The sequence below is a fragment of the Typha angustifolia genome, chromosome 11 (assembly GCF_048772165.1).
Source record: "Typha angustifolia cultivar Huaian chromosome 11, ASM4877216v1, whole genome shotgun sequence".
Lineage (NCBI taxonomy): Eukaryota > Viridiplantae > Streptophyta > Magnoliopsida > Poales > Typhaceae > Typha > Typha angustifolia.
In genome coordinates, this window is record NC_133249.1 from 12,995,062 (window position 1) to 13,063,964 (window position 68,903).

General features: G+C 38.5%; 9 protein-coding genes across 12 annotated transcripts in view; 6 read left to right on the forward strand and 3 right to left on the reverse strand.

Moving 5' to 3' along the window:
- The first annotated feature begins 569 nt into the window (after positions 1 to 569).
- On the forward strand, positions 570 to 3,164 carry LOC140770427 (phenylalanine ammonia-lyase-like). The gene is made up of 2 exons (XM_073111624.1): positions 570 to 913; positions 1,262 to 3,164. The coding sequence occupies exons 1-2, from the start codon at positions 750 to 752 to the stop codon at positions 3,003 to 3,005; spliced, it is 1,908 nt and encodes a 635-aa protein (XP_072967725.1). The 5' UTR covers positions 570 to 749; the 3' UTR covers positions 3,006 to 3,164.
- A 364-nt stretch (positions 3,165 to 3,528) lies between these two features.
- On the forward strand, positions 3,529 to 16,809 carry LOC140771164 (probable starch synthase 4, chloroplastic/amyloplastic). 3 transcript variants are annotated; one of them, XM_073112595.1, is made up of 20 exons: positions 3,529 to 3,825; positions 4,085 to 4,115; positions 4,210 to 4,288; positions 4,688 to 4,804; positions 7,348 to 7,570; positions 8,103 to 8,237; positions 9,563 to 9,667; positions 9,871 to 9,969; positions 10,339 to 10,468; positions 11,198 to 11,248; positions 12,978 to 13,088; positions 13,592 to 13,701; positions 13,817 to 13,982; positions 14,169 to 14,252; positions 14,341 to 14,409; positions 15,623 to 15,736; positions 15,874 to 15,935; positions 16,012 to 16,062; positions 16,145 to 16,241; positions 16,328 to 16,809. In XM_073112595.1, exons 1-20 carry the CDS (start codon positions 3,716 to 3,718, stop codon positions 16,445 to 16,447), a joined length of 2,064 nt encoding a protein of 687 aa, XP_072968696.1. In that variant the 5' UTR covers positions 3,529 to 3,715; the 3' UTR covers positions 16,448 to 16,809. The 3 variants fall into 3 exon arrangements, with proteins under 3 accessions (XP_072968696.1, XP_072968697.1, XP_072968695.1); XM_073112596.1 differs by having other exon boundaries at positions 3,530 to 3,825; positions 7,423 to 7,570; XM_073112594.1 differs by having other exon boundaries at positions 3,531 to 3,825; positions 4,688 to 4,828.
- Positions 16,810 to 17,547: 738 nt separating this feature from the next.
- LOC140770618 (glutelin type-B 5-like) lies at positions 17,548 to 18,486 on the reverse strand. The gene is made up of 2 exons (XM_073111871.1): positions 18,100 to 18,486; positions 17,548 to 17,994 (listed from the first exon to the last, which is right to left on the reverse strand). Exons 1-2 carry the CDS (start codon positions 18,484 to 18,486, stop codon positions 17,599 to 17,601), a joined length of 783 nt encoding a protein of 260 aa, XP_072967972.1. The 3' UTR covers positions 17,548 to 17,598.
- Positions 18,487 to 20,692: 2,206 nt separating this feature from the next.
- Positions 20,693 to 22,483, forward strand: LOC140770619 (cocosin 1-like). Its single transcript, XM_073111872.1, has 4 exons — positions 20,693 to 21,026; positions 21,122 to 21,393; positions 21,501 to 21,986; positions 22,079 to 22,483. The coding sequence occupies exons 1-4, from the start codon at positions 20,693 to 20,695 to the stop codon at positions 22,481 to 22,483; spliced, it is 1,497 nt and encodes a 498-aa protein (XP_072967973.1).
- A 5,218-nt stretch (positions 22,484 to 27,701) lies between these two features.
- Positions 27,702 to 30,321, forward strand: LOC140771498 (wall-associated receptor kinase 2-like). Its single transcript, XM_073113083.1, has 3 exons — positions 27,702 to 28,649; positions 28,764 to 28,931; positions 29,081 to 30,321. Exons 1-3 carry the CDS (start codon positions 27,779 to 27,781, stop codon positions 30,193 to 30,195), a joined length of 2,154 nt encoding a protein of 717 aa, XP_072969184.1. The 5' UTR covers positions 27,702 to 27,778; the 3' UTR covers positions 30,196 to 30,321.
- Positions 30,322 to 32,203: 1,882 nt separating this feature from the next.
- Positions 32,204 to 40,863, reverse strand: LOC140769595 (wall-associated receptor kinase 2-like). 2 transcript variants are annotated; one of them, XM_073110352.1, is made up of 4 exons: positions 40,841 to 40,863; positions 34,783 to 35,681; positions 34,494 to 34,652; positions 32,204 to 33,545 (listed from the first exon to the last, which is right to left on the reverse strand). In XM_073110352.1, exons 2-4 carry the CDS (start codon positions 35,663 to 35,665, stop codon positions 32,425 to 32,427), a joined length of 2,163 nt encoding a protein of 720 aa, XP_072966453.1. In that variant the 5' UTR covers positions 35,666 to 35,681; positions 40,841 to 40,863; the 3' UTR covers positions 32,204 to 32,424. The 2 variants fall into 2 exon arrangements, with proteins under 2 accessions (XP_072966453.1, XP_072966452.1); XM_073110351.1 differs by lacking the exon at positions 40,841 to 40,863 and having other exon boundaries at positions 34,783 to 35,709.
- Positions 40,864 to 44,263: 3,400 nt separating this feature from the next.
- Positions 44,264 to 55,361, reverse strand: LOC140770620 (uncharacterized). Its single transcript, XM_073111874.1, has 7 exons — positions 54,672 to 55,361; positions 54,394 to 54,561; positions 53,155 to 54,247; positions 47,491 to 47,582; positions 46,207 to 47,127; positions 45,953 to 46,120; positions 44,264 to 45,628 (listed from the first exon to the last, which is right to left on the reverse strand). Exons 1-7 carry the CDS (start codon positions 55,225 to 55,227, stop codon positions 44,499 to 44,501), a joined length of 4,128 nt encoding a protein of 1,375 aa, XP_072967975.1. The 5' UTR covers positions 55,228 to 55,361; the 3' UTR covers positions 44,264 to 44,498.
- LOC140769596 (mitochondrial ATP-independent inner membrane protease subunit 2-like) lies at positions 47,753 to 51,896 on the forward strand. The gene is made up of 5 exons (XM_073110355.1): positions 47,753 to 47,912; positions 48,823 to 48,989; positions 50,670 to 50,853; positions 51,140 to 51,246; positions 51,341 to 51,896. The coding sequence occupies exons 1-5, from the start codon at positions 47,841 to 47,843 to the stop codon at positions 51,420 to 51,422; spliced, it is 612 nt and encodes a 203-aa protein (XP_072966456.1). The 5' UTR covers positions 47,753 to 47,840; the 3' UTR covers positions 51,423 to 51,896.
- Positions 55,362 to 56,436: 1,075 nt separating the features above from the next.
- LOC140769638 (mitochondrial ATP-independent inner membrane protease subunit 2-like) overlaps positions 56,437 to 68,903 on the forward strand; it is a 14,181-nt gene continuing 1,714 nt past the window's right edge. The window contains exons 1-2 of the mRNA XM_073110426.1: positions 56,437 to 56,619; positions 57,428 to 57,600. Coding sequence (XP_072966527.1) covers positions 56,548 to 56,619; positions 57,428 to 57,600 — 245 coding nt within the window. The 5' untranslated portion in view covers positions 56,437 to 56,547. The remainder of the gene's footprint in view (positions 56,620 to 57,427; positions 57,601 to 68,903) is intronic.

The window sequence follows — 68,903 nt, forward strand, 5'->3', positions numbered from 1 at the left end:
TATATAATATCAAAAAGTAAATACCAAGATGTATTAATATGAGTTGAGTTTTGAGGTGAGTTTTTAGTCACTAAAGTTGTTGCATTATCACCTAGTTTTGTTGATAATTTTGACAATATTTTTTTAAAATATAAGTATATAATAATATATAATAATATGATAACGATACGAGTAACAAACATAATTAATATTTATTTATTTTTATCAACTTAAATATAAGATCATAGATATATTAAGAACATAGTAACAACTTTCGCCATAATTTGAGAAACATCAAGAGAGAAAGGATGCTCTCAATTAGTCCTATGCTGAGGTGTTATATGCAAATTTCTCCGATCCGAAAAATCGGTGAAGCGGCTCGCTTACCAAACCCCTCCAACCAACTATAGTGGACGAAGAGAACTCCTCGTTCAAGAGTTATATTAGTCGTTGGAATTCATGCAGATCCAACGGTCCAGATCGCCCTTTGATTAATCTCCCCCTCTCTATTTAAATTCCACCCTCCACTCTCCCATCCCTCAGGAAATAAAGCTCTGATCTCCATTTCCTCTCCTCACTCCCTTGTCCTCTCATTCAACCCGCCACTTCTTCCAAAGGGAGTACTGTGCGCCGCAGGTCCACAATAAGGACCCCCCAAACTGGGCCAAGGCGGCGGAGTCGATGGCCGGGAGCCACCTCGACGAGGTGAAGCTTTTGGTGGAGGAGTCGAGGGCGCGAGTTTGAAGATATCTCAGGTGGCGGCGATCGCCATGAGAGGCGAGGGGGTTAGGGTCGAGCTCTCGGAAGGGGCGAGGCCGGGGGTGAGAGCGAGTCGTGAGTGGGTATTGGAGAACATGGGGGTCACTGCTGGGTTTGGGGCCAGTTCCCATAAGAGAACCACGCAAGGAGGAGCTCTTCAGAAGGAACTCATTAGGTAAATTGTCATATCGAACCAATCATATAAGTTTTTTTTAATATTCTTGCCACAAATTTTTTCTCTTTGGAATTGTCATTATAATTATTTTTTTACATAATATTGGTAAAATATTTTAAGCAGTTGAATATTAAAGTCAACAAATATATGCAGTTGACTAGTAGACTACCTTTCTATTTTGAAGTTTATATCAGCGTACAATATTTATCGCTATTTCTTTTTCTTGTAGTATTATACTGGGTAATAGTAAATTAATTTAGAATATTTAAATAATTAATTTATAAAGTGGCCAAAAATTATTATTAGATAACAGTATCATTCTCTCACGTATCTTAAATTTTGTTGTAGATTCCTCAACTCTGGAATTTTCGGCTCCGGTGATGCTTCAGCTCACACGATGCCAGCCTCGACCACAAGGGCGGCGATGATGGTCCGGGTCAACACATTGCTCCAGGGATACTCCGGCATCCGCTTCGAGATCCTGGAAGCAATCACCAACCTCCTCAACTCCAACATCACTCCCTGCCTCCCTCTCCGCGGCACCATCACCGCATCCGGCGACCTCATCCCCCTATCCTACATCGCCGGCATCCTCACCGGCCGTCCCAACTCCAAAGCCATCGGCCCCAATGGATCTCCCCTCACCGCGGCCGAAGCCTTCGAACTCGCCGGAATCTCTGGCGGCTTCTTCGAGCTTCAGCCGAAGGAGGGCCTCGCGCTCGTGAACGGCACGGCGGTCGGGTCCGGCCTAGCTGCCATCGTCCTCTTCGAAGCCAACGTCCTCGCCGTTCTCGCGGAGATCCTATCCGCCGTCTTCTGCGAGGTCATGCAAGGGAAGCCGGAGTTCACCGACCACCTCACCCACAATCTAAAGCATCATCCAGGCCAGATCGAGGCGGCCGCCGTCATGGAGCATATACTCGCAGGCAGTTCCTACATGAGCGCCGCCAAGAAGCTTCACGAGCTCGATCCGCTCCAAAAGCCGAAGAAAGATCGCTACGCGCTTCGCACTTCGCCGCAATGGCTCGGTCCCCAAATCGAAGTGATCCGGGCGGCGACCAAGTCGATCGAGAGGGAGATCAATTCCGTGAACGATAACCCACTGATCGACGTCTCGAGGAATAAAGTTCCCGGTAATTTCCAAGGGACTCCGATTGGCGTCTCCATGGATAACACTCGATTGGCGATCGCCGCCATTGGAAAACTAATCTTTGCGCAGTTATCGGAGCTTGTCAACGATTTCTACAACAACGGGCTGCCTTCGAATCTTTCGGGAGGTCGGAATCCGAGCTTGGACTACGGGTTCAAGGGCGCGGAGATCGCCATGGCGGCGTATTGCTCTGAGCTCCAATTCCTCGCAAATCCGGTGACCAACCATGTCCAAAGCGCGGAGCAACACAACCAGGACGTGAACTCGCTCGGGTTGATCTCATCGCAGAAGACGGCGGAAGCCGTTGAGATCTTGAAGCTGATGTCTTCTACCTACTTGGTCGCGCTTTGCCAAGCTATCGATTTGAGGCATCTGGAGGAGAACTTGAAGGCCGCCGTGAGGAACACCGTAAGCCAGGTGGCGAAGAAGGTCCTCACGATGGGCGTCAATGGCGAGCTCCACCCCTCCCGGTTCTGCGAGAAGGAGCTCATCAGAGCCGTCGACGGCGAGGACGTCTTCGCCTACGCCGACGACCCGTGCAGCTCCACCTACCCTCTGATGCAGAAGCTGAGGCAGGTGCTAGTCGAGCACGCCCTCCTCAATAGCGAGAAGGAAGAGGCAAACACCTCCATCTTCCAAAAGATCACAGCTTTCGAAGAGGAATTGAAGACCCAACTGCCGAAAGAGGTGGAAAGTGCCAGAATCGCTTTCGAGAACAGGACTACTTCTGCAATCAAGAACAGGATCGAGGAGTGCAGGTCTTATCCCCTGTACAAGTTCGTGAGGGAGGAGCTGGGAACTGGGTACCTCACAGGCGAGAAGGTGAAGTCGCCGGGAGAGGAGTTTGATAAGGTGTTTGCTGCCATCTGCGTGGGGAAGGTGTTCGATCCTATGCTCGAGTGCTTGAAGGAGTGGAATGGTGCTCCACTTCCCATTGGTTAAGACTCGCTTGCTATATATCGATCAAGTAATGGTGGTCTCCTCCTTAGCCACTTACATGACGTGGATGATATCTAAACAACCAGATCGATGTTTTATATATAGTCGCTTGCTACGGCTCCTTATCTAGCGTCCTTAAATTAAGAATATTTGACCCTTGCCTTCTCCACTATTTACAACTCATACTTTGCCATTACCATAAAATTCCCCAAAAACACCATCGATTAGTTTAATTTAACATTGCCTTCAAGTTAAATTCTTAATTTTTTTTAATAGATTATAGGTTAGACAAAGGATCTAACCTAAACAATTAAGCTAATTCTATTAAAAACAAATTATAACAAATTTAGATGGTACATACAGTGCATTTGTGAAAAATTTATTAAATATTAATTCAACGTCTACGCCCAAAAAATAAAAGTTACATTTATGCAACTTTAACTTTTTAGTGGCTTAATGCAAGTTCTTTCGAAATGGGGCGTGTTATGCAAATGTCAAAATGACAGAGTTTAAACTGCAAATTTTCGTGGTTCGGATATTGCTTCTATTCACTGTTCCATCTCTGCCACTGCTTTCTGGAATTAAGATGCACATTTCGAAGTGCGAGAGCGTCTAAATTCGCGCTTCCTTAGACCAAAGAATTCACCTCTTCTTCTTCTTCTTCTTCTTCTTCTTTCTAGCCAGCACAAGACTCGCGGTAGCATCGTCTGTCCATGGAGGCCATATGGAACGCCGCCGCAACAATACCTCCCTCCCTCCATCTCGTCCACTCGATAATTCCTTCCCGGCGAACTCTCGTGCCGCGAAGAATCGTTTGCTTAGGGTATGATTTCCTTTTTAAAGTCCTCGATATGTTAGATATAGATTGGGATTTCATTGGGAGATTTAAAATTTCCAATACCTTTTCAAGTAATTAATGGTGGGATTAACCTTTATTGCATATCACATGTTCGACGTGATGCATCTCTGCTTGAATTATCTCGGCTTACTGAAATTTGAAAGCATCATTTGTATTCTTAATTTTCATTTATTTAATTTTGGAAGCAGCGGCATTTAATAGTTTGTTTGTTAATGCAATTTAGGTTCAAAGGTCAGGAGATGAATATCTTCGAGGTATGTAAGGATATCTGTTTATTATTTTATTTTTGTTTTAGACTTTTTTACCCTTTAAAGTTTAAGCATGATGAATTTGTGATGGATGTCTCAGGAACCACATTCACCTTCTGAGAGAGAAGTAGAAATGAATGATAGTGACATCTGGAAGCTGTTCACTGATGCTCAGCAGAGTAAGGCCTCTTCTGCGACTTACTATCGTCTATTTCTAGAATTTGTAACCCTAATTAGTCTGGTTGCATTTTTTATAGAAAGTTGTTGTTTCTCATTCTGCTTCCTAATCTAGTACAGTATTGTTTAATTTAGAAAGCTTTATAGAGATAGACATTTTAAGACCAAATTCGTTTGTACAATGTATCCTTTTTATCATGTAATTTAACTTCATGTAATGTTGTTCTTGATTGTTTCTTAAAACACAAGTGTCTTACTTGCTCAAATTCGTTTGTACATTACTTGCTCACAATCATGATTATCAAATATCATACATAGTTTCCTCATGGCTGTCTATTTTCTCATGTATGGTACAAAAGCTTCTAGAATTTTCTTTCATTTTTTCCTCAATGATTTGTCAGATATTCTATACTTGAACAAACAACGGCTTACGGCGATGGAAGAGGTGAAGAAAATACAAAGAGAAAATGAAATGCTATTGGAGAGAGTAAAACAATTGGAGGAAGGAAAACAAGCAGGTGAAGATGAAGCTGGCACCAAAAGTATGATTTATGTGCACTTATGTTATTATATGTTATTCTAGTTGCTCTCAATAAGTCCTGAGCTCAGATATGTCTATATGTTATTAGTTTCCATAGCAATCGTTATGTCTATCAACCTAAAGTCTGCAATTAATTTTTGCAACAATGTTGCAAACTTGCAATGATCCTAAAGGGTGAAACTTCAATATACTTGGGGTAATTTCATGGTTAGTGTAACTGCTTATCTGCTTATCTGTGGTCCATGCTAATAAGCCATGCACTGGACTGTCTCATTGTTTTTGTTTTCTTGATCTTCGTTGATCTTAGTACTTAAGGTGAAAAGATACCTTGGTAAATTCTAGTGCTGCAAAAATCTAGCAATTTGGATGCTGATGATCAATGTTTGAGCATGAAAAGATAAGCTTTTGTAAGACTTGCTTTATGCATTCAAATTGTTTGACCATATTATAGGAGTAAACTATGTTCATAATGGTTGAGAGATTAAGTAAAAGAGTAAATGGGGGTGAAATAGGTGGATTAATAAAGGTTTCGAAACTCAGTATCAAGATCGGAATCGATTACTAGAAAAAATAATACACATCAGCTGTACTGGTCGTATCGGCCACTCATATTGAATCAGATTATTTTTTTAATTACGTAAAATTTTAAATATTCTTTAAAAATGCATAATTTTTTTTAAAAGTTTAAGAAAAATAATAGAAAAATAAAAAAATAAAAAATTACTCACATGTAAAGCCTAAAAACTAAAGATAAAACTTACCCAAAACCATAATAAATTTCAAGCTGAATTTGATAAATTTCTATGTTTATAATTCCTTTTGCAGAATTGAGGTGAAGAGAGAAATCTTCACTGATGTTCTGTAGTAATAAGAAAAAGAGAGTTAAAGAGTGGCTCAACTGGAGCCTTATTTTTTGTTATAGACTCGCCTTCGCTCGACTTTACCCGAGCTCGAGCTGCTCATTTATTTTGACAGCCCTATTGATGATATACATTTCATTACTTTTCAGGATGATAGATTAAGGAATGAATTTCTTTCTCGTATTGGTTTTTTTTCTTTTTGGAAAAAGGCTAAATGTGTTGTTTACTGAAACATATATACCAAACCATTACCCTTCAAAATGAATAAAGATTGGACAATGATGATAGAGTTTAACATCAAAATAAAGCCATTTACAATGTGTTCCCATCTGGGCTACATATCACAAAATTATATAACTTGAAATATAGAACCTGATGACAAAATTACGCTATATACAAACGATTTGAAAAACTACAGTTGGATCTAAGCTTTACTTGTCCGGACGGTCCAGACTAAGCCCTTGTAGGTCTGCAGAGTTGCAGCAACCTCTTCTCCTTCTTACTTGCTCTTCTCCTTGTTTCCCTACCTAGCGCCAAATTGTCTTAATGGAAAAAGTTCATCCCCACTTTTACCTTTATATTGCTGGAAGATGTGCATATTCATTTCAAGCCATAAGGACCATGTGATTATTGCTATTCAAATCTTCCACCAAGGGTCTAGACTTCTCAATTTTAGGATTTCTCTAATCCACCCATAGCTCATTTTGATAGGAATCTTACACTTCCATAATCCCAACAATACTCTCGACAAACTTGTACAAAGATTTGATTGTGTAAACACATTGATTCTCAATCTCTACTATGCGATAACTTATCATGGTCGTCACGCTCTTTTCTTAGTTTGTTTTGAAATATATGACTATTATTACTAACATCTTTCTGATGTCATTCCCTCAGCATAACCAATGTAACCAAGTAGTGGAACTTGAGAAATAAGAAGATTGATTTTCATCATAAAAAGGTTAAATTGACATGATATATTACTCTCGGGCAAAATACACTTTATTCTCATGTGATTTGACTCTATTTCAACTTACCTTTGTGTATTTCAAACTTAATCACTTAGTCCTATGTGGTTTAGACAAAGTTGCAAATAGTAGATTTTCTATCCAAAACTAACGATGGTTCAATGGCGTCAATGTTTCCTACCATAAGTAAGTTACCCAAATGACTCAACTATCTCTATCATTCTCAAATCAGACTATATCTCGTTGGGTTAATTAAATCTTTCCATGTTCTTGTTAACTACTAACTAATAGTTGCAACTTGGTCTAAATCATAGGAGACTTAAGGTCTTGTTTGCTTTAAGTTTAGGGACTCCCTAAACTAATTTAGGGACTTCTAAACTAGTTCGGTAATTAAACATCTTTTTATCTTTTTCATATCTAATTAAGTTTATTCTTCAAAAAATTAAAATTTAGAAATTAGACTAACTAATCGAATTTGTTAAAGCCTAAGTGCTTAAATTTAAAGTATATGAGGGTAAATTAAAATTAGGCCAAACAATTGGGGAGCAAACAGTAATTTATGTTTTTCTTGATATGAATCCCATGCAAGATTATCTATATGGAACAAATTTGCATGATCACATAATTTTCTATGATTTATCATCTAATCACTTTATTGATTTTGGTATAGCGACATTTCTTTCTTATCATAGGTACTCACAATGGATTGACGACACCCTCAAGTTTTTGTGAGTTATTACTGCGAATAGATTCAATGGTTGTTTCAGGTATGGTTGGTACAAGAGAGGCATCTGATCTCAGGAAGAAGGTTATGGACAATAGAGTAATTGTGCATAACGCCTTTTATGGCATTCATCATAAAACTGACATGGAATTGCTGTCAGAACTTCGCCAATTTTCAGAGAAAATGATTGGGTATGTTTTCTTACACTTGAAGGAAATGCAACAAGCAAGTTAATTTAGTAGTTTCTTTTCGCTGGACTTAGGTAATAGATAATAATGAACCCAAATTAACCTTAATGATCCCACACCTGTACTCTAGTATGATCAACTCAAGCCGAAGGTAGTAGTATATTACTAAGTATCAATCAACAAGCTTGAGAAATTACTTAGTGCTTGCTTGCATTCATGTAGCTATGACAGAGGAATCATGTGTATTTTTTTAAAATTAACTATAAAGTAGCCACTCATATTTTATTATCTTATTTCTACATTTTCATCTCAAATTTCTGATATATTGATGCTTTGGTTGTCTATGTTACATGTATTTGTCTAACTCAATTGGTGTTTTTGTTACACTTTGTAGCATTAAATTGCCTAATATTATTGGCCTGTAGTAAGTTGTTGATATGCAGAAGATGGATGTGGCTTGTCAACTCATTTAATGGTTTTTACTTAGTTGTCTAGGTCATTTAATTATATTTGACAAATTACTCTTGGTGTGCAGAAAAGCTTTGCATATTGTGCATATCTGTAGTGAAATGGAACCAATTGCTTCCTTTGGAACCTTAGCATCCTATGTAACAGGTTTATCTTGTGCACTTCAAAGAAAGGGCAACTTAGTGGAGGTCATATTACCCAAGTAAGTTTTGTGTTTATGTTGAACGACATTGCTTATGCATGTGCAATTTATTAACCCTTCCTTTATGACTAATATTTTAGTTTGTGTGACTTGTTCATATGTAAAAAGACTTGGATACTAGTAAATGTTCTAGATTCTGAAACATAGAGAAGATCTTGATGAGGAATCATATGATTATGCATATAAAGGACGAAACCATAGTTGTTTGTGTTACAAAGATTTGATCTGAGTGTTTCTTGCTGGCAGGCTAATTTTCGGATAACATAAGGTCTTTGTTCTGCATGGTCAACCTAATTATGATGTAAATACTTCACCTGCTAACCATTTTTAATTTATTTAGATTTTCTGTAGACAAGATGTCATGCTGAAAGCCTGAACCCTTGGAGGGCGTTCATTTTCCTTATTACAAATAATGTTGTTATGCTTGCAAGTTGAATCATTACAATACAATGCAATAGAAATACAAGACATAACAAGATCACTTTATTTACAACTGGTGTATACACAGAAATACATGCATACTTTCCAAGTACAAATGGGAATTTTAAAATCATAAAACAGGATGGTTCCCTGGTGCATTTCATGTCTTTCTTTGCTTTTGTCTTTGATATATCCTGTTGTATTTCCTCATGCATTTCGTGTCCCAAAGCCCTTGCTAATACTTATTGTATTAAGTACCTATTGGTGGATGAGTGCATGAATTTTCCCCCTAAATTCCTGCCATAGGAAATAGGACATGGCTGACAATTTTGATTTAAGTAAATAGTTACTGAGTATGAATATTTTGTGTAGTCAACTAAGATATCTCAAACTCAGTGTAACATTTAAAAATCTAAAAAATCTATCAAGGGCATCATATCCTACATCTGGGTTGGAGTTAACTGTACAACCCTTTAAACTGTTAGATTTGTTGGTCTACCCATTAGGTAAGCTTTTCGAATATAGTTATAGACTCGAGTGTTCAGGTTTTTGGTTACAATATCATAGTTACCTTCATATTTGTTACATTTGTTACCTAGCTTGTCTGACACCAAAACTTGAGTGCATGGAGCTTTCTCATTTTATTCAGTTGTTAGAAGAATTTCCTGGCATTCATGTCATGGTAGATTCCAAGAAATGAGCAGCTTTTACATATTGATTTGACTTGTTAACAAATGGTGTAGCATTGTTTGTGGCATTGAATCATGATATCTCTCACATTTTTGAGATAATTGTTTGTCTTGCATGGCAAACTACTCATTATTGTAATTTGTACGATGATGTTATGATTTACCAAATTGCCTATTATATGAGTTTAGCTAATGACACAAATACAATTTGAACAGGTATGCAAGCATAAACCTTGACACAGTTCAAGGGCTGAGGAAATTGGAGACAGAGTTTGATTCTTATTTTGCTGGTCAGTGGCACAAAAACAGAGTATGGATAGGGTAAATTATGTTAACAACTCAACGTCTCCTGCATCTTATTTGTTATTCCTCTTGCTATTACCAGTTGACCTTCATTAAGGCATTGAAAGTATTTATCTACTCTACTATGAGATGAGATAAAAAAAGATAAAAAAATAGCGATACATATCCTTCCATTTTCCACTTTTGCCAGGTTCTGATTCACCTACTGTTTTCTGATCCAGTGTCATCAATGGTATTGGTCTTACACTTGTAGAGCCTCTGTACTACTCAACTTTTTTCAACCGTGAAAGGTTATATGGCTATGCCGATGACTTTGAGCGGTAAGTTTATTCAGATTTTAGAATTAATTGTGTAATTGGCATGGTTTATTCATAAATATTACTTAAAATATCATGAGAGATTATGGTTTGTTGATTGATCTTTTACAATATGCATGTAATAATTTGATTGCTCAAAAAATTATCACTTTTAACCTTTCACCTAAATAGGATTGAAATGCATAATCTTCATATGGTTTGAACTTTGAAGGATAAGCTTTCTATATGTTTCTATGGAATTTTATTCATGTGATCCTATTAGTTTGTGCTTACTGCTGATCATATACTTTGTCTGGACTAGGGCTCATGATGTTTACCTTTACTCATTAATATGTACTCTATTTTCCTAACTAAATTTGTATGCTATATCAGATTTGCCTATTTCTCCCGTGCTTCCATGGATTATCTAGTAAAATCCGGAAAGCAGCCTGATATTTTACATATCCATAATTGGGAAACTGCTATAGTTGGACCTCTTTTCTGGGATATTTTTGTCCATCAGGTTAGCTTTCTGCTATAGCTTATACCTGAATGCTGGTTATTGGGCTTTTGCTGCATTGAATTATCTGATCTTGATTTCAAAATGGAACGTCGAAATCATTGCTTCTTTTGTGGATCGAGATGGCATTTCTTTTCCTGCTGAGATTGGGTTACTGTATTTTTCTAATCTGTACACAAATGAAACTTTTGTCAGTATATTATCTCAGTTAATTGAAGTGAAAATCTTCTTGAACTAAACAATGACATCTTATGATTCTTTTTTCTTTATTTACATGGATTGTAGACATAGCTCATACTATTCCTGAATCCTAGATGGGGAGATTTCCTTTGTTTTGAGGTGTCTGAACTTGTCCAGGACTCCAGTCGATTGATTTTTATGCTTTCTTTTATAAAAAAATATGTGAACTTTATTTTTCGGTCAGTATTCTCCTAATATCAGAAAATTTGTACCCTGCAATTGAAATTTTTGAGTAATGGGTTGCTGAGAACAGAATTAGATCTTTAAACAACCATGTAATGTATAGATGTGTAAGTTGCAAAAATGAGGAAGCTGCTCAGAATATAAGTTCAGGAACAAATCTTTAACTAGCTGTTTGAATTTTATTTATTTATTTAACTACCGAGCATGAATTTTCAACAAGTGGAGTTTAGTGTTTTCAAAAATTCTAAATAGTTTATTGATTAACTATTTTTAGTGGAATTATGCTTATGCCTTGTTTTTCTTTTTCAGGGACTTCATGCTACTAGAGTATTGCTGTCATGTCATGACCTCAGCATGCAAGTAAATGGACTACTATTCTATTACCGCTATTTAGTGAAACAAATTTAGATATTTTTCTGTGAAAGAAGCTCATGATGGATAAACCAATATATGCTAAATCCTTTTCCTGTCATGTTTTCTAATCATCCAGTCTAGTGCTAGTACTCTTCTGTCAATCGCTCTACATTCATATATTGAACTTATCAATTATTTTTTTAACCTAATTAAGCCATCTTACATTCTTTAACTACCAAATATCATTGAATATGTAACCATTCAGACTTGGTGTAACGGATTTGTAGAAACTGATAACATTGTTGTGTTGTCATCTTCTCTTCTGCAAATCTTCCTGGTATTGGTCTTGTTTACTTTCATAATTATTTTTAGGGGTAATTCTAGAGTTGATCATTGGGCCTGACCCGCTCAGGCCTGGTCCGAATCTGAGCCTAATATTGTAATAGGTGGCATGAGCTAGGTCTTTGCCCACTCGCCTGTGGTCCGATTTGTTATGCCCGTCTAGTCTTATAGTCTTTTAGGCCCACATCGAATATTTAATAAATTGAATACTACTATATAAGTATATTCCTATGAAAACTAACTAAAATATTTTCATGAAGGCTATTACACTCAGCTTGATAATATATAATATTTTTTAAATCTAGCCTATTATGCTTGGCTTGTTATGGTCGACCAAAGCCCGATATCTCACGGGCTAGTTAATGGTAACGCGTCTAATATTTTAGCTTGACCTGAGTGATTGGTGGGCCGAACTATAAACAAATACTTAAGCTTGGTTGGCCCGTACTTAGCTCGACCCGCCAGGTGATCACCTCTAAGTAATTTCACTTAGATCCCCTAGAATATTGTCTATTTCCATATACAACTCCTGAATTTTTTTTTGATATATACAGACCCTTTAAACTACTTGGAAACCTATCAAATCTCTTTTTCATTATTTACTTGTTACGTTTTCCATCTATAAGTGTCATGTGACACATATGTGAGTAGATTTGTGATATTTATACCCTTATTTTTTGCAAGGTGAATGTACCAAAATACCCTTACCTCAAATAAACCATCTCTCTCCCTCCTTTCTCCTTCTCAAGAGTGGAGCGAAGAGAGAGAGGAATGGGCTAAGAAGGAGAATGCATATAAAAATTTAGAGGTTCTATGTGTATTGAAATAATGTTCAAGGAATGTATATAAAAATGGGCAATAATTCAGACAGTCTAAGTGGATTTTACTCTTATTTTTCTACTAGAAAGTTGATTTATAACTTTATTTCTTGCCCAACTAGATGTCAGAATTGACCTTCATCCACTATATGTGTATGATAATAATAGCATAATGTTGTAAAAGCTTTCCTCCAATCAACAAAAATTTTGAGTACTTCAACTTTGCCTCATGGGAAAATATGTCAGATCTAATAAAAGGTTGTGAGATTTTTGGGGAAGAGTGTTGAACAATGCAAAGTGAAAACCTCTCTTAAAGGGAAAAGATCCCTGAAACAATCTTTTGGTACATACTAAATTGGTATATAAGTACGAGAGACATAGGGTAGAAAAGATCTTAGATTAAGTATTCTCTAAACCAACAGATAGTTGTCTCCAAACTCCAAATGAGTTGTATATTTTTTAGAACACTTGTCACATGGACATATTTTATCAGTTATTTCTTAAATGTGATTGTACGAATTTGCTCTTCTCTATTGTTCAATGACTTTTGGCTAACAAAATGCTTATCTTTGTAGTGCCTTGAGCAGCCAAGTAAGCTAGAACTCTGTGGGCTTGATCCTCATCGACTTCATCGTATTGATCGTTTGCAGGACAATGATAAGGCACATCTTGTCAACATTTTAAAGGTTACTCTTTTTCTTGATCTAAGATCATACATTTTCAGCCGTGTAAACTTTGTGGGATAAAAATTAACTTTCTGAATAGCTTTCTGTAGTTATCCGGTTTTTGTTTATAAGTTTCATTTTTATGGGAAGTAATCAAATATTTTGCAGAAGACTGTTTCGGTCCCTTCATTGGTCAAACATATTTTTCAAAAGAAGATTTCTACCTGTTGGCTCTTGCTTATGAAAGCACGTCATCACCATCACCAGTATGAAGATGCTGTTTAATGAAAAAGCATAAACATTGTTAGAATTTAGAAACCTGTGGAATGGTGTGGAATGTGAACTTAGATAACTCATGCAATTTAGTACAGAGCGGTGACATCCTAATCAACCTATATACATAAGTACAGCCACTATGAACCCTAGGTCCGTTTTGATCATTTCTGCTCGTAATTCATGTGGAAAGTCTGTAAAGTTTTTGGTATTAACATTGTTTTGATTCTTGTCATTCTTTATCTTTACAGGGTGGGATGGTTTACTCCAATAAAGTTATTATGATGTCATCAACTGATTCCAGAGATAGGCTGATCCACAGTTTAAGCCATGGGTTGGAACCGACATTAGGAACCCATAAGTGAGTGATTTCTCTTTTTATTTTCTTCGTCTCTGTAAAGTGCTGCTGATAGACATTAATTAAATGTTGAACAGGATTACATTGTTGCTTGTTTTTCTAATGCATTCTTTTCTAGGGAAAAGTTAATGGTTGCTCCTTATGGATTTGATGGTGAAAAATGGGATCCGTTCAAAGACAACTATCTTCCTAGAAATTACTCTGCATATAATATTGAGGGGAAAGCTGTTTGTAAAGTTGCACTTGCACATCGCCTTGGGTTGTCTCAACGTTCGTCCATACTCGTATGTCACATCAACTTTATATATATATTATTCACTTTCTGGACTTCATTACTGGTTCACGAAGTGGTATCTCACTGTTTAATGCTACCATCACCTGATCCTCAACCACTTCACACTTGTATTAGTATTTTTTCTCTTTTCTTTGCCACCTGATTTAATGGCATTTTTTTATTACTATTGCTACAGGTGGGTTGCATCTCTGGTTTCTCTGATGTTACAATGGATTATCTGAAAGCATCTGTTCAGAATGGCATAACTAAGGGTGCTCAGGTGGTTAAATAATATATTTGTGACTGTCCAGGATTAAAATGACAAAGTTATCTTTTGTTGCTATATCTGATGTAGTGGTAATTTGCAGTTCATCTTCATGGAACCCAAAATGCCAGTCACAAACTTTACATTGAAAGCATTTCAAAATGATCTAAGGGTAAAAATTCTGCAACTCCTTTTGTTTGAAGGCATTTATGTCTGCATAAATATTGCTTAAGGATGCCTTTTGGCTCTTGATATTTTCCAACTCCAATATTATTTTAAAGTTGTAATATTATAATAATTATGCCATTCTTCCATGGTAAATATCTTAGACTATTAGGTTTTATTTTGTAGCATCAATGGACCATAACTAGATGCAGCTTGAAACTATGACAGCAGAAACATTTTGATAGCACAGAATAAAATCTGAAATACCAGGAGAAAATATGAGAACAAATTAGCTGATAGGAAAGACCCTCTCGGTGACCAAACTAAATAGGTACAGACTTCATTTCCTTGTCTTACACCATTAAGTATAATTTATCTTGTCTGTTGCAAATTCAGTACTTCTTGTACCCTTTAAATCTTTCTTGATTCGGCTATGATACTTTGTGCTATCAGTGGGATATATTTGCTTACTTTTATCAGCACATAGTTAATGAGAAGTTACCTTTTTTCAATTTTTATTCAACTCAGCATATATTTTGTACTGCCGTAATAGGTTTTTTGGTTACCCTTTTGCCTATTTAGAGTTTGCATTTCTATCATGGAGGATTTCATTTAATTATAGTGGGACACATTCTTTAGCTTGGTGAACATTTAATTACTGCTCTCTGTCTATTAGAGTATTAGGATTATAAATTTGGTTGAAAGTTTCAGATCAATGGAAATACTATATATTTTCTTGCACATTACATCTTATATAAAGTTTTCCACATACGTCTTATCTCCGACAAATCTCATAATTTGTCAAATGTTAATGTGCTGTCTGAGTCATATTTTCCCAGCTTTAATTTTGCCGGAATCATTAGATTATATTTTTCTTGTATGAATCTTGTAAATTGTTGTTATTCTATATCCTTTTGCCTTTTTCTTTTCTCCAAAAACTTCCACTGTAGGTCTGAGATAAAAGACATACAGCTTCCCAAAGTTTATTCTATCCCCTAAAGTTGACTTTGTCCTTAAGCTGGCATAAAATAGTGATAGAAGTGAATATTTTGATCTACTAGTTTAGTAAGGTGCTTATTTTAGTGCTCTCATTGAAGCTTCATAATAAATTTGAAACCTTCTCCTGAGCTTCACACTATTAGGCCACCAGCTGAAATATTTTTCCTTTTGCAGCATTTCTGTTCTCTACATATCTTATTTGTGTGTACTTTCATATGCAGGATGTTGAGATAAGATTTGTTCACAAGTATGATGAAGCCTTGGCGCATTTGATCTGTGCAGGCTCTGATATCATTTTATGTCCTTCCTTTCATGATCCATTGTCACAAATAGTGGTACGTTAAGAACAATGATTGTTCCTGATTTAGTGCTAGATTCAGTCCTCTACTTATGATGCTTTCTATGGCTGTGTTCTTAATACCATTGCATTTTCATGGTTCCTGATTTCATAAATATATCATTAAATGAACAGTTGAAGGCAATTAAGTATGGATCCGCACCAATATCAATGAAGCTAACAAATGATGGATTTAGGTAATCGGTTATACATAAGCAAAGTACTGAAAGAGTAAAGAAATTTAACTTGCCTAGATGCTTCTGCAATCTGCAGGCAGTTCACAATGAATCAGTACGGCGGCAGCTCACAAAATGAATCTGTGAGGTAAACTGCTTCTGTTGGTTGGTGTAGTCATAAGTTATAGAATTGTAATTTCAATGCTCAGTTTCTATATGAAATTAAATAGGCAATCTGAGTGGCATGACTACGGAAGCACCATGGCATCACAGTACATCCTCTCGACATATGGAAATATGTCCCTCAGTCAAGCCTTCGATGAAATTGTATGTCCCGGTTTCCAGTTTGTTTGCTGTGAAGCTCTTGTTACAGTCTGACTAGGCTAAAATAAATATTGCATTTGCATCTGCAGAGGAATGACCCTTTGCACTGGGCTTGGAGGATCAAGGATGGGATGTTGAAAGACTTATCATGGGACGCTGAGTGCTTTGACATACATTGGGCTGCTTACACCTTCGTGAAGAACTTGTGAATGTACACCTATTAATCAGCACCATAGTCTGGAAAATAGTGGAAATAATGTCCACCATGCATGAATAGGATTTCAAGCATATGGAAATGGGCACCCATGGTATCTCTCTGGAGGGAGGAGTTCCTCAAGAAAGTTGTGTTTTGTTACTGCAGCTGCAAGAGGAAGAGAAGTTGATGCGTGGCGGAAATAAACAATTATATATCTTGTTACTCAATAGTAGTTATCTTGTTCAAGCTCAGAAATAAAGTGTTGTATTCAACCTTAGAAATATTGTCTGCGTCGTTGAACTTTGTATCTTCAAATTATTTTTATGTATCTTTTAAATGATAGTACTTAACATCCATCTTGAATTGAAGTGTCCATTTCTGTTGCTTCGTGAAGCAGGGATGTGTTTGTTCACAGAATTAATAGAACATGGTTTTTCGCATAATGTCAACATGACACAGCTGCTTTTGATGCAACTCACGCAGGAAGCATTTGCTGGGAGAAATGTGGTTTGCACTTGAGCAGCCTCATCCATCAAAACCATGGTCCGATTAGCCTGTTTGACCAAAATTTGAAGCCCAAGATATTTCGGCCACGGTTGGGCTGCTATTCCGACCCAAACTTAACCCTCCAAGTTCAATCGACAAGGAGAACACAGGGAAGGCCGAAGATCTCAAGGTAAATTGCTATTTAGATTCTTTTTGCCAACTGATATTATTCTCAACTGATATTTTTGGGATCTTATTACGATCTCCCTTTAGGCTAAGTTTCAATCTCTTTTAATTCTCTGATTTAGACTAAATCTGGTACGAAATTTTGTAATAAGATCTCGAAAGATACCGCCGTCGGATCAACATAAAATTTAGATATGTTGTAGCTCCAGAAAAAATCTTTCTAACAAATCAAGATTTAGACAAATTGGATATGAGAATTTTAAGATATCATTCGATTAATATGCGAACATCAGAATAGTCTATTAACGATCCGTGGACGGAGACACAGAGAAAGCCGAAGATCTCACTTTATTATTCCATATTCCAGATAAAGAGTGTACAGCAAACACTCTCACTCACAGGATTTATTCAAACATGCATATCTACTGCTGCTAACAGAACTCATCATAACCTACCTCTCCACTTGCAGCAATCTCTACTCTCGTACTTCCATCACTCAGAAGAAGACCTTCTCCCGAACCTTGAAGCAAAGATGCTCATCTCGTTCCCCCTGTTGAACTTGAGCATCCTGGCTTCTTCCCTCGACAGGTGGTACGCGTTCGTGAGCACGTCGACCGGCATGCCGCGGAAGATGGACGCCTTCCCGGCCATCTGGCTCACCATGGAGTTGCTGTTGGTGTTGAACGACACCCACGAGAACCTACCGCGTTCCGCCCTCTTCACCACGGCGTAGTGCTGTGGGATGATCAGCACCTGCCCCTGGTAGAGCTCGCCGTCAAAGGCGGTCCTACCACGGTTGTCGACGATCTGGACTCGTCCGGCTTCTCTGCTTGTCACATACATCAAGCTGTGGGCATTGATGTTCCAGTATGGCGTGAGGGTGGCATTCTGCAGAAAACATGATAACATCGTTTTCTCTATCAGCTTAAAATGTTTCTAAATTAAAAAGTAGTTTGTTAGCGGGGAACTTTGTTTGTGTAGCTAACAATTTACCCTGTAGAGAACGACCCTGTTAGCACTCATCTGGACGATGTTGAGGATCGAAAGCTTCTGGCTGTTGAGGTTGGTGATTCTTCCGGCATGCGGGTTGTAGACATCGGCGAGAGATGGGTCGTTGATGTTTGCTCTTGTCTTCATGTTGCAGAAGGTCTCATCCAACCCATTGGACTCTGGCTGCTCTTCCTCCCCCTCTGGATTCTCGTCGTTTTGTTGCGGCTGGGATTCTTGCATCCTTGCCGGCCTCATCATGTGGAGCCCACGCCGCACTCGGACTATCTCGCCCCTCTGGTCGTTCTGGCCCTGGAGCTTCCTCACCATTTCGTTGCTCACACCGAGAGCCTCCGCTAACATCTGGACGTCGAAGCCGCTAAGGATGTTCATCCCCGACGTCGAGCGCCGCTCTTCCGACTCTCCTAATCCTTCTAATGGGAACTTCTGGCCTTGTCTCTGATGTCTTCCGGCTAGTAGGAATTCCTGGCAATTTCCAAATGGTAAGCACGGCTTAGTATTACTAAAGAGGTTCTCTTTGATGCTTACTTACCCTATGTCTCGCGTCGAGTTGGTTAGCGTTGTTACTCGTGTCGAAGACGGTGACAGCAATGACCGGGGAGTCTCCATCATTGTAGCACCAGTGTGCGACGCCGGCCGGCAACGCGAGGATGTCGCCCTCCCGGAAGCGGTGGATCTTCTGGTGCTCATCTCTGAACTTCTCCCTCAGGCTTCCGCCTTCCTCCATCTGATGCTCCATTGGATGCTGGAAAGATTGGTACGTCTCCGGGCAGCCTGGGAATATTGTCCCTGTTATGCCTCTTCCTGCATCCAATTGCACTCATTAGATTCTGTTTATATAGTAGTTTTAGTTATAGTTAGTTTTCTCATATAATTTAAACATAGAATACTAAGAGCTAGAAAATAAAAATAAACCTCTAACTATGTAGACGAGACGAGGGGCATTAGAGTAGGAAGGCAAGGTCAGGCCCTGTGGCTCGATGACACGGCGGCTCGCCGAGATGCCGGCACACTGGAGCTGCTCATTGCTCTCTTGTAAGTATTCGGTGTAGCCGGCCTCGGATTGTATGCGCTGCATGAACTCAAGAGTGCTAAGCCTCTCGAATCGGCACGCTCTCTGGCCTCGGAAACCATGCTGGCTATGCCACGGGCTTCTTCCCTGGCTTTGATCGTAGCCAAGCTGCGCTAGAGACCCGTAGAAGAAGACCAGAAGGCAAACAGAGAAGGCAAGCAAAGATGGAGAAGAAATCGTCATGGCTTAGTTTGAGTGCTAGTAGTAGCAGTAGCAGCAGCAGCAGTAGTAGTAGTGCTTGTATGAAGAGGTGGGGTGGATTGGATAGAGTATTTATAGGCACAAAAAGTAGTGGACGTTTGGATGTACGTGAAGTGGTTGGTAATATATGACAAAGGAATTGTTGAACCACCCCTCGAGATGCATGAGGCAGAAGAATGTCTAAAAACTTCCTAACGCTCGTTCGTGTCGCAGCGTACCAACTGTTTGCAGAGCGTTACAATTCGATCAAAAGGGCCTTTTCAGAGAACAGAAAGGGTTGTGCTTGCTTGATCTGGTACACTTGAGGAATATTATAATTAATGCGGGTGCATGACTGTATTCTAATTCTTACTCTTAAAATTTTAATTCTAATTTAGAGTGAAGTATTCTAATATTTTCCTTATAATTTACAATAGCAGTATAATAATTACATTTAATGTGATATAAAATAAAATAAAAATATAAATAATAAGTGAAAATTAACTCAAGTACTCTTAATTTGACATATAAATTTAAACTTTAAAACAACTTTAGTATCATCGCCTAACATATTATGGCCGGTGTGTATAAGCGCCAGAATAGCAAGGTATCCTCGCGTCTCTAATAAACACTGACAAAAACCTTTATTGGCTGGGTTTATCAATCTAGAAAAAAACAAAGAGAAAACGATAATCCTAAAATAAATGAGGGCTTAATTAATTTCCGAGTGTTAATCACCATGAGAAGTATTACATATACATATATTTACTAAACTAGCATAAGTTATTGAATTACTTATCTCGAAGGTTGCTTAAATGGACTATTCTTTATCAGCTGATTATAGATATCCACACTGTTCTTAAGTAGGAAGAGCCTCAGCCCTTGAGTTTATCATATGCATCAAATCAAGGTTTTTATCCCGACACCAAGAACTTGCCACTTGTCCACCATCTGCTGTGGGCTCCAAGTCCAGACGCGGCGACCTGCAACCGTCTAACGCTTCGCTACGTTACTCGTGTAACGCATCCGATCGACCTCGCATGCATCCTACTACAAGATTAGAGACAAGTACGAGAGTGCAATCTGCATCTGATCTTCACTATGCCACGTGTGCTCGTCTACTACCTTTACAAAAAAGCCCCTTTTGTGTTTCTACGTTTTCTTTATGCAGCTACCCGACTTCGCGCGTCACGAGAGAGCAACCTCTCCGCATGCATCCAAACTTACGGCGCTTTTTCTCGGCCTATAAAAACCCAATCACTATCTCGCCATTGATCCCCACACAGCCATTAATTGCTTTGCTCACTGTGCTCTAGCTAAGAAGCCATGTCTACTTGCTCCCTTCTCTCCTTCTCCCTTTGCTTCCTCGTCTTGTTTCATGGATCCTTGGCCCAACTTGGCTTCGGTCAGGGCCAAGCCACAAGCCCGTGGCAAGCCCAACGCCGCTTCGGTGCCCAACGAGAGTGCCGGCTCGAGAGGCTCGACGCCATCGAGCCGCTTCGCCGGGTACAATCCGAAGCTGGCTTCATCGAGTACTTCGACCAGAACAACGAGCAGCTCCGGTGTGCCGGCGTGTCTGCGAAGCGGGTCATTATTCAGCCCAGAGGACTTCTCCTGCCTTCCTACTACAATGCCCCTAGCCTCGTCTACGTCCTTCAAGGCTTGTCCTCCCACCAGATAATATATGTCGTTCTTCTATGCATATTATCTATCCTTTTACACAGTTAAAAATGGTGTACGGTGTTGTGATCGCAGGGAGAGGTATAACTGGGAAAATATTCCCTGGCTGCCCAGAGACTTATCAATCTTTCCATCAGCAAATCGAGCAGGTCGTAGAGGAGGGTCAGAGCCAAAGCGAGAGGTTTAGAGACGAGCACCAGAAGATTATCCGCTTCCGAGAGGGAGACATCCTTGCGGTACCTGCCGGCATCGCACACTGGTGCTACAACGACGGCGATGCTCCGGTTATCACTGTAGTCGTGTCTGACACCAGCAACAGTGCTAATCAACTCGACCCCAGGCACAGGGTAATTAACGAGCTCTCATATATAAATTGCATTCAGCATTGCTCGTTTTACTACTTCATGCTCTGATGTGTATCATGATCCTTCCACTTTGTTCAAAATTCACGTAGGAATTCCTACTGGCCGGACGGCGGCAGGGAAGCCAGCAAGCGCAGCCGTATGAGCATGAGCGGGGGCAGGAGCAGGAGCAGCACTCAGGAAACAACGTCCTGAGCGGGTTCAGCGTCGAGCTGCTCGCCGAGGCATTAGGGGTGAGCAACGAAGTGGCGAGGAGGCTCCAGAACCAGAACGACCAAAGAGGCCAGATAGTTCGCGTCGACCGCGGCTTACACCTGCTGAAACCATCAAGAAGGGAGCAGCAGCCACAGGAGGAGGAGGAAGAGGAGGAAGAGGAGAGGAGAAGAGAGGAGAGGCGTCAATCCAACGGTTTGGATGAGGCCTTCTGCACGATGAGGACCAAAGAGAACATTAATGACCCAAACCGCGCTGATATCTATAATCAACAAAGTGGATGGATCACCTACGTCAATAACCAGAAGCTCCCCGCCCTTAACCTCGTTCAAATGAGCGCTCTGAGGGGAGTCCTCCGCCGCAGGGTACGTAATTAATTTTACTTTATTTTCAATCCTTCACCTCTATTTAAGTAAAAAAAAAAAAAAGAATTTCTTTCTATCTTCTGTGATTGTAGAATGCCATGGTGACACCCTTCTGGAACATCAACGCCCACAGCATAATGTACGTGACCGGAGGACGCGGTCGCGTTCAGGCAGTCGATAGCCGCGGGAGAAGCGTGTTCGACGGTGAGGTGAGCCGAGGGCAGCTGTTAGTCATCCCTCAGAACTACGCGGTGGTGAAGCGGGCGGTGCGCGAGAGGTTCGAGTGGGTGTCGTTCAAGACTAACAGCAACGCCATGGTGAGCCAGATCGCAGGGAAGGCTTCGGCTTTCCGTGGTTTGCCGGTGGACGTGATCGCGAACGCGTACCAGATCTCGAGGGAGGAAGCCAGGAGGGTGAAGTTTAACAGGGGAGATGAGTTGGGAATCTTTACCCCTAGATTATCTCAAGCTGGGATTGGGTCTCAGGTTGAGGTCTGAGGGATGTAGTAGCTAATGAGCGTGGTGTATGGACGTACAAAACCCAGTTACGGCTATATAGGGGATTATCTCGAGAGAAATAAAAGGCTCCTCTTAGACAGAGGGGTTGTACGTCCTACAAACCCTTTAGTAATGAATAAGACTTCTCTATTTTCACTATAACTAGCTATCTTCCAGTGAAACATATATATATATATATATATAAACTAGGGTCTTATTTTGCTCAGCATAACGTCATCTCGAGATCCTTTGATTCAGTCTAGATTGTAGTTTTTTGTTTAACTCAATCTAAGTGGGCGTTCGAATTTACAAAGACTCAGTAAAAATGCATTTGAATTTCCTGAAGGTTTTCTCCTTCATAAGTCACACATATAAAATATAAATTTGCACCTATTTAAGTGAGATCCACTTAGTGTTAAATTTAATCTCCAATCGAGGCTTACTTAGTAATATAAAAACGTTTAGGAGGATAGGTAAAGTGATCTTTTTGTTTTTGCCAAACCAAGAAGAGTAAAATGTATTAATCCACATAAATATGAAAAAGAGGGATTTATAAAAAAAAATCCACAAAATTTTATTTTACAATTGAGAGGATATACGGTCCTCCCCACTTTTCCTTTGCATGCCAATGGGCAATGGCCACTGGCGGAGATGGGGATGTAAACGAGCCGAGCTTGAGTGAGCTGACTCCGACTTAGGCTCGCGGTTCGAAATTAATTTTGAGCCTTAGAATTGGGGTCAGGCTCGGCTCAACTCAACTTAAACCTAAAATGAGCCTATCATCGAGCATCATTCAAGTTGAGCCGGATCAAGCCAAATCGAGTCCAAGTCGAGCCAAAGAAGAGGAGGAGGAGGCGGGGCACTAGGGTTGCTTGCCGTTGCCGAAGGAGAAGGGGGCGGCACCACTATTGCAAAAGAAGAAAGAGGAGGAGAAGGAGAAGGTGGAGGGAAGAAGAACAAGCTTCATAAGAAGAGTTGATCTCGAGCACTGAGACCCTTTGCGAACAAATCGAAGAAACCCAACAAGATTAGAGCTCCGGAGAGCAGAGAGGCAAGAAGAACAATAGGGATCCAAGCAAACCTCATCATATCCAATGTCGAGGGTATCCGCGGAGGGCTCAACGAAGAAATCTCTCACAAAATCGCACGACTCTCTAAGAACCCACGCATCAATGACATGATCGAAATAATACCACAACTCTTTCTATATCTTCGTATGCAGAATAGACAACAAGTACTCGAGAAATTTATACAAAGAAACGAGGAAGAGAAAGGAGGAGGAGGAGAAGGAGGAGGAGGAACACCGAGCCTATGGGCCAGCTTCTTTTGGATGAAAAAAAATGCAGCATTCTAAAAGTGGGGATTGTGGTCTTCTCTAGTGCAATGGGAGGTACGGCATAATTTTTATGGAAGGGTAGAATAATGCAAAACTAAAAATAGAATATGGAGATGTATGTGTTGATCAAAATAAATTTTTGGGGATGCTACCTACTTCAGCATTACGGTATACTATGAGTTGGATTTAGCTTTATTTATTTATTTATTTATTCTTATCAAACTAAGCACTCTCCTAAATTTTTTTCACTAAGATTGACCACGCTCCAAACTTAATACAAAAAAATTCTTTGTATTATTGTAACTATTAGTAAAATATTGAAGAATTTAATATTTTACTTTTAGATGAAAATGCTAACTACTTCAATCATAGGCATGATTTTTCAAACCCTTGCTTATTAAGTTAATAGCGCGAAACAATATGGGAAAATAAGCAATTATAGACACAAAAAATTTTATGTGGAAAAGTCCTAACCTGGGTGACAAACCACAACTTCAAATTTGTACTGAAACTAATCACTAAAAATTATAGCAGCTATAAGAAACTATTAGATTATATTTTGTAATTAGTTTTACGTAGCCACGTGTTATAACTATTAGGTTGTTAGAGTTTGTTAAAATATTTTACTATTTAAACTTTGGCTTTCTCTTGCATTCGAAGGTGATAAGTCAATAAGAAATTTCATAATACTCCTCTCTAATTTAATAGAAATTTATAGATTACTTGTTGATCTTTACAACTCAATATGTAACAACCTCTAACTTACTAGTTGATTCATCATTTCTCACAGTTGGTTCTTAATCTCGATAACTTTAGGGTTGATCTTTCCATCTCAATAACTCTCGAGACATGATTCTTTCAAATCAATTATAAATATAATGAGTAAAATATAGATTCAGCATCATTTGTCTAAAGTCGTCATTCATTCTCTCATCAAGAATAATCAAAATAGCTACCTAGGGTAAGGTTAAAATTACGTTATATAATTTTTTCAAATAGAATCCCAATTTTTTGAATGCAGGCAAGGCACCTTCAGAATATCCTCAATTTAAACCTTAGTTTGCATTGTACACGTTAGAACCACCTCATTAAGATGTGGTAAAAAAAATCTCCATATATCTAAATGGTAAAATTCACGTTCGAATTGTTAGTAATTTCATGTTTTTGACATGAATTTTTATTAACTTTGAGCTAAGTTTTAAGTAGGGCCCACACATTATTAATGATGGTTTAATGGTGGAATTAATTTAGCTCAAAGTGTACTTTATTGTCAAATATTCACTTAGTCAAATCCATGAAGAGAAGTGAATGAAAATTGGCTCTAAAGTGGGTATCATGGCAATGGAAAATAAAGAAAATGAAGTTTAGTACCATATTGGATATTTGAGAAATGTTAGTATGGTATATAAGTAACAAACTTCTTATGGGTTTTGGGCCCCAAAAGGGGTACCTATTTTGTGGGTAAAGGTTATTATGCAACTTAACTCACACATACGCGGCGCCCGGCCTAGCTCGGCTCGGTCACGAGTCAAGTCCAATTTTAATTTTTTGCCTGATACGGGTTCAAATCTAGTTTGGTTCGGGGTCGAAGTGGTGTGTCCCTTCGATAAACAATTAATTAATTCAGTTAGTTGGTTGAACTCGACCCAAATGGTGCATCCATTCACAGTGTAACTATAAATTAGTTTCTGACCCGAATAGGTGCATCCATTCGGTGATTTTGCATCTTTTCGTCAAGCCTGTTTACCTCTATAAATAGGCTGTCAGTCTGCATAATTTAATACAACATCAGAGAAGAAAACTTGGTTCATTCCTTCTAGAGTCGAGTCTGCATCCGAAAGAGAGTGCAGCACAATTCAGATTCAATCAAGGCATTAGAAAACTGCTTCCTTTCCAGTGCAAGGCAGTCATTGTATCCTAGGAGACCGACGTCCACTGTTCCAGAAGCAATCGGTGGAGGGCGAATTGGTCTTAAGGAGATAGTGTCCAACACTAGACTCGACTATTCAGAATTCTGTATTCTGTAATCTGTAAGTTATTTATATTATTTTGATCGAATTTATTGTGACTCTTTGGAATCAGATTGTTACCGCCAACACGAACAAAAACTTATTTTTGCTTCAATTTTATTCATCAACTTTCATAAACTTGTGTATATACTCATACAAAAATTTTAAACAATTATATAAAAACCTTACAAACATTTACCTCGTTCTTATCAACAGTTTATTAATGTAAACACATCAGTAACTTATTTATATAAACTACTCCACGACAAACTAAGCTAAGTTATTGTCTTTAATTTTCTTTTTCTTTTTTTGTGTTGCTGCACATAAAACATGAAATAGACGAGCGACTTAATAGTAAAAGAAGGCACTGAATTATTAATCTATTTTATATGAGAAATATTGATAAATTTAGTATTTTATTGACTGCTATAAGAAAACAAATATATTTTAATATTAAATTTGAGGTGTTTCCATAGTAAATAAAAGCTAGGGGAGAGATAGCTTGGGCAAAAACTCAATTTAGATGAACGTCAGCCTATAAGGTACGGAGCTATATTTAATTATGGATATGCTATCCTTACCTAAGCAATGAATAAAATATAGTATCCTATTTTGTAATTTATATTCTATAATTTAATATTTTTTATTATAATTCTCGTTTAGTACTATGAAGTCATTGTAACTAACTGATATCGATAAAGTTACTAAAATATTTTCACTACTATTTTTTCTCCTCTTCGTGCATACTCTGAAAAAGGCATGGATAATATAAGTATTTATAAATTATTATAATGAAATATTTCTTTGCTAGTATCATTTAAATTAATAGAGAGTGTTAAATAAAAACTATATAAATATTTTAAAAATGAAATAAGAATCATAAAATAGATAAAATATAAGGTGTGATTTATAAAATACATGTCTGATCCAAATTTTAATAGGAATTTTATAATTGGACGGGTCTAATTCAAAGTTGAAAAACTTACTCTGACACCCACGATATAATCTAACTACTAGCGAATTATAATTTCATTAAATATACCAAGTAGAAGAAAACGATGGTTTTATTTGGCTCGAAGTTAAAGAGGGTCAGGCCGCCATCACTATGCTAGATCAATCCCCAACTAGTGGAGTAGGTGGAGATTCTATCAAACAACTGGTTATAAGTTCAGAGTTGACTGCAAATTGGATTTGTAGCCTAATTTGGGAACCTTATAAGTTAATTAATGATTTAAAAAAAACTATCATTGTCAGAATGAAATTAACCGGTGGTTCATCTCTCATTTTCACTAAAATAGGACTTTTAAAAAATTATTTACCGTTCTAATTCAACTACCAAAGTAATCCTTAAAAAAAAATACATGATTAACCAACTCGAAAAGCGCTCAATTTTCTTCGGTAACTTCTATGGAGAATAGACTGCCGCTCAAATTTAGTACTAAATAGAATTTAATTTGCTGTAGCCGTAACTAAAACAATGAACTAATTAGCGTCTTTATCATCAAATATTATTTTGCTTAACTGCTGAAAGATTAAGTTAAAAAGATTTATATATATAAAATAATAATCAGTTTAGTATTTTAGGATCAAACAAAAATATTGAGCTGATCATCATATTTTTTACCTAGGAAATAAATATTAATCAATTCAGTGTTTTTATTAAGTGAATTAGATTCAATTTGATAATAAATTTAAGAGGCAACCTATTTAAAATTAAAAATTAAAACAGGCCCAGGGCTAGGGCTAATTTGGTCAAAAACTCTACTCGTCGTGCTCGTGTACTCCATCTCACTATTGCAGGGCACATGGAAGAAAGGGAATTTGTGGACCACAGTTTTAGCGTTCTTGGTCAATAAAGTTTAGCCATCATCCTCCCCCCCGGCCCGCCTCCCCGACTTCTTTTCCGATTTTAAGACCTCTAACACGTTCTTTACGATCAGAGAAACAAGAATGATGCGCTTCCTGCTACCTCTGCTAACGCTGATAACATCGTCAGCAACCGCGGCGTCGCCGGCAAACATGGCGTTGCCCGGGTGCCCGTCGGCATGCGGTAACATCACCATCCCATACCCGTTCGGCGTCGGCCCTGGCTGTTTTCGAGACGGCTTCAGGATCACCTGCGACCGCGACATGAAACCCGGCCTTTTCGGGATTGACGTGGAGGTTGTGAGCCTATCCCTGCAGCCCGGCGAGGTTCGCGTGCGGCTGCCGGTCGCCTACGAGTGCTACGACAAATACGGCGCAACTGATCGCGACTCGGGGAAGCTGAAACTAATCCCTAACGGCGTTTACCGGCCCTCCGACTCACACAACCAGTTCGTCGTCATCGGATGCAACACTGTGGCTTGGATCCAAAGCCATGAAGTTATCGACCAGCCTTATCCCTACAAGTACTATACCGGATGCGTATCCTACTGCAACGATAAGAAGAGCGTTGTGAATGGATCGTGCACCGGAATAGGCTGCTGCCAACTTGCTATCGCCGGAAATCTCATTGATATCTCGGTGGGCTTTGGCGGATATAACCATAGTCATATCCTAGATTTCAGCCCTTGCAGCTATGCCTTCTTGGTGGATAAGGACTGGTTCAGGTTCGACTTGGCCAATTTGACCATGGAATTGGACACGACAGTGCCGGTGTGGTTGGACTGGGCTATTAGGGATTCGAATTTGACATGCGAAGAGGCCAAGAGAGCTGCAGTATCCTATGCTTGCCGTAGCCGAAACAGTGACTGCTATGACTCGATTAACGGACCTGGATATATTTGCAATTGTTCACAGGGTTATCTAGGCAATCCGTATCTTGATGATGGATGCGAAGGTTGAAACGCTCTTCTTTCTCACATTTCTTCCATGCTTGAGAAGCTATTGGATACTATAAACTCTAACTGGACGATGTTACTGCGTGCTTTGTGTTTGTTGTTTTGCTCCACAGATATCGATGAGTGCGACCCTAAAAAGCAGAACCCGTGCTATGGCGTTTGCACTAATATACCAGGGAGTTATAACTGTACATGCCCTCCTGGAACTGACGGAGATGCTACTACTAAGAACGGTTGCCGCCCGAAGGACAAATTCACATTAGCTCTAAAAGTGGTTACAGGTAATCATTCTGTATCATTTATTTGTATGCAAAGAAAAATGACAATAAAGAGCCGTTTCCTCACCATCTAATATTAGCAACCGATTATTATGTAAAGAATACCAAAAGTTTGATTCTCCAATCGGCAAGTTGGTTTGTTCATCCGGCAGGTGGAAGCGTCGGCATCTTTTTGGCATTGTTTATGTGTTTCTGGGTGTATCTGGGGCTGCAAAAGAGAAAGCTCGTCAGAACAAAACAGAGGTTCTTTGAACAGAACGGAGGACTTCTATTACAGCAAAAGATGCATTCCTTTCGAGGTGCTACGTTCAAGATTTATACCGAAGAAGATCTCGAGAAGGCGACGAACAATTTTGACCCGGCGCGGGTACTCGGACGTGGAGGTCATGGCATCGTTTATAGAGGAATCTTGGAGGATAAGACAATAGTAGCCATCAAGAAATCCAAGTTAATGGACGAAAACCTGTCCACGGAATTTGCGACAGAGATGCTCATTCTTTCTCAGATCAATCACAAGAACGTAGTGAAGCTTTTGGGCTGCTGCTTGGAGGTTAAAGTTCCTATGCTAGTTTATGAGTTCGTTTCTAATGGTACTCTCTACCACTACATCCATCAAGAGGGTCATGAGTCCATTATACTTTTCGACACACGACTCAGAATTGCAGCGGAATCCGCAGGAGCACTTGCCTATATGCACTCGTCGGCGTCCCCTCCTATCCTTCATGGAGATGTGAAGTCTGCTAACATTCTATTAGATGACAACTTCACCGCAAAAGTTTCTGATTTCGGAACTTCAAAACTTGCTCCGAATGATGAGTTTGAGTTTGCTACATTAGTGCAAGGAACTTGTGGTTATTTGGATCCTGAATACTTGTTAACATGTCAACTAACCGACAAAAGTGATGTGTATAGCTTCGCCGTCGTTCTGCTAGAGCTGTTCACAAGGAAGAAAGCACTTCATTTTGATGGACCAGAGGAAGATCGAAGTCTTGCAGCATATTTCGTTACAGCTCTGAAACAGGGCCGATGTCTCGATGTCTTGGACGATCAAGTAAAGGAAGAAGCTAGAATAGAGATCCTCGAAGAGATTGTAGAGCTCATTATGCAATGTCTGAGTATGAGCAGAGAAGAGAGGCCTACAATGAAGGAAGTTGCTGAGAAACTAGAGGTTATAAGAAAGTTACATCAGCATCCATGGGATCAGGATCCAAATCTGGAGGAGATGAAGAGCTTACTTGGTGAAGTGTGTGATATATCGATGGCATGATGGAAAACCAAGTTTAAAAGCAGATCTATTGATCTATCTAAAAATATTGATATGATATCAAATATTTTGAAGATATTTATAATAAAAAATGAAAGAAATTTTATTTTGAATAGAAAAGCAAGTTGAGATGAGTTTGAAAAGCAATTGAATGCGTCTCTTGATAAAAAAAAAATAATCACAACTATATGTTATGTTGTGCAAATACCTAAATTGGTGAAGGAAGTGGAAGCTAATCTTTACCCCCAAATATCACAAAGTGGGATAGTAATGAAAAAACATCCGAGTTTGGGAGAAAAACTCCAAATTAATAGTGATAGAAATAGTAATAAATAAGTTCTAATCACGTATTAAACATCATAATACAAGTAATCACAGGAATGAAAATAATAGATACAATAGAGAAAGAGGGAGACAAGATTTACGTAGTTCGGCGATGTGCCTACATCCACGGGTGGAGCAATCTTCTTCACTATACAAATCCCTCAATTACAAAGAGTTTAGCAACTCTAATCCCTCTCAATACAATGGTGGCTCACCCTCATAAATGTTATTCCAACTATCAAGCCCTAAAAACTCATTTTAGTAATTATAGGCAGGTTTAGATTTGGAGCTTTTCCGCAGTGCATTCGAATACGCCAAATAATAATAGAATAGAACTCAAGTGGTGTTCGAACGCAAGAGGGTCCCGTTCGAATGCCTGTATTACAACTGCTCTCGGGTTGAGATTCGCATTCGAACACGGTTGGGCCGTTCGAATGCCTGCATCAAAGTTGCCCTCGGGTTAAGATTTGAGTTCGAATGCGACTTGGTCGTTCGAACACCTAGATCACACAGTCTCTGTTTGAAAACTGGGGGCATTCGAACGCACTGGCACAAAAATGCTGATACATACTGAAACTTACTGAAAATTAAATTTGTGCTAACTTTTAACATATGTTATTACGGCCCAAAGTGGATTCTCGCCGTATTCCTTCGTTTGGCCTCGAAATCAAAGATTTAGCTATTTTAGTAATGTTTTATTTTGCTTATATCTTTTGGGCGTAGAACTCAAAATTTAATTCCGTTTATTTCGATATGTTATAGTTTAACGTAAATCATAATTTTTTTTAGTTTAAGTCAAAAATTTTCATAAATAAAAGTTCATATTTTTATCAGATTAGGATTTTGAGTCTTTGGTTGATCTATAAATAGTACCGTAGGTCTCTGCCCAAAGGGATTGTTTAGTTTGATCTATTTTCTTAATAAAAATTTAAGAGTTTTTCTAATTATTCAACTTATATATATATTTTTTTCAAAAATTAACGTCTTTAACTTATTATTCCTCAAACAACAATGAAGTCAAATGCAAGAGCTATATATTTTATGTCAACTAGTAGACAAAATGAAGTTTAACTAAGAGGGTTATGAATGTTGTTCCAACTAGTCACTGTTGATATTAGCTGATTCTCAAAGTAAGGGATAGAAATATTCCAATATTCAGCGTTCCACTTTATACTTTGACAGAGACGAGAGTTGATCACATAAACCTACTACTTCTTTAAGAATCTGCTGCTATAACCAATGGTTCAATTGGATATGAGTTACCTAAAATTGGGAATAAATAATGCACAACTCATACACTCAACCAAAAATCTAGCCTTTCAAGAGTGTTAAGGGTATAATTAAAATTTTATCATTCATCTCTCGAAACCAATTCAACCGACTGAGATATCCAACCCTCTGTGTATGAAAAAGGATCATTTTTCCCTTCCCCCCTTTATCTCTTTCCTTCAGGATTTAAGTCGGGCTATAGTTATACTTTAATTTGATATCTTCTTGAAAGTAGGTCCATTAGATTAAGCTGGGTTTAGATAACCATGGCAAAAGATATCGTTTTACCTTTGGAAATCAAAGTATGTTGTACGTACTAGATTCTCTCCTCAAACACCAATGAAGTCAAATCTAGCGACGGTTAATATTATCTTTAATGACTCGTTTGTTCGAGTCATCCAGTGGGTCAATTTTGGGCCTAGGCCTCAAGCAATATATTTGCCAATCAAAAGTGGACAGTAATATAATGTTTGATACGATTGTTACAACAATTAGGCAAGCTAGCATATATAGCTTGTCTTGGAAGGATCGAACATTGGGAAATCCCTTTATTCACTCAGAAAAAAAAAGAGAGAAGAAAACATTAGAAGAAATTAAGAAGAAGAAGAAGAAGAAGAAGAAGAGTTCTATATAGACGAGTCAGTGATGCAGCAAGACTGCCTCCCCTGAATTGTCAGCAGCAACACTGCATTCTCTGAACTGCCTCCTCCTCTGCTGTAGTTCCAGCTGCCACGATTCTCGACACTTCTTTAGACGATCTGCCACTTCTTTCATCTTGGGTCTCTCTGCTCTGGTCGGTCTCAGACACTGCACTGCAAGCTGAGCAACATCTTCTAAGTAGTTCATGTCTTCTTCCTTGGCAATTTCATCATCCACCATGTCTCTAAGCCTATTGCTGCTCATTGCCGAAGTGAAAATTTGTGCAAGGCTTGTGCTCTCCCCAGATCCATTGATGTAAATTGCTTTCTTCCTAGTGATAAGCTCCAGAAGAACAACTCCAAAGCTGTAGACATCGCTTTTCTCAGTTATACGTTGGCTTAGCAAGATTTCGGGGTCAAGATAACCCCTAGTCCCTTGCACACAGTCAGCAATTAATTGAGTTACATTGACTGAGAATAGCTTTGATGTTCCAAAGTCGGATACTTTTGCCGTGTACGTGTCATCTAGTAGTATGTTTGCAGACTTTACGTCGCCATGAAGTATGGGTGGATTGGCATACGAATGCAAATAGGCAATTGCGTCCGCGGATTCCACCGCGAGCCTGAGTCGAATATCTAAAGAGATCAGACTAGAGCTGTTATGGAGGTAGTCAGCGAGGGTGCCATTGGAGACAAACTCATAGACCAGCACGGGGACATCCAGCTCTATGCAACAACCCAACAGCCTCACTATGTTTCTGTGGTTGATTTGAGACATAATGATCATCTCGTTCACAAATTCTTCTTTTGGGTCGATCCCATTGTCAATGTTCTCACCATTCACAATTGACTTCTTTACAGCTACTGCTGTGTTATTATTCAGATGTCCCTTGTAAACCCTGCCATGGCCTCCACGTCCAAGCTCTAGGCGGTAGTTCTCTGTGATTCTTTCGATATCTTCCTTTGTAAATACCTTAATGGTATCGACATTCCTTGATAGCATTTGTTCGTATAGTATCAAACCACCATTTTTCTTGATAAGGACGTACTCTTCTCTTAGTTGCCTTGTTATAAGGAAAACGGCGACAAATACGGCAATGCAGAAAGTGCTGATGGATGTCCCTGCAAATATAACAGCCCATCACTTAATTAGCTCCATGCAAGTCTAGATTAATTTATCAGCAAGAAAGTCCATATAGTGTATTTTATAAATACTTTGTCTAAATATGGATTTAGATATGTGCTTATTGACACCGTAGATGTCTTATAGATAGGGGTGAAAACAAATCTATCCAATCCGATTTTATATCCAAGTTTGGTCTTTATCTCTCTTAATGTTCAAATTCGTATATGTATTCAGGTAGTAGACAGAGAATATAGATATTAAAAAAATGTATATCATTTAGTTTAAAATATTATAAAAATAATGATATAAACTATTTTTATATAGATCTCTAATTTAATTTTTATACATACTTTCTGAGTTATATGGATGTTAGCAATTATATCACAAGATCTTATAAATTCAAAGAATTAATCTGGATGTATTCAATCTATATTTGTAATTGTGCTTAGCATATATTTAAATTTACTATCTGTTTATTATTCTTATTCGTATTCGAATTCTCCCCTTTTTCCAATTTCCCTCCCTCTCCTTTTTCTTTTCAAAGTTGTTTTACTTTTTAGTTTGCTATTCATGACATGATATATGTATAATATAATTAACTTCAAAATCAATTTAGAGGTAAGTCGTGCTGCTCCTCCATATTTTGTCCTTTATTAAAAAAAATATATTATCTCGTGGACTAGTGGTAGTAATAGATTAAATTATTTTATTTCGGCATGACTCAGTTGACTTGTGGACGGGGCTAAAGAGATACCCCAGCCACGTTGGCTTGAAACATATATATATATATATATATATATTATGTCTCCAACTATTATGCCCTCTCTCTAAAGTCTAAAAGTTTTTATTGACAAATTAGGAAGAAAGAACAAACCCGAATTAATTAACGACAATAGTGATATAAATGTTAGATTGTAAAAGAGAGAAGAGATAAGAAGAATTACCGATTGCCAGCTTCGCGGCAAGGGATAATTTGGGACTGCATGGTTCTACACGAGGTGAACCATGTTGGCCTCGTGGGCATCTACAATCATAAGAGCCTGGCTTGTTAATGCAAACCCCATGGCAGGGGTACTCATCCGATAACAAGCATTCATCTATATCTGCCATTAATCCATTTGAAAACAACACGTCAATTAATTATCACTTTGCTTTACTATATAGATATATAAAAGCCACGGAAGTAATAGTGTGAACTGGAGGGTTTATAAACTTTGGGCAGTTTGTATATACCTGTACATCCATCAACAAGGTAGGGATTACCTTGGTAGCCCAGTGAACAATTACAAAAGTAGCCAGGACCATTAACCGAGTCGTAACACTGGCTGTTCCCACTACGGCAAGAGTAAGATGCCGGGTCTTGCTTGGCCTCCGCGCATGTAGAATCTCTAACAGCCCAATCTAACCACACAGGCACTGATGAGTTCCTGGCCATGGTGAGATCTGATGGACTGAACCTGAACGAGCCCTTGTCTACCGCAAAAGCGTAGCTGCATGGGCTGAAGACGAGGAGATCACTGGAGTGGCTATATCCTGAGAAATAAACGGAGTAATCGGTAACGTCGGCCGGTATTGCAACTTGGCAGCAGCCGACGCCGGCGCATGACCCATCCACGACGCTCTTTTCGTCGCTGCAGTAGGATAGACATCCGGTGTAGTGGTCATAGGCGTAAGGCGCCGACCTGTTGTCACTGTTTAAGTTAATTTGGAACCAAACGAGAGAGTTGCATCCGATGACGACGAACAGGTTGCGTGAGTTGGAGAGCCGGTACACTCCTTTCCGGGTGAAATTGTGGTCTGCGGAGTAGTTGTCTTCGACGCCAGATTGGTTGTAGCACTCCCAGCCAACTGGCAACCGGACGCGGGCCGCGGCTTCCTGCAGCGAAAAGCTCAGCACCTCGACGTCGGTCCCGGCAAGGGCAGTTCTTGCACCGTCGCAGGTGACTTCGAACCCGTCCCTCGAACAGCCGCGCCCGATGCCGAACGGATATGGGATGGAAACGTTACCGCAGCTCGCTGGGCAACCGGGCAACATCATGCCTGCCGCTGCCGCGGCGGCTGTTCTCAGTAGTAGTACTAGTAGTAGAAGCAACGGGGCCAGCCGCGGGGGCGACATAACTAGCTACTAGATCCTTTTAATTGCTAGCTACCATAAATATAACTAAAGACGATTAGGCGACGGCAAACCTAGCTCTCGATCAATGTTCTTATATTAATGGAGGAGAAGAGTAGTTAACGTACGTTACGCATATACAAAAACTCTACAGAAAGGACCACATGGGAAATTATCGACCATTACTTACTACGTTTCCTCTTCACATCAGTATCTATCTTCTTGATCAACTTACATTATCATAATTCACATATGGAAATATAAAAATACGCAAATCATTATCTAACTAAACGCTTACACTATATCATATATAGTTTATTAATTTTTCAACCACTCTTAAGTATTAGCACTATATGTATGTATATTATATTGTTTTCTAATTTGTCCTTGAAAAAATAAAAAATTTATTTAAAATTTGCTATTTTAGGATAAAAGTATTAGTATTCTCCGAGTTTATGGCTAGATTATCTAAGAAATTAAGCATCTGGAGAAATTAGAGAAAAAAAAGAGCAAAATGGATTAGTAGTAAAGAAAAGGGCAAAATTAACTGTACCTCTTCTATGGTGAGAGTAATAACTAATAGTCCTTAGAGATTTTAATTTAATATTGTATTTGTTTGTTTATTTTGACATAGATATATTACTTTTAAGTCTTGAAGAAAAGCGCTCTAATTAATTAAGATTTAATTAAGAATCTTTACATCATCTTAATCCTTTAGCTGGAGCTTGCAGGACTAAAAATATTGAAAATAAATAAAATTAAAATGGTTTGGATTGCAACTATATATATAAAGAATAAAATTCTCTAAATTTAGAGACTCTAGCAAGAGAAACTTATACAAACTCTTTAAGATGCCCCTCTTGAAATCCTAACGGGATCATATCAATATATGCATATAAGCAAAATTATAATGAAACATATAATATTTCTCTTTCTTTTTTTTTTGAAATAAAGAATGATGTAAATAGGAAGTAGCATATAAAGTATAGAACATCGTACTAGTCTATTGGAGGAATGCTTTTCCCGTTTTCCTTCAAATATTAGCGGAATGACTCAACGATATAAAGGTCATTTCATGTAACAAATTAGTTGTAGATTGAGAGAGCGAGAGATTCAATACAAAGGATTAAGAGGAAGCTTAACAGTTGAGACGTAGGGCTGCTTTATTATATGTTTACTTTGCACGATCGAACAGCTTGTAGATTCCAAAGTCTAATTCGCACCAACTCTAACTTTTTTCTTTTAGTTGACTGGGAGGACTTCCAGGATACCTTACAGTAAATCCTTCCTCCAAAACTACTATCATTTTCTAATAATGGGAGCTTTTAATGGAATAATTAGTTAATTAATTAAATTACAATATGTATGTCCAACTATGCTTTCTACGTAAGTTTAGGGGTGTAAACAAGCTATGCCTAACTGAATCGGCTTTAGCTTAAGCATGGATTAAAATTAGTCTTGAGTCAAATGAGCCAAGCTCAAGTCGAGGAATACTGAGCCCGAGGTTGGATTTAATTTACTAGTCATTTTTATTATATATTTCTTTGCTCGTTTAGATTTGATGGCTCGCAGTGACTTAATATATAGAATATCTTCTTCAAAAAATGATACAGAATATCTTCTGATAGTATTTGCTCGGCTTCTCTTCTGCAATATTCTACCAGTGCAAAGAGGCCTCAGCCTCTATTTTTTTAAAAGTTCTTTAGCCTATTAGAATATTTCTTTTAGAATCACCATTGTGCTATCTTTCTTGCTCCTCTATTCTAGTATCTTATTATTAACTTCTTCACGCTCCAACTCTGGTGAATTTACGGATTTATTCTCACTTCCCAATCCTGATTCCACTTTAACTTGTCCTTCATTATCAGGTACCTTTTCTTCTATTTTCCCATGTGAAGATGTAAACTCGTCTTCATGTGACCTAGGATATTTTTCTTGACATTTGGACAAATATTTGAAGTCCCTCCCATCTTCTCTTTTCCTTAACCCGCAAGGCACTTATCTAAACTAGGCCCAGCTCTATCCCACCAACTCCTCCAATTCTTATTGCTACTCATAGGCATACTGATAAGCGAGCCTCTCATAATCCAGTGGTAATTATTTTCCTTCTATCCGTATTTCACTTTTCCTTTTACTTTACAGTGAATCTCAAACATCATACCTTTAATCAACACCATAATTTTCATAGGAATTTCACTTGTATCTTTTACCATAACCCGTAACCTAGCATATTTGAGGTTAATATTCTTTAAGGTTCTCTCATCCACCTTAGTTGAGAAACCAAAGGATTCTATTATTTTTAGAAAATATATGTAATTCCAATATTAAAGAGGAATATATGATATACAAATCCAGATAGGTTCTCACATGACAATCATCTTTGACTCTTTTCGCCACGTTGAGAATCACAATGGCTGCACCTACATCGATGTCCCCCAGATGATGAATCTCTTTCATTCTTTGTGTTGAAAAAAAATCAACCAGATATTTCTTCTCCCAATATTGCTCTAGCTCTCTAAATATGTCCCCTGGACCACATAGCGTCCATAACAAATTCTAGATTGTTCGCTAATATCCATCCACTTTTGATCGCAACAACCATACAACTTTAGTTTGAATTCATTTTGTCTCATTTACTTTGATGCCCGAAGCATCACCATAGAAGATTCGTGATCCATCGCCTATCGGAACCACTCTTTCTTTCTCTGGTAAAACTTTGCCCTATGACCAAAGTTGCCGCATTTGTAACATAGGACACTGTCATGATAGCTTGTCGCCTAGTGGTCATGTCCATTACACAAAAACGCTCAAACAATTGCCGCTCTTTTGTCATTAGGGGTGGCAATTGGATCGGCTTAAGCGGGTTTGGGTCGGGTCAAATTCGGGTCAGGTCAACTTTAGCTTGACATGAACGCGACTCGATTAGTAAACGTGTTGCATTTGGTAAACACGAACACGATCTAATTAATAAACGGGTAATACGATCCGACTCGCCTAACTCGTTTAATAAATGGGTTGGGTTAACACAATACGCTAATACGACCCATCTAACCCATATATTTAAACAAGTCGTGCTAACTTGACATGTTAACACGACCCATTTAACTCGTTTAACATAAATCTTATATAAAATTTAATATTTTCTGATTTATAGTGTATTATACATACAAAATAGCTTATTACCACTCAAAACTCATACATAATTAAAATTACAATCCAAATCCATATATGTTCATTTCCTCAGGCCAAACATGTGTCACATTCCCACCAAAGTATTAATCCATTTCCTCTACCGGCTCTTCTTCCTAAATTAAAATAATAATAATAATAATAAAATACTTGCTCTTCTTCCTCCTCCGCCTTCACATTTTTCAGGAGACTACGGCCATGGCATTCCTCTGTCGCCTCTCTTCTTCTTCCATCTCCTCCATCCGCTTCCTCTCCCACCTCCTCCATCCGCTTCCTCTCCGTCACTCCTCGTAGCATCTCCTTCGTTTTCGACGACGAAACCCTAACAACTGAGATGAGTGTCCCCTTCACCGACAATCAGATCAATCTGCCCTCTTGCTCCGTCGACACGACCTCCTCCGAGCTCCTCTCCTTCCAAACCATGTCCACCATGCGTCGCATGGAGATCGCCGCCGACTCCCTATACAAGGGGAAGCTCATCCATGGCTTCTACCACGACTACGACAGCCAGGAGGCCGTTGAAGTCGGCTCAGAGGCCACTATCACTAAATCTGTTATCTGACACCATCATCACCACCTACTGTGACCACTGCATCTACCTCGGTCACGGTGGCGATCTCGTATTCGTCTTCGCCGAGATCATGGGCCATCGCAACGGGTGCTCCAGCGAAAAGGGTGGCTCGTGACAGGCGGCAGAGGGCTGTCGGAGAGAGAGAGAGGAGAGAGAGGAGGCACGGCGAAATGTTTTTCCCTTTTTGGTGAGATGAGGCGGCTGCGGCTAGAGGGTGGAGAGTGGAGAGAATGAGAGGGTGATTTAGGTTTTAGACTTTACCTTATATATATATGGGTTGCGGGTTAGCGGTTTGGCGGGTTGACCCGATCCGACCCAACCCATATACTTAAATAGGTCACCTATATAAACCCGAACACGACCCGATTATGAAACGGGTTAGACAGGTTGACACATTTGTGACTCAAACTCGATTATACTAAACCCAAATCTGATTAAGAGTCGGGTTATCATATCGAGGTAAAATTTGCCACCCCTATTTGTCACCGTTGAGAAACCCTAGATGGGAAATTATCTTTGTTTCATTCTTAAATCCTAGCAAGATCTCTCTATACAATAGCTTATTGCTCTCCACCTCTTCCCAAAATGTTGATCTCTCTAAATTTTGGGGTATACCACTAGAAACCTTGGTCGCTTTTGGAGCCCCGCCTAGTGTGAGAATAAGTGGCACCCTTTTTAAGACTTTTTCACTACCGACATACGTGGATCCCTTCCTATCCTCCGACAAACCTGAATTCAAAACCTCCCAGATCGATCACTGTGCCGGATCTCCACTAGAAAGCGTCGCCAAAGCCCATTTTGAGAGATCGGCAGAAACTGATTTTAATTACCACTTAATTATTATTTTTTTAATTAAATGTTGGGTTTGGCTGGCAGCCAACCCTGCCACCAACTTTAATTTATTATGTCTGAAGCATATTAACTTACCTCGTGAGGTCTTATTTATTATGTCTGAAGGAAAACAATACAAACTGTCACATTACCCTGTCCAAGTCAGTTAGATCACTCATGTCCCTAACGAACAAGAACATTTATGAAGATTCTAAAGGACGTTGACGACTAATGCATTATACCTACTACTCTGAAACAAAAAGTTTTTTTTTAAGTTACTGAAACAATGACGCCCTGTAGCGACTAAGTCAAGGGATCGAACAATTAATTACACTTTCTCGTCAAAAATGGACTCTTTCTCCGCTGCCGACATTGAGACCAATCCTCGAAATAAGAAAACTTGACCACCGGTAAGTAGAGCTTTCCTTTTCAGACATCGACGGAGAACAACTCCTAAAAAATAAATACCCTTTTACGTGGTCTTTACGATATAAGTCGACATTAGTGCAGTAATGAGCTGCTATCAAATGACCAAGAGGTTTGCTTATCGTGTTAATCTAAAATTTCTGTAGAGTCTGAAAACGTACCATTCTTGGTCAATAAATGTTTAGACGTCCCTTGCTTCTCTTCCGACGATTTAAGATCAACAATCCTGAGTTTGCTTCCAGTAATTAATCTCTACACTCCTTTAACACGTAATTTACGATCAAAGAAAGAAGAATGATGCTCTTCCTGCTACCTTTGCTAACACTGATGACATAACATCAGCAAACGCAGCCCGTCGACCTGCGGTAACGTCACCATCCCCTATCCGTCCGGCATCGGCCCTGGCTGTTCCCAAGACGGCTTTGGGATCACCTGCGACCGCACAAACCATAGCGACATAAAGCCCTTCCTTTCTGGGGTTGGCGTCGAGGTCCTGAGCATATCCCTTCAGCCTGGCGAGGGTACGCGTGAGGCTGCCGGCCCCCTGGCAGTGCTACAACCAGTCTAGTCTGGCTCAGATCAGAAGATCAAACGTAGATGATTCTTAAAGTTTATATTGCAGTTCACCAAGTAAGCTCTCCATTTCTGATGTAGTTTTCTTTAGACTCTCCAGTTTAGCAACAACTTCCGTTCATCAAGTTAAAATTTCAAAACACCTGTTGAAAGCGAGGTCAAACAGCTTCCTTACAATACGTTACAGAAGCACAAAGAACATCAATGAACAACTAACCATATAAAAGTGGAGATATCCTATGTAGACAATGGACTATTAACGACCTTGAAATAGAAAGTCTTATCCTTCCCTCTTCTTGACCATACAAACTCGATGTTTTTAATACCGATTAGTTTTCTTGGCATGGACATCTTACGATTCACCAAGTAAGCTTTCCATTTCGTCTGGATTGTGCTCTTGACCCCATGGATGCTGGTGTAATTTTCTTAGGGACTCCAATTTTTCAGCAACTTCCTTCATTGTAGGCCTCTCGTCTCCACTCATGCTCAGGCATTGCATAATGAGCTGCAATCTCTTCACGAATCTCTATATCCTTTACTTGGTTGTCCAAGATCTCTAGATATCGGCCTTCCTTCATATGCTCCAAGACTTCGGTCTTCCTCTGGTCCATCGAAATAAAGTGCTTTCTTCCTTGTCAGAACGACGCTGAAGCTATATATACGCATCACTTTTATCGGTTAGTTGACACGTTAGTAAGTATTCAGGATCCAAGTAACCACAGGTTCCTTGCACTAATGAAGCAAACTCAAACTCATCACTGGGAGCAAGTTTTGAAGACCCAAAATCAGAAACTTTTGCAGTGAATTTGTCATCTAATAGAATGTTAGCAGTGCATATAGGCAAGTGCCCCTGAGGATTCCGCTGCCATTCTCAGCCGTGTGCTGAAAAGGATAATGGAGTCGTCACTATTCTGACGGATGTGGTGGTAGAGAGTACCATTATGAACAAACTCGTAAACTAACTTGGGAACTTCAAACAAAGGAAAACAAGATATTTAAATCCTAGTACTTAACATAGCATACTTCAAAAAGAACTGTTTTAGATGTATAGATGCAAAAAGATCAAAGATCAATCTGCTGCTCCCTAGCGATCCAATAGCAGGAGAAAAATCTTCAATCGTCAACAAGAAACATACTGGTAAAGATATATATAAAAAAAGTAAGATAAAACTGAGAATGACCGAGCTATAAAGGAGGTGTGAACCTACGCCCACATCGGTACATGAGATTATGGCATTTATATTTCAGGTGTGGTGAGATTGGGCAACTGTTGCATTATTGACGACCAAACGATAAGAAAGAATAACTAAGACAGATCCAAGAACAATAAGTCTTATATGGAAGACTTTAAGCCAGAGAAGATTCATGGAACAAGAAGGATACATATTATACAAATTGATACCACCGCGGAGTAATATTAAACATAATAAACTACATAAATATTGACACGGTCAACTTGTTAAATATGACAATTGACACTTTGGCTAGCTAAGATATTGCTAGCTTATAGCAAATAAAAGGCTTAAAAATAAGGTTATGTGTTTCAATGATGTGGTTCTCATGGAAAAGATGATAAATAAAGAGCTCTGTCATGGAAGAAAGAAGGGAGCAAAGCTAAGGAGAACTATAAAAGGAGGAGCTATGGACCTCACTTGTCCTGCTTTTTTGCCTATCGAATGCACCTCCATGTCAACAAGGATCTCACCTAACTTGCCTAAATCACCAATTACAAAAAAGTGGACTTGAAATAAGATAAATTTATATTCTAAAAATAGATGAGTTGACACGATTAAATTTAGAACTTTTAAGCTATTGAAGAACGCTATCTTTAAACCTTTCTAAGGTCCTAAAATAATAATTAAGGGGCTAATGTAAAATCTTTCAACACTAGATATTATGTTATGCAATTCGATTCTAGCTATCACATTTTCCCTAATTGTCTAGATCTTCTGAGTTAGGGGAAATACAAAGAGATATTAAAAGAGATAAACAAAAAAATTTCATATTAGTTTTGTTTAAAATTAGATATGATGCATGTGTCCACTGGAGTAGCCATAAGTGCATTTGAGACGAGTCAATAAGAATAGCAGACTAGAGAAACTTTTTCATGGATTTAGTGGAGTATTATTAGAAACAAACTCATAAATTAACATGGGAACTTCAGCCTCCAAGCAGCAACCCAAGAACTTCACTACATTTCTGTGATTGATTTGAGAAAGGATGAGCATCTCCATGAGACCTCCACGTCCGAGAACTCCCTCCGTGTGAAAATTGTTTGTCGCCTTCTCTAGATCTTCTTTCGTTCGTATATATCTTGAATGCAGCACCTCTAAAGGAACTCATCTTTTGTTGCAATAGCAGTCCTCCATTCCGTTCAAAGAACCTCTGTTTTGTTCTGATGAGCTTTCTCCATCAGTCCCTGGATGACAGGTACAGTTGCAACTCCCTGGTAGATTACTGCAAACCCGTAGCAATGATACTTGTCTTAATGCTCGCACTCATTGATATCTGTGAGGCAAAATAACAAACATTTGTTATGCGTATCTGTGGGTTTCTCTACGCCGTTTATAAATTTGATCTACTCCTCTCCGCCCTCTGTGATTCTCACTCTTTCTTTAATGTTGTTTTCTTTGATTTCTATGTTTTTTTTTTGCCTGTTTAGAATCAAACTTAATTTGAGATTTGATGATAGGGGCCTGGTGCTTTTGCTCATCATCTCTGCTTTCGTTCCTTTTCTAACATTGATCAGTAGTTTTAAGAGAATTGCTGGAATGTATAAGAGTGTGACTTTTAATTTGGGGAGCTTCTTATTTCTATTCTTCAGTATCAGTCTGTTAGTGATTTTAAGTATTTCTTTTCAACTTGTTCTTCTATTAATCATAAGGGTTATGAATTTGATCCCAATTTTAGGCAACTAACATCATACAGTACCTTATAGCAGATTCTTGTAGTATTGGATTTACTTCAGGTAGAGGTAATAGTTATCTTCATTGCTACTTGCTATCATCTAGTTAAAACTTAAAAAGTCTCCAGTAGAAAGTGACATATATTATCCAGTCTAGTATATTAAGAACAAGGACACAATAGATTAATGAACAATTACATATATATGGCTGGAGATGGAAAAATTTGTGTGGTGGTGAAGAAGACTTGAAACACATCTTGAAGTAACAATACTAACAAATCTTCTGCTCGTAGTGTTACCTCCTTTAACTCTAAGAGCACACAAAGTTGATGATAAGGATTTTAATACCCATTTGTGATTTTGGCATGAACTTGTCTTGATTCACCAAGTAAGTTCTCCATCTCGTCCGGATAGTGCTCTTGAGTCCACGGATGCTGCTGCTGTAATCTTCTTAGACTCTCCAATTTTTCAGCAACTTCCTTCATTTTAGGCCTCTCGTCTCCACTCATGCTCAAACATTGCATAACGAGCTCTGCAATCTCTTCAAGAATCTCTATTCTAGCTTCATCCTTTACTTGATTGTCCAAAATCTCGTGGTATCGACCCTCTTTCATAGCCATAACAAAACATGATGCAAGACTTCTGTCTTCCTCTGGTCCATCAAAAATAAGTGCTTTCTTCCTCGTGAAAAGCTCTAGCAGAACAATTCCAAAGCTATAAACATCACTTTTGTCGGTTAGCTGACATGTTATTAAATACTCGGGATCCAAATAACCACAGGTTCCTTGCACTAATGTAGCAAATTGGAACTCATCATTGGGAGCAAGTTTTGAAGCTCCAAAATCAGAAACTTTTGCAGTGAAGTTGTCATCTAATAGAATGTTAGCAGATTTCACATCTCCATGAAGGATAGGAGTAGAAGCTGAGGAGTGCATATAGGCAAGCGCACCTGCAGATTCTGCTGCAATTCGGAGTCGTGTGTCGAAAAGAATAATGGACTCATTACCTTTTTCATGGATGTAGTGGTAGAGAGTACCATTAGATATGAATTCGTAAACTAACATGGGAACTTCAACCTCCAGACAACAACCTAAGAGCTTCACCACATTCCTATGATTAATCTGAGAAAGGATGAGCATCTCTGTCGCAAACTCGTTACTTTGGTTGTCATCCATTAACTTGGATCTCTTAATTGCTACAATCCTTTTATCCTCCAGGATTCCTTTGTAAACAATGCCATGACCTCCACGTCCAAGTATTCTCTCCTTGTCAAAATTGTTGGTCGCTTTCTCCAGATCTTCTTTCGTGTATATCTTGACTTCAGCTTTAAATGAATTCATCCTTTGGCTCAACAGTAGTCCTCCATTTTGTTCAAAAAATTTCTGTTTTGTCCTAATGAGCTTTCTCTTTTGCATCCCCAGATATGCCCAAAAGCACATAAACGCTGCCAAGAAGATGCCGATGCTTCCTCCTGCAAATGCACAATAACAAACTTACCAATTGGAGAAGGAACCTAGTATGAACTTGCCAAGAGATTGATCACACCAAAGAAAAATCAGGGTAGGTTTCAGTTCAATTAGGTCTTGTCATTGCTTTCATATTTGATAAGGTTAAAATGCAGCTCATTCAATGCTGCACGTAAGGGCATCCAAGGATCCTCTTTTCATCTATTTATGAAGTTCCATAAATAACTGTTGCACCAGAGTGGTGCAAGCTCCATTCACTTGGGAAAAATGAAATTATGTTGATTGAGATGCTTGTTGACATACAAATAAAGGATTTGAAAAAGAATTACCAGTAACCACTTTTAGCGCCAATGTGAATTTGTCCTTCTTGCGGCAACCATTCTTAGTAGTAGCATCTCCATCAGTTCCCGGAGGGCAGGTACAATTATAACTCCCTGGTATATTTGTGCAAACCCCGTAGCAAGGATACTTGTCTTTAAGCTTGCACTCATCGATATCTGTGAGGCAAAACAACAAACATAATGCACGCACAACATATCTAATAGGTCCAAAGCAAGGTAGAACATGAGAAGAATGGTAAAACCTTTGCATCCACCAATAAGATAAGGGTTGCCTCGATAACCCTTCGTACAATTGCAGCTATACCCTGGGCCATTTTGTGTTTCGCTGCAAAGGCTATCAGCGCTGCGGCAAGCGTAGGTCGTCGCATTACGCTTCGCAGCGCTGCAATTGGCCGGCGTCCTGATTGCCCAATCGAGCACCACGGGGACACTGAAATCTTGGGTCATCGAGAGATACGAGGTGTTAAAACGGAACCAGTCCTCATCAACGAGGAACCCATAACTGCAGGGGGTGGAATTGGCCTGGAAGATGTAGTCTCCCCCATTGCTACCATTTGGCATACCCAACAAAGAAGGCTCATAAAAATACAACCCCACGGGGATCGAGCTCTGGCAGCAGCCGACTCCAGTGCACGAAACATCCAAAGAATACGTTGATGGTCTGCAGATGGACACGCATCCGCTGACATAGTATCCCGGCCCGTCGACGAAGTAGCCATGATTCGGGCATCCGACCGCGGTAAACATGTTGCGCGTCGAGAAGAGGTAGGGGTCACCACCACCCAGTGACATGTAATGATTCTTGCCTTGACGATAGCCGGTTTTGTTGTAGCAGGCGCGGCTGGCTTCCAAGTACACTCGAATCTCGCCTCTGGCCAGAGATATGTCGATGACCTCGTACTCGAAATTAAGGATCGAAAGCCTCGGCGGGGTGTATGTGTCGTTGCAGATTAAGCCGAATCCTTCTCTGTAGCAGCCGGTTCCGATGCCGAACGGGTAAGGGATGGTGATCTCGCCGCACTTTGTACGGCAGGAGAGTGACGGTGATGGTGGCGGTGCTGCTGCTGCTGCTGCCGCCGCCGCTAGCTGCAGCATTATCAGTAACAGCAGCAGAAGAAGAGCCGGCTTAGCTGCCATGTTTCCTACGCTATCTTCTGCTTCATCTCAGTCCTTCGATAGATTTGGAGAGGAATGCTATGAGAGACACCATGGGGAGGAGTAGATTTAGTCAACTTTGTCTATATTTTCTAGGATCAGATTTGATAAAGCGCGTATAATATTGCCCACTACCTTTCTGACTTTGGGTTGGATTTGTTGACTGAGATTACGACAACGTGATACCTTGGATCGGAAGATTCCAACGATGGTGTGCCACTCTCAAGCATTGGAAGCTTCTCACGTAACGTCTCCGAGTTCCTAATACATTGTATTTTAAAATTTTAATATTATTTTATTAAAGATATCTGTTTAACTGGGTTCTTATTTATTTTAAAAAATATATCTGTTTAACTGGGTTCAAATCCCACGCGCTGATTGGGGAGCCTCATTTATGACCTTAGATAGATAAATCTGGAAAGTATACGGTCCTTTATTAACGACTATTAGCTGATCCAGTAAGCTGTACGCATATAAACAACCAAAGGGAAAATCGGCACCGGGTCAGAAATAATGCCGAATCGTAGAGGATTTCGAGTGCACACCTTGCTTGGATCCGACCCGTATTCGACCCGACTGCAGCACTGGCTCTCTGCGGCAATGGCCATTCGACAATGGTCGATTAATATCGAAGTATTTGTAGCGCAAAATAGATTAACTGGTAGGGCTGGGGATTTAAGCCTTCGAGGAGTAGAGCTGGAGTTGGAAAGAGGAGTCGCAAATGGGTTGGCTTTCGACGTTCGTTCGTTACTCCGCTATCAAATTTGAGCACTCCCTCTACCTAAGCTGGAAGGTAAACCCTTCTCGCATATCAATTTGATAGGTGATATGGATCTTGTTCTTATCGGTAGCCCTTTCTGACCTTGTGAATTATTAATTTGGATGGCGTTTCCTTTGAATTCATATGAATAAATATCAAGTTTCGATTCCTAATTTTTGGTTAAATTAACTACCTTTGTCCACGCTTACGAACCCTTGTGGGTTTCTTGTGAAAGTGTTTAGCTATTGCTTTTCTGGAATGTCACTAGTCACTACTCACTTTGGAGAGTAGGAAGCGAAGATTTTTACCTATCAGTTGCATGACTCTCGTGGGCTTCGTTTCTATCTCGTTTCTATATTTTGTAGAAGATATTTTGGTTTGCTCTTAGGTTTGCTTATTCTCAGTCTTCTAGATCTTTATAATTATTAGTTTTAGTTTAGTCTGTCTTATTCTCCTTTTTTTTATTCCTATCAGGTTGTAATATTTGTTTATTGACCTTAATAGTTTGATGTCCTCTTTGTTAGCGAATCCTAGTAAGCCGCAGTGTATAATTTCTATACTTGTATGGGATAATGTAAACTCTCTCTCTCTCTCTCTCTCTCTCTCTCTCTCTCTCTCTCTCTCTCTCTCTGATTTAGATTTCCTTTTTGGGGTGCATCAACCCAATGTTACACGGCCTAAGCACCACTTTAAGTAATTGTGGGTCTGTGATTATCCTGGATGTAAATTACTTTTGCTATCTTGTGCGAGTAGTATTAGTATTGGTATGCACCTCATGTTTCGGGACTTTTCTGTGAATATCAGGAGTATATTCAGATAATGTAATCTTCTCCTTTGCATTAACTTGTGTAGTTGGTGACTCGTGATTTTGTATGTTGAGATAAATCTTCTACATGATGTAGAATCTATTTCTATTTATTTTGTTTCTTTTCTCGAAATGCAGAAGTATGATGTTGGTCAAATCAATGCGAGGGTGTTGAGGGATGCTTGCAAAAACTTTCCAGACAAGCTAACTTTCATGATCTGGGCCAAAGGAGAGGAAATGTCTCCGACGATAGCTGGAAATTGCGGAACTCTTCTTGTCAGAAAACTGCCTCTTCCAACTCCCATGTATTTGCTCCGGAGTCCTGACCTTTTATTATTCTTCCTTCGGCATATTTTTTAGGCTCGTTATGGTTATCTATTTATCTTTCTCTTTTCACTTTGTTCTTTCACCAAGGAGCTACTTTAGTAAGTCATTGTTTATCCTGCATTGCATGCTTTTAGAAAATTAAAATCCTTAGTTCTTCTTTATATTTCAAGTACTTCCCAATCTTTATAAGATGAGGAGTCATTAAAGTATCGTTAACTGATGTTGATTTATCCAATTTTGTGCTTCTTGTGGTGTTAAAATTCTTGTTAGTCACAGGATATGACACTTCCACCTATTATTCTCATGTATGAAATGTAAGATAACTGTATTGCAAAATTTCCGTTTTTCTTTGTAGCCTTTCAAAAAACTGAATCTGACTAAGGAACTATCTTATGCTAGCTTTACTAAATGTATGACTTCTGAAGATCTAGAAGAGGAAGCCGAAGACAAACTACATTACATAAAAGAATCAGAAATGTATTTGATAATTAATAAGGCCTAACACTCGTTCATTTCTTTTTGGCAGGAAGTAAGTTTACTTTTATGCTTTCTTTTGTGTTATTCTGTTATGGTCTGTTTGACAGCTGAAGTTGATGTCTGGTGGATACTCCCTAGCACCATCAATCCATCATGCATGTCTTGAAAATTGAGGAGGCCAATGGGACTACAGACTTGTGAGAATACGATAGTCATTCTCCAATGTGATTTAGTAATCCTAGAAAAGTAAAATTTCATGTATGCTGGATTCCCCAATGCCTTGCTGATACTTTGTCAATATGAAATTATGATGGTACAATCACATAAATTCCTCATGCAGAGTGAAAAGAAGGATGATGAGAACTTCAAAATAGTTTAAGAAATGGTCTTCTGACATAAATACATAGGGAATTCAAAGTAGCATGGAGTGACCACTAGGAGTTCCTGTGATGTCCATAAGATCATTGTCTGGTGCCTATTAAGGCTATTTGCCTTGAGAAACGCCATGCAGAGTAAACCTTAATGCTCACCTATTAATAGAACATTAATGCCTTTTGCGGGGACTTGGGTGCTTATGTCCTTCCTTAAGGCTCTAACTATGTCAATCTGCTGAACAATTCATTTGAACTATAGGGTAAGTAGGTTTATCCACGTGATATGTTTGATTTCTTACAGTGGAAACATGGCATGAGCATGTATTCAGATGATCTCAGACAGAGGCCCCCAAGAAGATCACATCAAATTGTAGATTGATTCGAATTCCTGGGTCATTCCATTTGACATCTGGATGAAGGATTGATCCATTTTCCCAATACTCAATTCAAAATATTTAATTATATTCCCATCTAATTTAATCTACCTAATGACCTCGCAATTATAGGCTGCTAGGATACATATGCTGATTTATCCCGACATGGATAAAACTCAATAAGTTTAGCTTCATAACTTGACTGCAATAGATTATGAAAAAATTTCAGATCATGTAGATGGTAATTTTGGAAGTTTTTATTGGAAACTCAGCAAAATTTAAAGATGTCTAGTTGTCAGAATTGTTTATCTAAGTTTTGATCTTATCATGTTATTCTGCCTTGTACCCTAAGTACCTGTAGGTATTGTTGTGTCCTTTGTCATGCTCTTATACATAGAGCCATCTGTTTATGTATTTCCTTTTCTTCAAATAGGCAAGTCTTTGTTGGAGATGTTGTCTTGTTAAAAGACCCTGAAAGCTCTGATGATTATATTATTAGAAGATTGGCTGCCATAGAAGGCTGTGAGATGGTTTCTAATGATGAAAAGGATGAGCCATTTGTCTTAGAGAAGGATCAGTGTTGGGTGCTATCAGACAACGGATCTTTGAAGAAAAAGGTATATGTTTCATTTATTAGGGAATAAACGATATAAGAAATTCAGTATCAAGTCACAGATATATCAACAAAAGTAACCCAACCTTTCACTCCCCACTATTTGTGGCAGGCTATATACTCTTTTCCTTCATTCATCTTTATTTTAGTGTCCAAACAAGTACTATTATGGCTTTGCTTAGCATTCATTTTGGTCTTGTGCTCTCCTCATGGCACCTGGTTTTCATGGCCAATTTCTAGTATCGGTTGATCTAAATGGGCGTCTTACTTTCATGCTATTTTGGGGGCAGGAAACTAGGGACAGTCGCCTATTTGGACCTGTTCCTATGACTGACATTCTTGGCAGGGTAATATATGCTCTCCAATCAGCTATTGATCATGGTCCAGTTGAGAACAGGTGCGAATATATTGTATCCTGTTCAGCTCAATTGTCATCATTGTCTTAGATACTTCCTTGTGAGAGCTGACAGTTCATTTTCTTGTGCAACCAGTTGTCTGGCTATGAGTCAAGATTCATATGTGTTGGCGGTCGAGTTAGATGTTGAGAAGATGGCCAAGAAATCAAAAATGTAGTCCATGGTTTGGATCTGTGCATTTCAGTCATCACGACTGTTTCTTGTTCACAAGTAAGACTCCAGTTTTTGCTGGCTGAGAAGGAAATTATCTCGCAATTTCTCATGGTTGAACGGAATGCAACATTTTTGAATATTTGTCTGAATTCGAATTCATACATCTGGTACCTGGAAGTGCACCTTTATCTGCAGGCTACTGTTAGAGCACGAGGCTTCATGCAGCCTAACAGGAACAACTTAATGGTGGTCGGCATTAGCAGTCCTGCTTTCACTTTGTGCTTTGCTATGATGTGGATGCTGATTACTTTCGAGATTGTCGATGCCCGACTATGTTTTGTTTTGAGGTGCTATATCGTAAAATGAACCAACACAACATCAACTTATGTCAGGAATCATGTATTTTGTATGACACCACTGTTTCGAATGTGCAAAACTGATGCAGTTGATCTATGGCATATGTGCATTTAAGTCATAATTTACAATGTCTTTCTCTTCCACAAATGTGGAGGGACCCAGTTATAATTTCATTTAGGTAACGAAATTGTCACAGGTTACAACAAAAGCTGAAAGAAGTAAGAATAGGAAAACTTGTTTTAGTAGTATCTTTAAGGAATTAAAGCATTTTTCATTATTCTTCTGTTTGATTAATTTTTTAAAGCATTATCATTCCACTTGGAGAGAGAAAATATATATATATATTTAATCTAAAGATAGGAAAGCTGCCGTGCTTCTCTATCACCTTCCTCTCGAGAGCCCAGCTCTCCGGCTTTCTCCCTTTCACAGTGAGAGTCATCTTTCTCTTTCCTACTTCTCTCCTTCGCTTCTCCTCTCCTTTCTCCTCTCTAGTTGGCCATCAAATCTCTTTCTCCTCAGAGGCCCTGCCATGGAGGATGTCATACATATAAAAAAATGAGCATATTGTCCCCACGAGGAACCCAAGCTTGTGCCTAGTGGGTAAAGCTAATTTCTAATAAATCTTTCCATGGTGGGCCTTAGGTCCGTAATGGCAAAAGCTTGGAGCCTTGGGGGCTCCATGGAGTTCTTGGAGTTTGGCAAGAATGTGTTCCTCATCATGTTCACTGTGGAAATTGAGTGAGATTTAACTAACATAATCACATTTTTGAAAGATCTTAATGATTTCGATGGCAACTATGATATTTGAAATGTTTAAATTGCCAAGCCAATTATGTAAAAATTCCTACATTTACCTCAACGAACTTTTCCACGGGAAGTTTGAAGTAAAGGTGTTTTATAGAATGCCAAATATTGGAATATTTGTTTGCCTTTTAGGATCAACTAATATCAACAGTGACTAACAGCTCTTTAGTGCAGTGATAAACACAACCGTCCTAGTTAAGCTTCATTTGTCTTCCGTGTGACATGATAAATAGCCGTTACAAATTGTTAGAAAATCATATCCTCATTCCTGTTTGCTATCATCTAATTAATACTTAAAATATGCTATTGAAAGTGATATACGATACATAATCTATAATGCTAATGAACGCACAAGATGTTGCTGCATAAAAATAAAACCTCGACAATACATGATTGATAAATTCTTTGCTCTTAGTGTAGCATTTGTAGGATATAAAGTTTATTTGGTTGATGGATAGAAACCAAAATTATTTCTCTCTTTTCCATCTTCTAGATCACAGATCAAACATAAAATGATGTTTAAACAACCACTGTTTTTTTTTTCTTCTTCTTTCCTTTTGGCATTGATGTATTACCCTTCACCAAGTAAGCTCTTCATCTCCTCGGGATTGTGATCTTGATCCCATGGATGCTGATGTAGTTTCCTTAGACTCTCCAGTTTTTCAGCAATTTCCTTCATTATAGGCCTCTCATCTCCACTCATACTCAGACATTGCATAATGAGATCTGCAATCTCTTCTAAAATCTCTATCTCGACTTCATCCTTTATTTGACCGTCTAAAATCTCCAGAAATCGACCCTCTTTCATAGCTGCTATGAAACATGCTGCAAGACTTCTATCTTCCTCTGGTCCATCAAAACAAAGTGCTTTCTTCCTTGTGAACAGCTCTAGCAGAACGACGCCGAAGCTATACACATCACTTTTGTCGGTTAGTTGACATGTTAACAAGTATTCAGGATCCAAATAACCACAAGTTCCTTGCACTAATGTAGCAAACTCAAACTCATCATTCGGAGCAAGTTTTGAGGTTCCGAAATCAGAAACTTTCGCGGTGAAGTTGTCATCTAATAGAATGTTAGCAGACTTCACATCTCCATGAAGAATAGGAGGGGAAGCCGAGGAGTGCATATAGGCAAGTGCTCCTGCAGACTCTGCTGCAATTCTGAGCCGTGTGTCGAAAAGTATAATGGACTCATGGCCTTTTTGATGGATGTAGTGGTAGAGAGTACCATTAGAAACGAACTCATAAACTAGCATAGGGACTTTAACCTCCAAGCAGCAACCCAAAAGCTTCACTACATTCTTGTGATTGATCTGAGAAAGAATGAGCATCTCTGTCGCAAATTCCGTGGACAGGTTTTCATCCATTAACTTGGATTTCTTGATGGCTACTATTGTCTTATCCTCCAAAATTCCTTTGTAAACAATGCCATGACCTCCACGTCCGAGTACTCGCGCCGGGTCAAAATTGTTCGTCGCCTTCTCGAGATCTTCTTCGGTATAAATCTTGAACGTAGCACCTCGAAAGGAACGCATCTTTTGCTGTAATAGAAGTCCTCCGTTCTGTTCAAAGAACCTCTGTTTTGTTCTGATGAGCTTTCTCTTTTGCAGCCCCAGATATACCCAGAAACACATAAACAATGCCAAAAAAATGCCGACGCTTCCACCTGCCAGATGAACAACCCAACTTGCCGATTACAAACTTTTGGTGTTATTCACAGAATAATCGGTTTGCTAATGGTAGATGGTGAGGAAAATGGCTCTTTATTGTCATTTTTTCTTTGCACACAAATAAATGGTACAGAATGATTACCTGTTACCACTTTTAGAGCTAATGTAAATTTGTCCTTCGGGCGGCAACCATTCTTAGTAGTAGCATCTCCGTCAGTTCCTTGAGGGCAGGTACAGATGTAACTCCCTGGCATATTAGTGCAAACTCCATAGCACGGGTTCTGCCTTTTAGGGTCGCACTCATCGATATCTGTGGAGCAAAACAACAAACGCAAAGCACGCAGTAACATCGTCCAGTTAGAGTATATAGTATCTAATAGCTTCTCAATCATGGAAGAATATGAGGAGAGGAGTTTGAACCTTTGCATCCATCATCAAGATACGGGTTACCCTGATATCCCTTTGAACAATTGCAGATATACCCTGCGCCGTTATGTGTATCAAGGCAACGGCTATTAGTGCTGCGACAAGCGCAGGTCGTCACATTACGCCTCACGGCATTGCAGTCAGCGGCGTTGCAGCTGGCCGGCGTCCTGATTGCCCAATCGAGCACCACGGGGACGTTAAAAACTTGGGTCATCGACAGATACGAGGTATTAAAATGGAACCAATCCTCATCCACGAGGAACCCGTAAGAACAGTTGGTGGAATCGTTAACGTAATTGATATTGGCGAAGTTAAAAGAGTTCTTCTGTGGCCTAAAATACTCCACCGTAGGAAAGTAATAGTCGACTCCCATCGAGATAGAGCTCTGGCAGCAGCCGACGCCGGTGCAAGAGCTATATGAAACATTTGGTTTGCAGCTGGAGACGCATCCGGTGGCGTAGCTGCCTGAGATGTCGATGAAGTAGCCATTAGTCGGGCAGCCGACCGTGGTAAACTTGTTGCGCGTGGAGAAGAGGTAAGGCGACGTCATAAGCAGCACTTCACTAGAGTAGCCCTCGTAGCCGTCCGTTGTTTTGTTGTAGCAGCCGCGGCGTGCTTCCAAGTACACACGCACCTCGCCCTTGGTCAGAGATATGTCGATGACTTCACCCAACTGGAGGACCAGACCCGCAAGTAAAAGCCTCGGCGGGTTGGACGTGTCGTCGCAAAATAGATCGAATCCTTCTCTGTAGCAGCCTGTTCCGATGCCGAAGGGGTAAGGGATGGTAATCTCGCCGCACTTTCTACGGCAAGAGAGCGGCGGCGGCGGCGCTGCTACTGCTGCTGCTAGTAGCTGCAGCAGTTTTGATCCAGGCTTAGGAAGCTTCTCTCTTCGTTGAGGTCCCTTTGATCCTGCAAGTAGGGATCAAGTTTCGCTTGATCGAATTGCGGTTTGTTCAATCTTGCTTTGAAATTAATTTTCAAGCATAGAAGCTTGAAGCATATACAAGTGATAGCAAAAGCAAGTTGACTTCAAATCAAACCTACGTCCTTGTTTCAAGCTAAATTAGAGAAGTAAAGATGGATTTAGATTTACCTAGTGGTTCTAAACTATGTGGAACATAATATATCGATACTGATTGAGCTAATAAGCTAAAACAAGCCTGGAGGTGATCACGCAAAGAACCATAATAAATTTCGGGTGTATCTTTTTTAGATTGAAGTCCAAAATATAGGACTCAGAAATGTAGTACTCAAAAGGTAGTGTGTGTGCCTTTTGAAATTTAAATTTGCTCCTAGAAACTGTATTACCATATCTTTTTCAGTGTTATTTTCATAAAATATACCTACATAAAGTAAAATACTAATAACTAGATATTTTCGACACTTGTTATATTTTAAAAATGTCACGAGTAAATTAGTATAGATTATATTATTATTATTATTATTATTAGTATTATTATATACATTGAAAATATTTATTTACATGTGCAATTAACACTTAATTATATAATTACTTCTAATAAGATTTCACTAGTATATGACTATTACATATAGACGAGTGTTTTATAATTGAATACCGCAACGGTTATGACGTTGGGTAAAACTGCACCGGATACGAAGAGTCACCGACTACTGGATCTAGAAGAAGTCGGCGATGAGTAATGATTCGCAGAAGATTTCGGCTGAACACCTTGTTTGGATCCGACACGTCTGTAGATCTGGGCCTCTGGCTCTACCAACGCACCTCTCTACGACAATGGTCGATTTTAATATCGAAGTATTTGTAACCCAAATAGGAGGAATGGTAGGGTTGGGGATTTGAGCCTTTGTTGAGGAATAGAGCTGGAGTCGGGAAGAGGAATCGCAAATGGTTTCGCTCTCGACGTGGGTTCGCTACGCCGCTAACAAATTCGAGTACTCCCTCTCCCTTAGCTGGAAGGTAAAACCCTTCTCTCATGTTAATTTGATCAATGATATAGGTCTTGGTAGCCTTCTCTTGATCTTGTCCTTTTCCTTTGATTTATGGATAGATATCAAGTTTCGATTGCTAGTTTTGTTTAAATTAGCTACCTTTGTGCACGCTTACGACCTCTTGATGGATTTCTTGTGAAAGTGTTTAGGCTATTTCTTTTCCGGAATCTCGCTACTCGCTTTGGAGAGTAGGAAGTGAATATTTTGCCTATCAGTTGCATGACTGTCTTGGGTTTCTTTTCTTTTTTTTTTATCTCGTTTCTATATTTTATAGAAGAGATTTTGGTTTTCCCTTAGGATTACTAGTTCTCAATCCTGTATGCCATTACGTTATAATAATTAATTTAGTTTAACATTATGATTCTCCTTTTTCATTCCTTTATCATGTCATAGTGTCATTTATTGACTCTGATGTCCTCTTTGTTTGCGAAGATTACTGATCTGCGGTATATGATTTCTTTACTTGGATGGGATTTTCTCTCATTGTTTTAGATTTTCTTTGCGGTGCACTTACTCAATGATTCATGGACTAAGCTCCACTTTTAAGTAATTGTGACTATCTTGAATATTTTACTTTTGTCATCTTGTTGAGTAGTATTTGTATTGGTAAGTACCTCATGCTTTTGACTTTCTGCAAATCAGGAGGCTATTTCTGATAGTTTTATCCTTTGCATTAACTTGTGTATTCGATGATTTGTGATATTGTATGTTGAAGTAAATCTTCTACATGATGAAGAATCTATGTTGATTTATTTGTTTTTTTTCCCGAAATGCAGAAGTATAATGTTGGTCAAATCAATGCAAGAGAGTTGAGTGATGCAATTTGGAAAAACTTTTTTCAAGGCAAGCTAACATTCTTGCATTGGACCAAAGGAGAAGAAATGTCTCCGACGGTAGCTGGAAATTGCGGAACTCTTCTTGTCAGAAAACTACCTTCTCCAACTCCCACGTATTTCCTCCTGAGTCCTGACCTTTTATTTCTCTTCCTTTGACATATTTTTGAGGCTCATTGTGATTAGCTCTCTCTTTTCACTTTGTTATTTCGCCAGGGAGCTACTTTGATAAGGGATTGTTTATTCTGCATTGCATGCTTTAGAAAATTAAATCCCTTATAGTAGTTCCTCTTGATATATCAAATACTTCTCAATCTTTATAAGGTAAGGAGCAATAAAAGTATTGTTAATTGATGGTGACTTATCCAGCGTTGTGCTTCTTACGGTATTAGAAGTTTTTGTTAGTTACAGGATCTGACACTTCCACCTGTTATTTTCATGCATGAAATGTAAGATAACTGTATTGCGAATTTTCAGTATCTCTTTGTGTACTCCAATAACTACAGTGTTTATGCTACATTAATTCATTCAAGTAAACATTCTTTCCTACTGCTTCTGCATAATAAAATTCACTTTATTCTATGTTTTGGTCATGCTTCTTTTATACTAGATGTTTACGATTTTTAATTTTAATTTTACTTGTTTCTTGACATTTGTCTTTTTCAGATGGTATATGCTGAGATACAAAGGTGACCTTAAATGGTAGAGGTGTTAAGGATAATCTAACATGGAAGAATTCAAAAGACCTAATGTGTGGAGGGCTCCATATCTATTAGGTGCATGTGGCCTGATGCATAATATCTTAATATGGTGAATCATATGCTGGAAGTTCATTATGTTTATCCCCTTGGAAGTCCTATTCGAATGAACTACTAGATGCACAGTCTCTAGCACTGAATGGCAGAATAGTTATTTAATGATGATGGCTTCAAAAACTATCTATTTGAACCATCAAGAAGTTTTATCATCAACAAGGCAATGTTTGGACTACGCAGGGTTGAATTTTTGCTAATGCTCTTATGATTAACTTTTGGTGCAATGTTGTTGAGTTACGTTGCTTAGGATATTATTATTATAATTTATGCTATAGGTTTCCATATTTAGTCTTTTGAGAATTTGTTGTTGATTAGGCTACTATGCAAGATCACAGCATATCAAATGGTGTGTGAATTGGATGTCTTTGAGGATTTCGTTAATCTTAGTTGGAGAGGCATTGGTTAAGGAATCAAATGCTGAGATTATAAGTTTAGATAGGATGTCAATTAAGTTATGTTGTGCCACAATCTTCTCTATTAAATAGTATTGGGGGTATGAAAACTAAATAGAAGGATTAGTTACATTTTGGATCCTTTAATTATAGTTCATTTTCATATTCAGCCTCGCATCTTCTTTTCTCTACAACATGGCATCGTCAAGTATTTAAAATGATTAAAATGCTTGACAATGCTAAAAACTTTATGAAAATACTGACCCCTAAGGCAACCATATTGTATATATTGAACACCTTCCTCCCAACACAAAAACACCAAACACCCACTCCCATCACAAATGCCTTAACAATCACAGGAGATTAAGGTGATGGATGGGGCGGTAATGTGATTTATGTTTCGGGCTAGGTTTTGGGAGAAAGAGAAGGGGTTGAAGAAGAGGAAATGATTAGGGTTTGTACTCCATGGCACAGGAGAGGAGGACCTTAGAGGTTACTGACTTAGTGATGGTGGGTTTTGCTTTTATTCTTAGATTTTTTTGATGAAAGGGGGGAAAAGAACAATGGGTTGAAGAAGAGGGTATTTTGGTCTATAAAGGGGTTATGTGCTAGTTGCTTGAAAAATGTCAATTAAAAACCCTAATGACAAATTAATGGAAGGGCTCATTTGACAATTTCAAATAGTTGATGGTGTCAAGTTATTAAGAGAAAAGATAAGAGGGATGAAATAAAAATGACCCAAGTTGAGGGGGTTAAACTTCAATGAACTTTAAAGAATTGATTATAGCAACTGGCAAAATTAAAGTTGGTACCCACTTCTCTATATAAGAGTATTAGTATGGACAGTAAAAGAATGAATATTGAATAGATACTTGGTATTTGAGTGCATATTAGATACCAAATAAACCAACTAAATATGAATAGGATATATTAGGGGTGGCAATGGGGTTGGATTAGATAGGTTCAAGTTAGGTTGAGTTTGGGTTAGGGTTGGGTCATGGTAATGTAAACACGAACACAATCTGTTTATTAAATAGTTTACACAGGTCATAAATGAGTTATCGGGTGATACAAATTATTCGAATTTATATAAGTTATTTAGGTTATAAATGAATTTTTTTGTCTTGCAAACGGGTTTTGTGTGTGTTATAAACAATTTTTTTCGTGTTATAAATGAGTTATTCGAGTCACAATTGAGTTATCATGTCATATAAAAGGTTGACAAGTCAGGTCATAAATAGATTAAATGGATTGAGGTAATAAATATGAACACCATTAGTTAATAGTCGGATTAGGTGGGTTAACTCATTTACGACCTGAAGACCTGAACTTGATTATGTTAAACCCAAACTTGTTTAAAGCCTTTTGGTTCATGTCGAGTCAGAAATTTCTACCTCAACAATATTTGAAATTAGTATGTATCCATAGTAGAATTATGTTCCTCTACACAAATGTGATATTACTAAAATATATTGCATAGAGATAGATATTTAAGAGAGTAAAGTAGAGAAGTATGTAAAATTTTGAATATTTGTATATTCTTATTTCTTTCACAATACTCTAAATATGCATTATATGAGTCTAGATTTGGATGAAGTACATCAATCTATGTCCTTATCTGGATAAGACTTTTGTAAATGGATACAAATTCATGTTCAAGTTTCAGAACTTGTTTGATTTGAAAATTGAAATGAGATTATATTGATTGTGGTTTGTTTCATTTCAACTATGGATATATAGTTCATAATATTATTTTGTCAAATGGACTTATATTTACCTGTTGAACAGCCAGTACTATGTTGACGAATTCTGTTTCGTCAAGTGTCTCTGTGCCTCATGAGAAATGAGATCCTCTTTTTTTATACCAATGTATTCAATTAGAATTGAATGGTTTCCTTGTCGCAACATGTATTTACCTTTAAATTTCACATTTGACACAAAGATATAAAGTTCTATTAATCTTTTTAGTTTCTGGCAACATTTTTTAGTACATCTTGAACAAATAGAAGATTCTTTTTTCTCAAGAACATAATAATTTTTTTATACAAATTATGGAGTAAACAGTGATGATACATTTCCACATATGTCATGCAAACTTGTCTGGACACAAGTTCTTCATGTAGGATGACACAGGTGTAGATTCTGATTTGACCTGTCATAAATTCACAACTACCCAACAGCTAAGATCTAGCAAATTACAGTTTAATAGAGGCATCTACAAAATAAAATCTATGGATTCCTTTATGCTCTGGTTATCGAGGCAATGTTTTAGTATTTACTAGCACTTGATGATGATAAAAGATGTTATTACTTGTGATAGAAGTTAAGAGACCCTTCAATGGACATTGCTAACCTTCGGATATGCTAAGATAGTTTTCTTTTGATGATAGGATACAAGAGTCGGTTTTAATTCACAGTTCTGGATAATCTATAAATATCTGCAGAAGTAAGTCCATATGTAAGCATATGGTTTATGCCGCAGACAAATTATACGTCATCACTTGCATAAGCTTTTATATGCATGTTGCTTGGTTCTTCCATGCACTAAGAAATCTGTAAGTTGGACTATTGAGAACACTGGTTAGATGTCAGCATGTCACCAATTCCAGATGAGTAGAAAAGGTCATTTAGGGATGGAACAGCTGATGAGGAACCTGCAATTCAGATGATCTCACATTCTCATTTGCTGTATATAGGCTTTTAGGTGATTATATGACTAGTAAATTGCTAGTCATGATGCACAATGCAAGGAAAAGGCCTACTTCTGAAGTAATTGATCACTATGAACTATTTTAATACTTGAACTTAAATAACATCTTAATGCCTAATCTCAGGCAAAATTTTTTAGTGGGTTGTGGTACTGGAACACTATCTCCAGTTGAACTCTTGATAGTGACAAAAGGAGAGTGCTTTTTTTAAGCTTTTGTGGACATCTAAGGCTTTGCGTAAATTGATTGGTTTATCGATTTAATGAATGTTAAAGTTGGAGCCTAATACTAAAAAGTTATTATAGGGCTTGCTGGTTAAGATTATGTAGACAAACATGGAAACAAGGACAACATAAGTATGAAAAATACATTGCTATACTTCAACTCTATGAATCACTGCTAGATTTTAATGGCAAATGCTGAATGCTTGCAGAACAGTTTAAGGTAAGGCATGTCCAGGTTTTGGCCTTTTAGAGTTGCAGCCTTATCTTCTTGATGGGTGCATGCCATCCAAATGAGTTTTACAACTGAAAAGAAAGTAACTCTTAAAATGACAAGATGTCATTTCACATGGTACTCCGTTAAGGAAAAAAAGGGTGTTAGAATTATTTCATGCACCAAGAAGACAATTGATAGATGTTTCTATGCAAGCTGACTAAGGAACTATCTTATGCTAGCTTCACTAAATTTATGACTTCTGAACTTCCAGAAGAGGAAGCCAAATACAAACTACATTACATAAAAGAACTGTGAATGCATTTGATAATTAATAAGGCCTAAACAATCGTTCTTCTCTGTCTGGCAGGAAGTAAGTTTACTTTTATGCTTTCTTTTGTATTGTTCTGCTAGGGTCTGTTTGACAGCCAGAAGTTGATGTCTAGTGGATTTTCCCTAGCACCATCATGCATGTCCCAAAAATTGAGGCCAATGGAACTACAGACTTGTGGGATTATGATGGTCATTCTCCATTGTGATTTAGTAATCCTAGAAAACAGAATTTCACATATGCTGGATTTTCTAATCAGTGAGACATTTCTGTGCCTTGCTGATACTATGTCAATATGTAGCTATGGTACATTTACATATATTCTTTTTTTGAATAGTGAAAAGAAGGACGATAAGAACTTCAAAATGGTTTTAGATTTTAAGAAATGGTCCTCTGACTGGAAATACATAGGGTACTGAAAGTAAGCATGGAATGAGCACTAGGAGCTCCTGTAATGTGCATAGGGTCATGAATCATGACTGTGTAGTGCTTATTAAGGCTGATTGGGCTTGAGAAACACAATGCAGAGTAAAACTTAATGCTCACCCATTAATCAAGCATCATTGGCTTTTTAGAGGACTTCGGTGTTTATGTTCTTCCTTAGGTTTTAACTATGTTTATTTGCTGAATAATCCAGTTGAACTATACAGTATGTAGGTTTATCTGCATGTTATGTTTGATTCTAACTATTCGGTGGAATCACGCCGTGAGCATGTATTCAGTTATTCACTATTCAAACATTCGAAGACTGAGGCCCCCAAGAAGATCACGTCAAATTGTAGTCCTAAATCCTGGTCATTCCATTTGACATCTAAATGAAGGATTGATTTATATTCCCAATACTTAAGTCCAAATAATTAATCATATTCTCTTATAATTTAACTCAAGATTTGAAAATTTGGATTGGCTTTCCAAAAAAATGATATGTATCGACTGTATCGGCCACTCAAATCGGATTGGGCTATTTTTAATCAACGATGGCCGTGCCATAGGCACGGACTCAAATCGGATTGGGCTATTTTTAATCAATGATGGCCGTGCCACAGGCACGGACCGTGCCGACCGGTCGGCATGGCACGGCACGACACATGCCGTAAGAGAATGAGAGAAAAAGATACTCACATTTGCTATTGTAGTCGCCGTCGCCATTGCCGTCACCATCGCTCGTCGATCGCCGCCCGCCGTCGCTGATCGGATTCGGATCTGAACTCGCAGCATAAGTTTTTAACCCTCTCTCTCTCTCTCTCTCTCCTCTCTAGGGGTTAGGGCATGAAACGGGCGGTGATCGGCGACGGTGGGCGGCAGGCGGCGAGTGGCGATCAGCGACGAGGTTGATGGTGAGCGGTGATATATTAGGAGGGTGCCGTGCGGCACCTTTGTGCCACGTGTTGGTACGCCGTCGGCACGGCAAGCGCCGACTGGCACGGCCATCCTTATTTTTAATTATATAAAAGTCTAAATATTATTTAAAAATGCATAAATTTTTTTAAAATTTCAAAAAAGAAATGAGAAAATAATAATTACTCACATATTAAGCCTAGAAACTAAAAAAAGTATTAACTTAAAATTATTGCAACGAAGGAGAGAGAATGGAAGAAATGAAAAGAAAAAAAAGAAAAAAACTCTACCATAGTGAAGGAGAGAAGAAAAAAAACTACAGCGAAAAAAACATAGAAGAGAGAGAAAAATTAAAAAAATTATATAGCCAAGGTCGTTGCAGTTGGATCTACATCAGTCGAGTTTGCTCAAGCTGAATTTCTGCATTGGAGAAACAATAGCTATGGTAGAGAGAAAAAGAGAGGAAAATAGTGATTTCTGCATTGGAGAAACAATAGCTATAGTAGGGAGAAAAGGAGAGGAAAATAGTGAAAGAGGGCTCAGATCGGCCTAGATCGGTCGATCCTTCATACCATGATTTAACCTACCTAATGGCCTCATAGTTTTATAGGCTTCTAGGATACATAAGCTGATATATGGAGAAAACTCAATAAGTTTATGATGCGAAAATCACTAGCAGATTGTGCTAGTGCGTGTATCAATTCAAGAGACGCCGATATCTAATAGTCTTTTCAAGGATTTGGGTCAAATTGGATTATTTATAGTGTTTAGGGCTGTATTTGCATATTTGCAGTGTTTACAGATGTATTTGCTTGTTTGCAGTGTTTAAGGTTGTCTTTGCTTATTTGCAATTGTAAGGTCTATATATAGACTGGTTAGGTTTAGAATAAATTGAAAATTTCGCTTCATGTAATGATGGCATCCCTTGTGAGGTATAGTGTGAAACCACTAGTTTAAAGGTGGAGGGATAAAACCTTATCCCTAATAGCTATCTATTTCTCTCTTCATTTTCCTCCCTAGAACTGTAATGATCTCTGTTTCACACTATTTTTGATATTAGAGCTAGGGTTTCAGAGTCCAAACATTCCCAACCTTGCTATCGCTCTAACTATCGGCACCTCGTCTTCTCATCTTATCTTCTTGCCAACATCAATGCTTCGTCTTCTCCTCTCTTCCTCACTGTCTCCGTCACCTCCCCACCCCATAGCTGTCATGACCTCTCGTCTCAATCTCGGCACTAGGTGCGTGGTTTATGCAGCCTACGCTGGTGATATCGTCGCCATTGCATGCCCTCTACCTAACCTCTTTTGATCGCCAAACCCACCTGCCTTGTCGCTATAAATGCCACACTATCTCCTTCCTTGACATCTTCGTCTATCCCGATAGAACAACCATCCCCCGCTAACGTCATGCCCCCTTTCCCTCTCTCTTATCCAAGCCCCATCTCTTTCACGCTCCTTCCAAACTCCCTTGATGCCGCTACTGTTGTCGTTGCCGTCAATGCCTCTGAATGTGGGTTATTAGATTATCCTCGCAAGACTTTGTTTGTTTAATAACTATGTCCACATCTTCAGTTGTTCAAACATATATGAGGATAAACAAAATTAAGATTCTCCTCACACAAGCTAAGAATGGTAATGCTGAGAAGAAACTTATCGCCGCCAAGCCAGTAAATGGAGTCAACCTAATCAGTGCCAAAAATGTTGATCGTGAAATAGCTAAAAGGACTCCCGTTCTCATTCTTTCTTGCCGAGAAGTCCCTAACAAACTCAACGAGTCTATCCCTCCTAAGATCACTCCTATGATTAGAGAGTTCTTTGACATCTTCACTAAAAATATCTCGGACAAATACCTCAAATATGTGACATCCAACATGCAATTGACTTAGGGCGCTACTTTTCCCAACTTGTCTTATTACATGCTAAACCCTATGAAGCGTGCAAACCTTAAATGAAAAGTTAACAAATTGTTGAGAAAAAATATTTTGAAGGAAAGCCTAAGTCTTTGTGCGGTCCTTGTATTTTTAATGCCAAAGAAAGATGAATCACGGCATATGTGCGTGAACAGTCGCAACAGAATAACTATAAAGTATTATTTTCTTATTTCTTGATTGGATGACATATTGGATATGATGTCAAGAGTCATTATATTTTCAAAGATAGATTTAAAGAGTGACTACCATTAGATTTGCGTCCACCTTGGTAATGAATGGAAGCCTGCCTTTAAAGGATGAGTTGTACGAATGAATGTTCATACCTTTTGAGTTAATTAATACTCCGAGTACTTTTATGAGTGATGACTCAAATACTACGATCCTTTATGAGAGCTTTTAGTCGTTTACTTTGATGACATTCTCATCTAAAATTGATCTTGGGAACAACATTTAAACCATCTATATTAAGTCTGTATTGTTTTGAGAAAGGAGTAATTATATGTAAATCCTAAGAAATAAATTTTTTTTCGCAAACAAAGTCATTTTTTCCATTAATCCTGAAAAAATTAGGGCTGTCAAAGAACGACTTGAGCCCTATAATATAAAAGATGTTAGAAGATCTCATAGGCTCGTTACTTTTTATCGTTAGTTCATTAAGGGTTTCAGCACTATTATGGCCCTGATAAGTCAAAGGCCGTTATCAAAGCATTTAGAGAAACTAAATAGAGAATGATAGAAGCTCTTGTTATATGCCTTTTCCACTTCTCTAAGATCTTTGAAGTTTCATGTAATGCTTTAGGTATAGGTGGTCTTAACTTAGTATCATCATTTAGTTGCTTTAGTGAGAAATTGAATAATACCAGACAATAGTATACTACCTATGATAATGAATTACATGCAGTGGTCCAATCACTTCGCGTTTAGAGGCATTATTTGCTCGTGCAACAATTCGTTATTTTTTTTACCATAAGGCCCTTCAATACATAAACTCCTAAAATAAGCTCAATACATGACAAGGTAGATGGGTTGAGTTTCTTCAGGACTACACGTACACCCTCCGATGTAGAGTAGGAGTTAAGAACAAAACTGTCGATGCACTCAATCATCGCATGCACTTCTCTCAAAGATGAGTGTAAATATTATTGGTTTTGTGATGATTAAGACCAAGTACGAGTCATATCTGAATTTTTATAAAATTTATATCTTGTTAAGCAATTGAGTGACTCGTGAAATAGATGGCTTCCTCATACAAGATGGCTATTTATTTAGATATTGCAAGTTATGCATTCCCAGTACCTCTCTTAGCCTCTTTGTGCTTCAGGAATAAATTTTTTTCTTATTCTAGAATACAACTCATTATTCTATATTAACAGCTAAATATCGTAACTCTAGAATACAAATATACTCATCAAAATTACATCTAATATCACACACTAACCTAATTACTAACTTACTCTCGATATCTATTCTATCAATCTATTTTATATCAAATCAAATGGTATTTATGGTAATTTTATAAAAAAAAATTAATTTTTTCTTCATTTTATATTATATCAAAGATAATTATTACATTCTTATTTTAGAATACAAGCGAACATAGTTATTCTTATAATAAGGACCTTAATTTGAAAATAATAAATATGAATATCTATTCTAGGATTAATTTTATTCTTAAAGCAAATGAGGTCTAAAGGAAATTTTAACTTATGAGTTGCGCAAGGGAGGCCTAATTGGACATTTTGGGCATGACAAAACTATTGAGGCTATAAAGCTTCAATTATATTAGCCAAGTCTTAAGAGAGATGTTAAACTTGTTAATCGGTGTCATACATGCTTACTAGCTAAGCAACGAAAATAGAATACGGGTTTGTATATGCTTTGGCCATCCCTGACTATTCTTAGTAGGATGTCAGCATGGATTTTTTGCTTGGTCTTTTGAAGATTCTTTGAAAGCATGATTCCATCTTTGTCATGGACGGATTTTCTAAGATGAACCATTTTATACCATGTTTTTGAATTTTCGGTGCCTTACAAATTATAAAAATCTACTTTGACGAAGTCATTAAACTACATGGTCCATTGAAAGCCATTGTGTTTGATAGGGATGTAAAATTTACTAGTTATTTTTTGAAACTCATTTATGAGAGACTTCCATTACTCTCACCAACAATGTTCGTGCTGACAACATATTGGCACGTGGCACGAGGGTTGCCGCATGACACTCCTTGCAATTTCACTGCTCGCTATTGACCTCATAATCAACCTTGTCGTAGAGCTTGCCCTCGCTACTCGCTGTCAACATTGATATTACCACTTGCTACCCTTTGAGCTTGAGACGCCGCTCGCACCCGTTTGGTGCCCTAGCTCGAGGAGAAAGAAATGGTTAGCAAATTGGGTCGGGTTGAATAAAAATTTAAGTTGCAGATTCGGACAACAAGGTCAGTGGCGAGCAGTGATAATAAGGTCGATGGTGAGTGGTGAAAGGTGAAGGTGGCTAGTCTCTCTCATCTTTTTCTCTCCCTTTCTTGTGGCACGTGTCGTGCTAACTGGTGGTCGCCACGAGCAGTACCATTGTGGCACATCCATCCTTGACTCTCACTTTGTATTCACCAAATACAAGAGAGGAAATTGATAAAAATTTTAAATGATGAGATCATATCTATTAAAGACGGTGGAATCCGATGATATCTAGTGCATTGAAAGGGAAGGCTTGATTATGATCATACTTGGCTTGACGAAAGTGATTTAGAGCGATTGGACCCTAACATTCTAAAGTAGTATGAGAGCTATAGAGGTGAACACTCAGCAGAATCAAGTTTTCTCTCACCTGGGGAGAATGACACAGGCATCACCAACAAATCATGTTGGCGTGTGTATTAACGTAGAAGGCGTCGATAGCTAATATTCTATTTAGGGATTTGAGTCTGAGTTGTTTCATATTATGTATTTGCTTATTTCAAGTGTTTAAGGATGCATTTGCTTATTTGCAGTGTTTAGAGATGTATTTGCTTTATTTGCAGTGTTTTTGGTTGTCTTTATTTATTTGCAGTTGTAAGGTATATATAAACTAACCTATATTTAGTTAGGGTTAATGAATGAGTTGAACATTTTGCTTTATGTGACGATGGTCTCCCTTATGAGATTTGGTGTGAAAATATTGGTTTGAGGGTGGAGATGTAAAACCCTATCCTCAGTTCCTCTATCTTTCTCTCCATTGTCTTCTTCCCTAGAACCCCAACTATCTCTGTTTTACACCAGTTTAGCTTCATAACTTGATTGTAATAGATTATGAAAAAATTGCCCAATCATTGAGATGATAATTTGGGAAGTTTGTATTCGAAAGCCAGAAAGATTTAAAGATATCTAGTTGTCAGTATTATTTATCTTAATTTTAATCTTGTCATGTTATTCTGCCTTGTACCCTAGGTACGCATAAGTATTGTTGGCCATGAACATCTGCTGAAAGC

Excerpts from the sequence above, each read along its gene's own strand:
- LOC140770620 (XM_073111874.1), bottom strand. The coding sequence starts at position 55,227 with ATGACGTCGCCTTACCTCTTCTCCACGCGCAACAAGTTTACCACGGTC. Across the intron at positions 47,583-53,154 it reads AAGAGCTTACTTGGTGAAGG|CTTACTGGATCAGCTAATAG; the intron begins GTAATACATCAA and ends ATATGCGTACAG. Across the intron at positions 46,121-46,206 it reads TCTTATTGGTGGATGCAAAG|ATATCGATGAGTGCAAGCTT; the intron begins GTTTTACCATTC and ends TTTGCCTCACAG.
- LOC140769595 (XM_073110352.1), bottom strand. The coding sequence starts at position 35,665 with ATGTCGCCCCCGCGGCTGGCCCCGTTGCTTCTACTACTAGTACTACTA. Across the intron at positions 34,653-34,782 it reads CCTTGTTGATGGATGTACAG|ATATAGATGAATGCTTGTTA; the intron begins GTATATACAAAC and ends GATTAATGGCAG. Across the intron at positions 33,546-34,493 it reads TGCCGCGAAGCTGGCAATCG|GGACATCCATCAGCACTTTC; the intron begins GTAATTCTTCTT and ends TTATATTTGCAG.
- LOC140771498 (XM_073113083.1), top strand. The coding sequence starts at position 27,779 with ATGATGCGCTTCCTGCTACCTCTGCTAACGCTGATAACATCGTCAGCA. Across the intron at positions 28,650-28,763 it reads TCTTGATGATGGATGCGAAG|ATATCGATGAGTGCGACCCT; the intron begins GTTGAAACGCTC and ends TTTGCTCCACAG. Across the intron at positions 28,932-29,080 it reads AGCTCTAAAAGTGGTTACAG|GTGGAAGCGTCGGCATCTTT; the intron begins GTAATCATTCTG and ends TTCATCCGGCAG.
- LOC140771164 (XM_073112594.1), top strand. The coding sequence starts at position 3,716 with ATGGAGGCCATATGGAACGCCGCCGCAACAATACCTCCCTCCCTCCAT. Across the intron at positions 4,829-7,347 it reads AGATGAAGCTGGCACCAAAA|GTACTCACAATGGATTGACG; the intron begins GTATGATTTATG and ends TTCTTATCATAG. Across the intron at positions 11,249-12,977 it reads GTCATGACCTCAGCATGCAA|TGCCTTGAGCAGCCAAGTAA; the intron begins GTAAATGGACTA and ends TTATCTTTGTAG.
- LOC140770427 (XM_073111624.1), top strand. The coding sequence starts at position 750 with ATGAGAGGCGAGGGGGTTAGGGTCGAGCTCTCGGAAGGGGCGAGGCCG. Across the intron at positions 914-1,261 it reads CTTCAGAAGGAACTCATTAG|ATTCCTCAACTCTGGAATTT; the intron begins GTAAATTGTCAT and ends ATTTTGTTGTAG.
- LOC140769596 (XM_073110355.1), top strand. The coding sequence starts at position 47,841 with ATGGGTTGGCTTTCGACGTTCGTTCGTTACTCCGCTATCAAATTTGAG. Across the intron at positions 50,854-51,139 it reads ACGGATCTTTGAAGAAAAAG|GAAACTAGGGACAGTCGCCT; the intron begins GTATATGTTTCA and ends TTTTGGGGGCAG. Across the intron at positions 51,247-51,340 it reads CATGGTCCAGTTGAGAACAG|TTGTCTGGCTATGAGTCAAG; the intron begins GTGCGAATATAT and ends TTGTGCAACCAG.
- LOC140770618 (XM_073111871.1), bottom strand. The coding sequence starts at position 18,486 with ATGAACATCCTTAGCGGCTTCGACGTCCAGATGTTAGCGGAGGCTCTC. Across the intron at positions 17,995-18,099 it reads ACAGGGTCGTTCTCTACAGG|AATGCCACCCTCACGCCATA; the intron begins GTAAATTGTTAG and ends TGTTTTCTGCAG.
- LOC140770619 (XM_073111872.1), top strand. The coding sequence starts at position 20,693 with ATGTCTACTTGCTCCCTTCTCTCCTTCTCCCTTTGCTTCCTCGTCTTG. Across the intron at positions 21,394-21,500 it reads AACTCGACCCCAGGCACAGG|GAATTCCTACTGGCCGGACG; the intron begins GTAATTAACGAG and ends AAATTCACGTAG. Across the intron at positions 21,987-22,078 it reads GGGGAGTCCTCCGCCGCAGG|AATGCCATGGTGACACCCTT; the intron begins GTACGTAATTAA and ends CTGTGATTGTAG.